Genomic DNA, 72089 nt, shown 5'->3' with positions numbered 1-72089 from the left:
ATAATAGCAATTTGAATGCATCAAAGCCAGATTAAAATAATTTAGAATTAAACCTTAAACTAAGTTGAAGAGGAAAGAAAAGACAGACATTCTCCAAACAGTAAAGAGAATGCTAATTAGATTATTACACTCAAAGGGTGATTTTGTGTTTTACCAGCTGGACTCATGGACCAAATCATCCTGAGGACTGTAAATATTCCAACCTCTGCAGGACCATTGCTTGATCTGATGCTTCAGGCATGCCTGCACCAATCAGAGCCTTTTGATCTTGGGAAACTCCATAAGAATCAGGTTAGAGTGCATGTTTTGATTATATTTAAATGCATGGTAAATATTATAGCCACATTAAAATATCCATAAAGAGAATCGTTTAGATTAATGCAATGAGGAGTACACTTGTATGCACTGAGCTCCCTAAATGGCTCAAGAACAGCACATGGGAATTCTGTGCATACATGAATCCCATGCAAGCAATGGCCAACTTACAAGTCTTTGTACCAACACTGTAATAACAACTGGTGGCATAGACCATAAATCAGTGATAGTTGTAACCTTTACAAGCATAAACACTATTACAATAACTCAGCTTTGCAATCAACATCTTATCACAATAAAACTGAGATACAGTAGGGATACATGGATGATTGCCTCGCCATGTGCACATTGTACTCATAGAGCAAGGATTTATGAGGATTTAATTTAAGTTGTAGCCACCTACATAACAGGTACGAAATTTTTCATAAGTGCAGGCATCTACTGCAGGTCTGCCCTATGGGATTTTGACAGAACTGAAGAGAGGGGTTGCATCATCAATGAAACAATACAATACGCACACTTTCACACAATATATGTAGAAGGACAAACCACCAACCCAATCAGGACATGACAGAACATAAAGCAACATTGACTACACTCACAAACAATGTGGCTATCACACAGACAACAGGCTGGAGAGCAGAGACAACAATGCAATACCATTCATTCGAACACATGGCCAAACACGGCAGACACAACACAAACCAGATACTTACTATTTCACAAAGCAAACTGCTAAAAATTTTCAGAAGCAGCACAAGAACATAAACTGACCAACAGAGAGATAAGACTACAAGGCTCACATTCTAACAGAAAGAATAAAAAATGTACAAAACACACGTCCATGCCAGCAACATCCAGTACAAAACGCACACGCAGACACACATGCACACGCACACCATGGACAGATAAACTAACAAGACTCAAACAAGAGTCTTTACATAAACAGAAAGTATATCATTTATAAACACATGTTACTCAAGACAAGACATTGTTTCCAATTCATAACTACAGAAACATATAAAAACATGGAGGAAAGGGGGGGGACATACAAGATATTAGCAGAAAAAATTAAAACCTCTTGGTTCTGGGAATGCAAGATCAGGGGATGTAGAAAACTGCATAATTTCTGATGTATAAACTCCACACTGATGACACCATTCACACAGACACACAACATCAAGCCACACCAAAAAAAAAAAAAAAAAAAAAAAAAAAAAAAAAAAAAAGAAGAAAAGAAAAGAAAAGAAAAAAAGAAAATAGACAACCTAACAACCTATATGAAACTGCCATAGATACCTGATCCTTCTGAGCTAGCAATGTCAGAACTAAAAAGAAAAGTGGCTGAACCAGATGGTATCCATTCAGAGGTGCTCAAACATCTAATAACATGGATCACTCCATGTCTGACAATATTACTGAATGATGCCCTATGGCTGAGTCTGGTACCTGAAGTTTGGAAAACTTCAAAAGTAGCTACACTCACAAAATCAGCAGACAGATAGCCTTCTGATCCTAATCATAATCAGCAGTAAATCTGATAAACACTCTGGCAAAGGTTCAGGAGATGCTACTTTGTCAGCACCTACAGGCCCCTAGAGCTCTTCTGGGCCTGAGTCCACACCAATTCGGTTTCAGACCCAGGATAATTTATAGGTGACAACATGAACAAAGCATTGCAAATTTCAGGAAAACAACAAATAAATATCCTGTGGCCATCAAGAGACACTGCAGAGCATTTCACATTTTCTGGTGGCCTTCAGCATTTTCCAGGTTAGGACAAGTGGAGGTACTACAGTCCCTGTACAGCAGTCTTTCAGGCTGCTGCAGAGACAGAGCAGCAGGATAAAAAAAAAAGGAAAGAAAGAAAGAAAAACCAAGGGTTTTCCTCGTGTGCTGATTTGTAGCCCCATTTTCTGTCATGTACTTACTAGATCGGGAGAATATGACAGTTGGAGCTGTCATGTTTGGCAGATGATTTTAGTCACAATCTCTGCAAAGGAACAGAAACCAACTAGCAAACCACTACATGCTATCACACAATGGTGTAGTAATAATAAAATCAAGACAGGAGACAGTAAAACCTACTCACTACTGAAGGGATTGCTGAAAAAGAATGTCTCAGTAAAGATTGAGGACATAAACATCAAACACCTCTAGATAGGAGTACACATATATGTTAAATTAAATTTCCATGAACACACAAAGTTCACATCAGTCAATGAATAAAAAGTGCTGTGCAAACTGACAAGGGTAAGTTCAAGCATGTACAGACTGCCTCTACCAGTGATACGAACATACCATTGCACCGTCTTTGAATCAGTACTAAGTTTTACAGCTAGTATATCGGCATACAGTGTGGTGTCATCCAAAGAGCAATGTGCCAAGGCAAGGCTGGTACCTCACAATGAAATGAGAAGTAAACATAATCACTGCCAGAAGCAATGACAAATGTGAGATGGTGGTGTAGACATGCCCATAAGTTTCCATACTCCACTGCATCAACATGCTCACTTGTGGCAGAGTGGAGGCCTGTTTACCCCATCAGCAATCATCATCGAGGACAACAGCATCGTCTCTCCACTGAGCCAACCGTGTGATAATTGTATTAAACAGAACTCTGCATAGAAGTTTATAATCAGTTGTACTCTGTTAGAAGAGACCAGTATGGTGTTCTGTATCAAGAAACACATTAATGTTCCATGACATTAATAAATACTCAAGACATTCTTGCGGATATGAATTGAAACAAAGTTAAGTATTTCATTTGTAATAAAGCTATCTGAAATTTTATGTGTTTTAATATCACCTGAACCCCTCCTGGAGTAAAGCTAGGAACCCACAACTCTACAAGTAAATGTTATTTCATCCAGTACAGCACACAAACAGACTCAAGTTATACTAACAAGGTGTCTGACAGATAAGGACGAAGAAGTGTCTTGTTCAAACTATCAGGGGCATTAAGAACCAACTCAATTCAGGAAGAGCACTGAGTGTGTTACTATGAATATACTTGGTGAATATTACATTTACCCGATGAATATCATAATTACCAGTGTACCTACACACACCTGAGTGACAGTGACACAAGGGAGCATTTAAGGGTGAACTATACCTATCCCAGCCGAGGTATTTGTGCATTTCTTAACTGGATGTGGACCTCATTCCATGAATTCAAACCACGTGAGTCAGACAGACACCAACTTGTACATGTGGGCAAGAAGTATCCCCAGAACATACAGCTTTTCCTGCAGACAATATACAAACATTAGACACATATTATACCAAGACTACATAACACATAACCACATACATACACAATAATTAGAAACAAGAAATGGGACAAACTTAACACATTAAAAGACAACATCCCCAAAGCAACATGAGAAAACTACACACGAACACAAACCTATAGATGGTGAGCCTATACACGACCTCATGACAGATTCCATAGGGAAGCTGCATTAGAATAAGAAGAAGAAATCAACAACTCACCTACAACAAAACAACTTTGGATGATTTATATGACCATACTATACAATAAGTTAGTGAATGAGATCTGCCCCAATACTAAAATCTAAACCTGTTTATAAGATGAAGTAAAAGAAAGGGCATGTGTATTGTCACAAAAATGCTGTATAGATCGACAGATACATATAGAATAAAACTGTCAACAGATCATTAGGATGATGATGATGATGATGACGATATTAATAATAATAATAATAGACTAAACCAATACATTGCTCGAGTATCAACCATATAGCGAATTAACTATTAATGTTAAGAATTGTGACTGGTCATCATCAATTCAAAGCAGCAGTTCCAAGGTATTCATCCCCAGTCATCTATAATTTGTCCTATCTTCTATTTTCATCTTAAGTATCAAAACATTATTTATACCTCACCAAATTTAATGTTCTATGAACCGGTTTTAAAAAATGCTGCAGAAAAGTAAAATTAAAATAAAAAAAAATGAAAAAATAATTATAGAATAAAAGTTGCTCAAAATGGAATCACATGGGACGAAAATAATTTTCCAAATTGGACAAGTTTCCGGATCTCACAAAACACACTTGACTATGTAAAATTTGTAAAGTACCATACACAAACACATAAATTTGTAACTATGCACCTATTTAGATACCTTTACTTTGACACAGTTGATGTGGCTTAGAACACCAGACCATTACAATACTGCTATGTGATACAGCATATCTGTATTTTTACAGTAACCTTCAATCTGCATTCTACAGGTGTACTAATTTCTCTAGGGACATTACTTTGCTCTTATTCTTCTTCTTTCTTCCCTTCTCATTGTCTTCTGTGTTTTGGATTTCTATTGCACCTATTGCCAAAGTAGAAGTGGAACAAGTTGACTGAAAGTCATCACTTCAAATGTAGTCATCGATACTACATATCATGTTTTGCATTTGAATTAATTCAGCACTTGCTGCAGAAATTTCTTGAGCTTTGAAGAGTACAGAAGCATCTTATTCATCACTTCCATGGCCCATTTTGTTGAAGCACTTGATGACAGTTTTGGACTTTATTTTCCTTACTGCCAAACCAATCCAATTTACTGCATTCAGTACAGAAACTGACTGTACTAGAGGATATGGACTTTTGGCTTCTTCATCACTAAGAATAAGAGACTACATCAATAATCATCTGTACTGGGACTTGAATGTGTACTTAACCTTCTAGTCCATTGGTTGTGTGAGGCTGGTTGAACCAGGCAGCAACCCAGTCAATTTCAAATTTGATAACTTGACTTTCAGTTTGCAGGATACATTGTCTAGGAAAAGGAGAACTTGGTGATTTCCTTTTTTAATTTTGGCACTGAAAAAGCTCAACCACTGTTCCATAAAACACAAACACCATCTATGCCTTTTCATTGTTTAGCCATTTGACTGGAAACTTATTGATATCTGTGTTTTTGAAACAAGGGAGTTTTGCCACCTTCTCAATCATCAGTGGCTTCTCCATTTCAACATGTTCCCACACAGCAGTATAGCGAGTCATTCCTCAGACATTTTCCACTGTTGTACTTTTCTTGAATTGCTTCAGATTTTGTAGGCAGCACATGATAAAATAAACCCTTTTCATCAGCACTGGACAAATCTTTTGGATCATAATTTACCATTAGGTTGTGCAGTATTGTACTCCAGTCTGTTTTACTGCACATCCTTTGCTTCCCCATACAATGTTATATCTAGCTTTGAAATTGTCCAGGTATGTCATGGATGCCTTAAACTCTGTATTCCCATGCTCTTTACAGACTTTCAGAGCCACTCTCTGCAAACATGGGTCCAGCCAAAGGTAATTTTTTTTGACGACGTACTTATGAAAATTCCCACACAATCTCTTTAATTACTTCAGTTCTGTCTTAACTTTTCTTTTTACTTTCCCATTCCCTTTGACTCACGTGCAGTGCCAGAGCTGTCCCATTAGCTCAGTGAGATGAGCAAAGCTGTGGAGAACAGATATGCACCAAAGTTTAAGTTGTGTTCATGACAAACTTTTTTTCTTTTCCAGTTAAAGCATCAATCTGTATCAAAGTAACACCTCCACAATGTGGTATCTTCTTTCTGTTACTATTACCTTTATTTAAACATTAAGACATAAGATGAACTTCCTACAGACATGAATGACCATTGTGTTTCGTCCACGACACAAGTAAAGCTGACAGAAAATAATAGATGATGCATTAACAGTGCCTGTATCCAATGAGGTGCAAAAACACAATAGACAGGCTGCACTAGATTGTACATTGTGCTATGCACAATAATTCTATTCTGTATGTTTGACATCAGTCAGCCAGTACATAACATACCAGCTGCATTCACTTTAGAAAAGGTGATCAAACTGATCACTTGCATTTACTAACATTTTGACACTTCCTGGATCATACTTTGCTCAATCCTATGCAGGACACCAACATCCACTATTGCCAAAGCAGCATCCACATAAGCTATTACATCCTGTACATCCATAGGTGGAGTGCTATAAACTTGCTCCTTTAAGTATCCTCACAAATAAAAATCTACTGGATTAAGAAGCGGGGAACAATGGGGCCTGAACACTTGACCTCCATGGCCAATCCATTGACCTACAAATGCTTCATTTACACAGTTACACACATTCATTCCAAAGTGTGGTAGTACACCATCATGCTAAAGCCATAGCTGTGCCAACACCATGTTGAACATTTTCTAATGTATTAGACAAAGTATTGCAAAGAGACATATGATACAGCAGCATATTAAACTTATTTGGTAATAGGTAAGAGCCCAAAAGCACTCTTCCCACACTTCCAACCCATGGGTTTATGTCAAAACATGCCAAAGCCACATTCAAGGAAAACATATGGTTGTGTTCTGACTAATTATGGCTGTTGTGGAGGTTCAACATACATTCATGAGTGCAGCTACATTCATCTGTACATACCATGTTATTTATAAAATGTTTGTAATCTTTCATGTGGTGCAAAAGCCATTCACAAAACTGTATTTTTCGAATATGGTCTTATGCTGGTGTTGAGTTAATGTGTAATTACACGGATGTCGTTCTTCATCGTGCAACTTCAACAACCAGTCTTTGAGATAACTGGAACTGCCTTGAATTATTACGAGTAATTTTCCGAGGTGATGGTTTCAAGAATCATGACCTCTGTGGAGTACGTCTGGTCCTCGGATGACCTGTGTCCATTACGTGTGGAAGAAGATTACCCCGGTGTTGCTACAGGTGACAAAAAACATTTTTATCAGGATAGCGCCTTTGATGGCATACACATCAATGGCAGTAGCAGCAACAACATCTCTCAGTTATCAGATCCATCAGCACCAAAAGCATATTGACATATTCATCACTTGTGTACTCCACTGGGAAGCTGCCTGGCATGAACTTGACAAGACATTATGATTGAGCTCTGAGTGATTAGTAGACACGTGTAGTGGATCCCACTGTCATGTGATGTCCAAGATTATAAAAGGGTCTTATCTGACTCACCCTGTATGTATTATGACAATCCCAACAAAATAACACAATGGAAATGACTGCTCAAAATATGAACCGCTGCAGGGAATACAGCTCACGTGAATGAAAACATATCAGTCATTTCAGATCCTCGAGAAAGATGCGTTGTTGAACAATTATTATGGAGACAACGGTAACTCCACAAACCAGCATGTGAAACATTCTCATGTGGACATGCTGATATATGGCAGGCAGATGTCATAGATATTAGGGATTGCTGATTTATGGCAGGTAGATCTCATAGATATTATGGCTGTTGATAAAATATCAGCAATATCTTTTTCACCAACATATTGATATCAAAATGGCAATAATATAAAGTGCCAATATTTTTATTTTATATTAATTTTTTTTGTATTTTTGGTAAATATTTGAAACTGTTCTTTTGAAATTGTAGTAAAACATAATTTTACTTTCAATGTGTGAAGGATTCTTACTTGTTTTAAGCTTTCATCACATCCAGTCTTTCTCTTTGACTGTGTGAAGCAATTTGGTGGCACAAAGAAGTAGTCCAGTTCCACTCAGTGGTGACAGTGTGAATAGAATAACAAGACTACCAATGCAAAGAAACAGCACACCACTTGGGTTAAAAAACAATTTATAATGCAACTTTTCTGCTATTTCTACACAGCAGCATTATTTTTAAAAAAGTAGGTGTAGGCTTCCGCATCCATTATCATTGTCAATGAAACAGCTCAGGGGCTGTTAAAATAAAATAGGAGTCAGCATTTTTAAAATAAAACAGGAGTTAGCACAGCAAAAGCCCTGAGGAAAACCACTTACAACAGTGGTCTAAACTTTGGACAATTTTACATATTTACAATGCTGTAAATAGCCCTAAAGAATTTTATTGACAGTTGCTGAAAAAGATGAACAAAAATCTAAATGACGAGATTGGTCTATGTGATAGGGCAAGAGGTGTGAGGGGGAATGCTGCTGTAATCGGCTAACAAAAGAAACTGCAATATTTAACTTCACCACACAATTTTGACATTCCTACTGCTAGGTCACTGACATTTGCAGAAATGAAAAAAACAGGTGCGGAAATAAAAAAAAAACCATGGAAGTTGACATGAAGTTGTTTGGACAGATCTGATATGTGACAAAACCAAATGATGTACCCACTGAACACCTTTTATTTACGTGCCACTTACATGCAGTTACCATTGTTAGCAAAGTGATTATCGCCAAGCACGAATGTGCATAACTTTCCTCTCAATTCTTGCTGTAAGAGATATAAGCAGGCTGCTAGCTTGTTGATGAACAGAACATCTAACAATAAATCACTACAGTACTTAAAAATAGAGCTCTAAAACCGGCCACACATTTACAATGTACGGCTGATATTTTTATAGGCCAACGTTTTTTTCATCGATATATCAATAATTGTTTTGATAACAAGAGTTTTCTAAATAACGATATATCAGATTCATAGTAGTATTATAAATATTGACAGTCCTAATAGATGTCACACGATATGCACAAGCAAATAAAGCATTTACTTATATTTTAATGGTTATAGATACATATTCCAAATTTCTCTGGGCTCTCCATGGGAAAGCAAAGAGTGGAATGGATGTTGCATGGGTGTTTGAACAATTGCTGTGGAGAGGGATCAATTGTTGCCCAGGTAATCTTCAGATCGACCATGCAGGTTGTGATGTACCTTTCTCATTTCTTGTTTTCATGTTTTTGATTTCTTCAAAGGCAAAGAGAAGTGGTGAAGTGTTAGCCCAGCAGAGAGCCTGTGCCTACCATAATGTATTTTTGATTGTCAAGTGTTAAAAAACAAAAGATGTTTTTCCTGTTTCTTGGTAAAAGGAAGGACTCGCTCTCTGTTAATGAATGAAGGTAGACGCATATTATTTTAGAGTGTAATCTGCCATTTTGGTTATGAGAATAAGTAAAAAGTCTGTATTTTTTATGTGCATCAAAGGAAAAATACAATATTATTTTACTAACTGAAACATTATATGAGTTAAATGATTAATGGGAAATCTCATATAAAGATGTGAAACAAATACTAACAAAGAGATAAAGGGTCTGGCCAGTACTTACCTCAGCTCAGTACAGCCGATAGATACTGCTTTGTGTATCTATCGGCTGTATTGAGCTGAGGTAAGTACTAGCCAGCACCTCTATCTCTTTGTTAGTATTTGTTTCACATTATATGAGTTATTATTCCTAGTGGTACTGTAATATATAAAAATCCAAGAAGCCCACCTGTGTACTTTGGAGTTACAATGAAGATCCGATTACAATGTTGTAGACATGGTCCAGATTTCTTTGGTGGATACGGTGATCACACGTAGTATTATTAATTGGTAAGCATAAATCTACTACAATAGGAAGAGTACTTTGGCAATGCAGAACTAATATGAACCCATTAAAGGCATAGCCCAGTTTATTGTGCATGTCTAAGTGCTGAAGAATTAAACTCATTATTTCAATACATATAAACATTTACATTATTGTATCATATATTTTTTATTATATTATAAGGTGATTCTTACAGTATGTATTTCAAGGAATGGAGTACACTACTACTCAACATTCTCCCATCTGAAACTGAGTACCATGGAACATTTGTACAAAATGATAAAAACCACAAATGTATGTGTTTTAATCTTTGTGGTTCTAGATATTCAACCACAAATAATTTGGCAGTATAAGCATACTAAATGTCACTGAAAAAAATAAAATTACCAATGTTTAGGATAATGGGCTGCTAAATCTATATGACTCTACGAAGACAAGTCATTGTTTAATATCGTTATCAAAAATTTCTACACGATAGTATAAAGTTTGAATGGACATAATATATACTCTAATAAAAATTCTCACAGACATATGCTACATGTATATATAAAGGGGAAATGCTGTTAACAAAAATTTCAAAAAGTTCTTGAACAACTTACTTCAAACATATACATGATACTCTACTAAATGTTTAGACAGATATATGACAGCAAAGTATTTAAACCATTAGACAAAATTTTTCTCTCATATATATGTATTCTTTTCCCCTATATATAACTTTAAACAAAAAATGTATACACAGTAATGTGCTTTATTTCTTTTCTTTCCTTGCAGTTGGTTTGTGCAGAATACAGGTAAGTTGTATTTATGGCTTATCAGCTTATGATTAGAATACTACCACGCAACTGCATTGTCTGAAACTTTGTCATTCACAGATTAAAACCATATGAATTACTGTCACTGAAGCTACTATCTTCACAGATCCAGCAGCTGGAGATGTCTCTCTCATACCCTGCATACCAATAAACCCAACCGATTTACCCATTCATTTCATTCATTTTACGTGACTTCAGTTTCCAATCAAGGTTTTATTTACAATAACAATAAACAAGGCTCAAGGTCAAGGTCAAATAAGAGTGGATGGACAGAAGGAGATGGGGGGGGGGGGGATTCTTGTAGACAGAGGCAAGAGGGAGATGGACAGAGAGAGGGGAGGAGGGTATGGAGTGAGAGAGGGGAGGACATGATGGATAGAGAGAGGAGAAGGAGGTGATGGACAGAGAGGAAGAGGATGAGGAGGAGATGGGCAAAGAGAGGGGGAGGAGGAGATCACGGTGTAATCAAATTCCCATACATATTTAGCAACTGTGAAGCACTGATGGGTTCCCTAGTATGGTACATAAATGTGTTAAAATGGGGGATCAATGCAAGCAAAAATTAAATGCCCCTGATTTGGAACATATTTCAAAATATGAGATGGTGTTTCAGAAATCTTATCAACAGAACTGGTCAACAGAGGTATTTACAGTTTCCAAAGGGCAATGAACAAACACAAGAACTTACATCTTAAAGGACAGTGAAGATATTTCTGCTTGGTTTTTACACAGAAGAATTACAGAGAAGATCTAAACCAGATGTGGTTCCAATACAACATGTCACAGGACATTAGGGGAACAGGGCTTCAGTTAAATGTGTTGGCTTCTAAAATTCATCAAAAAATGTCATAGGGTGTTCATGCAGAATATGATACCAAGGGCAAAGTGGAAATCTAAAGAATGCTGGCATGTAAACCTACATGTTGCAGGGGCATTTCATATTCAATGTGCTGCATACATAAAAAAAGGAATAAAATCTACTAGTCTGACTCATTCAGTGATTTAAATTCATCACAAGAATTGTGTCACAATTTTACCAACAACCACATGTTCTACAGTGTTTGATGCCCTGAAGACTCTGATACATATCTCATTTGATATTCCTGCCTATGGCCCTCTTAATAACTGTACATGTGTCAGTTGATGTTTAGATCTGATGTCATACCTTCTGACTTTAAAAGAATGGTCATAATTATTACACACATATTTTATTAGCAAATTTTATTACATCATCTGTGTGCTTTAATAGTTTAGTTCCTTGAGTTTCTGCACATAAATTTAATATCTAATAGCCTCTGTTCTTGAATTTTCATTTGCTTTGGAAAGTAAACCGATTTTGTGACATATTAGTAGTTCCTAATTGAGGCGAATTATTTAGTTTCACCTGAGTGCTTCAGTAGTTAGGTTTTCGAATATCTGCGTATTATTAGACACAGTTCCTGTGTTTTCATCAGGGTCTACAGTAGAGCTGCGCAGCACATGCCGATAGTCGGTTTATCTGATAGTTTACTTTTCTATGGTCTTTTGTATGGACAGGGACTGCAATTGTTGTGTTCGGATGCGAGTTGACTTGGTGACACTTCGCTCTCAGCTTCAGGCTGTGATGGATTCGGTTACACATCTTGAGGCTGCAGTGGATGGGCACCACTTGTTATGGGCCAGCCGTCGGGACCTGCCGGTCCTCATCAGTGACCAACCCAGTTACTACTCACACTGAGGCTGACCCCTCACCTGTGGTAGAGTGGGAGGTCGCCCTGGGGTGAAGCAGGCAGTGAAAGACTTCTGAGGTGGCCGCACATAAGGCCTCTCCTGTTTGTCTGACAAAGAGGTTCCAGGTGCTGTTTGTGGCTGACACTGTCTCTGAGCCAGATGCTGTTGCCTGCCCTGTTTCAGAGGAAACCACTCAGCGTGCAAGATCCGGGCAATCACAGAGGGTGAGATTATTGGTAGTTGGGAGCTCCAACGTTTGGCGCATTATGACAAGAAGTGTAAGAAAACCAATTTGCATTCAGTGTGCGTACCAGGTGGAGTCATTCCAGATGTGGAAACAGTCCTTCCAGATGCCATGAAGAGCACAGAGTGCAGCCAACTGCAGGTGGTTTCTCATGTTGGTACCAATGATGTATGTCACTTTGGATCAGAAGAGATCCTATCTGGTTTCAAGCAGCTAACAGAAATGGTAAAGGCTGCCAGTTTCGCTGAAAGCAGAGCTGACCATTTGCAGCATAGTTGACAGGACCAATTGTGGACATGTGGTACAGAGCCAAATGAAGTGAATGAATCAGAGGCTCAGACAGTTCTGTGACCGTGTAGGCTGCAGATTCCTTGACTTGCGCCAAAGGGTGATTGGGTTTCGAGTTCTGCTGAACAGGTCAGGTGTCCACTATATGCAGGATGTGGCTAGGTGGGTAGCAGGGGCTGTGTGGCGTGCACTGGGTGGTTTTTTAGGTTAGAGGGTCTTGGGAAAACACAAGGAGGTCTTCAGTCAGAAAGGGTGCAGGCCATACACAGGAAGAATGTAGATACAGGAACCAGTGGTATAACAGTTGTAAATTGTCGTAGCTGTGTTGGGAAAGTACCACAGCTCCAAGCACTAATAGAAAGCACTGATGCTTAAATCATTATAGGCATTGAAAGCTGGCTAAAGCTGGATATTAGCTCAGCTGAAATTTTTACAAAGAACTTAACAGTGTTCCGAAAGGATAAGCTAAACACGATTGGTGGTGGCATGTTTGTTGTTGTTAGAAGTAGTTTAACTTGTCGCGAAATTGTAGTAGACACTGTCTGTGAGTTAGTATGGGCAGAGGTCATTGTTCAAAACCAGAATAAAATAATAATTGGATCCTTCTACCAACCACCCAATTCAGATGATACAGTTGAAGAAAGTTTCAAAGAGAACTTGAGTTTGATTTCAAAGATGTACCCAACTCATACGATAATAGTTGGTGGGGACTTTAATTTATCTTCGATGTGTTGGTGAAAGTACATGTTTAATTCTGGAGATACACATAAAATATCATCCAAAATTGTGCTAAGTGCATTCTCTGGAAATTATTTCGAGCAATAAGTTCATGAGTCCACGTGAATAGTAAACGGTTGTGAAAACACACTTGACCTCTTAGCAACAAATAATCCTGAGTTAATAATGAGCATCAAAACCGATTCAGGGATCAGTGAACACAGGGTTGTTTTAGCGAGATTGAATATTGTAATCCCCAAATGTTCGAAAAATAAGTGAAAAATATACCTACTCAAAAAAGCAGATACAAATTTACTTGATACCTCCCTGAGACGCAATCTCCACACATTCCAATTAATTATAAAAGTGTAGACCAGATGTGGCTTAAATTCAAAGAAATAGTATTGGCAGCAATTTAGATATTTATAACAAATAAATTAACAATGGAGCTGATCCTCCTTGGTACACAAAATGGTTTAGAACACTGTTGCAGAAACAAACATGCCAAATTCAAACAGATGTGATATCCCCAGGATTGGCGATATTTTATGGAAGCTCGAATTTTAGTGCCAACTTCAATGTGATATGCTTATAACAGTTTCCACAGTGAAACTTTGTCTCAAAACCTGGCAGAAAATCTAAAGAGATTCTGGTCATATGTGAAGTATGCTAGTGGCAACAAACAATCAATGCCTTCTCTGTCCAATAGCAATGGAGATACTATCAAAGAAAGTGCTGCCAAAGTACAGTTACTAAACACAGCCTTCCAAAATGCCTTCACAAAAGAAGATGAAGTAAATATTCCAGAATTCTAATCAAGAAAAGCTGCCAACATGAGTAACGTAGAAGTAAATATCCTCTGAGTAGTGAAGCAACTTAAATCACCTAATAACATCTAGTCTTCTGATCCACACTGTATACCAATTAGGTTCTTTTCAGAGTATGTTGATGCATTAGCTCCATAGTTAACAGTCATATACAACCATTTGCTTGATGAAAGATCCATACCCAAGGACTGGAAAGTTGCACAGGTCACATCAATATTCAAGAAAGGTAGTAGGAGTAATCAACTTAATTACATCCCCATATTGTTAGCATTTATATGCAGCAGGATTTTGGAACATATATTGTGTTTGAACATCATGAAAAACCTCGAATAAAATGGGCTATTGACACACAGTCAACATGGGTTTAGAAAACATTGTTCCTGTGAAACACAACTAGCTCTTTATTCGCATGAAGTGTTGAATGTTACAGACAAGGGATATCAGATCGATTCTGTATTTCTGTATTTCTGGAAGGCTTTTGACACTGTACCACACAAGTGGCTCATAGTGAAATATCATGCTTATGGAATATTGTCTCAGAAATGTGACTGGATTTGTGATTTTCTGTCAGAGAGGTCACAGTTTGAAGTAACTGACAGAAAAACATTGAGTAAAACAGAAGTGATTTCTGGTAGTCCCCAAGGTAGTGTTATAGGCCCTTTGCTGTTCCTTATCAATATAAAGGATTTGGGAGACAATCTGAGTAGCCGTCTTCGGCTGTTTGCACATGACGCTGTCATTTATCAACTAATAAAGTCATCAGAAGATCAGAACAAACTGCAAAACAATTTAGAAAAGATATCTGAATGGTGCGAAAAGTGGCAGTTGACCCTAAATAACAAAATGCGTGAGCTCATCCACATGAATGCTAAAAGGAACTCATTAAATTTCAGTTACACGATAATCATTCCAATGTAATAACCACAAATTCAACTCAATACCTAGGTATTACAATTATAAACAACTTAAACTGGAAGCAACACACAGAAAATGTGGGGAAGGTTAACCAATGGCTGCATTTTATTGGCAGGACACTTAGAAAATGTAACAGACCTACTAAGGAGACTGCCTACACTATAGTTGTCCATACTCTTTTAGAATACTGCTGCATGGTGTGGAATCCTTACCATATAGAACTGATGGAGTACATTGAAAAAGTTCAAAGAAAGGCAGTACATTTCGTATTATCATGAAATATGGGAGAGAGTGTCACAGAAATGATACAGGATTTGGGCTGGACATCATTAAAAGAAAGCCATTTTTCATTTTGATAGAATCTTCTCACGAAATTCCTATCACCAACTTTCTCCTCCAAATGTGAAAATATTTTGTTAACATTGTCCTACATAGGGAGGAATGATCACCACAATGAAATAAGGGAAATCAGAGCTTGTATGTAGAGATATAGGTGTTCATTCTTTCAACACGCTTTACAAGATTGGAATAATAGAGAATTGTGAAGGTGGTTTGATAAACCCTCTGCAGGCACTTAAATGTGATTTGCAGAGTACTAATGTAGATGTAGAAATTACTTTCCAGCAACAGATCTAATCAAGGGTCCTGGTGTATTGCACTGATCAGTCTTGTGACATACAACCGATTTCCTACTATCCACAAGGCAAACAATAAACCACATCTAGGAATTGGTAAAGTTGTGGAAATATGCCCGGCTCATATGATATTGATGATTTAAATGGATGTATAAAAAAATTTATCTGTAAAAGAGTGCAAGTTACATGCAAATGTTAATATGTGTAAAATGAAAATAAAAATGGCAAAACAGACAACAGACTTTAGCCATGAATGTTCCATAAGGCCACTATAAGCCTTCTCAAGGATTCACATTTTGGAGAAGAATTCAGATAAATTTTAAGGATCAGAACAACCTGTGGATGTACAAGCAGTTAGCATGATTAGTGTCGAGCATTCCATTGCAATGAATCTGTATCTTCACTACAAAGGCCCAGGATACAAAATTGTCGAGATGTGCCAAGCAAACTGATACACCTGCCAATGACTTGGCAGGCACCAGACCATCTCAATTTGAATACTCTTGACTGGGACAAGAATACAGTTGATTTTTTACAAGAGACAACTGCAATACTACTTCACTTTAAACAGCATGGTACGAAAGGGATGCACACAATCTTCAGTACATCACATCATTTCAGAAGCTCAATGTTGTAACATGGGAAGAATTACAGGTTCCTTAAACTGATAGGATTGAAACCACATAGTGATGTCACTCAATATAATGGCCCCAGTTTGTGAATCATTTGCTAGAAATATTTCTCTCATAAGCCTTTTGCTTTAGCAACTTCTAGTAATAATGATGGGATAATAATTCGCATTCTACACACACGATGGTTTAACAATTGTGAGCAACAGTTTCCTATACTTGGAAGGGAAATTTGAGAAGATAGATGGAGGCCCTATACCAGCTTCCAGCTTACATGTAATATTTTTGCCTTTATCTGTCAAGAAATAAGATACTAACTGGATGGCATCGAGGTCGACCATAAAAACATATGTTTCTGTGTCAACTTTGGACTTGAGCAGGATGGTACAAACACAGATGAGTAAGTCTCTGCTTTTGAGTATGTATCCCACCAAAAATGTTTATGGGGTGTGTTTAGGATACAAGACACATCATGAACGCTATGCAAGAACTAATTCTGGTTTGAAGTAGAATAGATAACTCAATATAAGAGACTAAGCCTAAAGAGAATAAAAGTTCATCAGATAAATTGGCATAGGAAATGCCTCATATTCCTGTGATAGGGGAAATGCCTCATATTCCTGTGACAGTTAAATAACACTTGAATTTTTGATGGGTATGGAAATCAGAAGTTTAATTACCAAGAAGTTTATGATCATAGGAACTGTTTGAATATTCAGTTCTACAGCAGTTCTACTAGAACTGTGTTGATTCATTATATTGGCTCTCCAGACGGAATGGGATGTCTGAAAAAGTATTCGAGTGTGTTCAACAATAGTAAACTAACCAAAGCCAAAGTGTCCTTAATTCTGAATTCTACCTATATAATAATTTACAATTTGACTGTAGTACAAACACTCATGGCCTACTCTCTGACATGTGTACAAGGTTTCACTCCAATTAGATACATCGTTCAAAGCAAAATGAAAGTGAAATCAGGACTAAGAGACATATGTGTTGAATTTGAATCATCAGATAATTTCCCCAGGTACCGCAGATCCACAGCATTTCACAATGACACCTACAAGTGTGAACATCATTGCTGACACACAGGGTTTCTACAAGGAATGAGGAAAATTTGTATTTTAAGATATCATCTTTACTGTATTCACAAATGTTGGATATGTAATAATGACATTCTCTGCAAGTGTGACACCATCCAATTGTTCAGAAAAGTAATGTGTGCCAAGACAAAAAAATCACATTGTGGTCAGCACATTGTCACCACAGACAATACTGGAACATCTCAGGAACTGCTTACAATGATATAATGACATCCGTCCAAGTCTTTGTACACAAAGACATTGTCATTTACATCAAAGTTAATGTAAAGGTGTTGTGGATATGTAATTATAAGAATGCTTCAGTTAGCAACTGGGAATAGCATCCATCTGTCAAAAAGGTGTATGAATTTGAGTGACCAACAAACGATATTTTCTTTTTCAAATAAGCTTCATATTTAATCAGTTCAATATCCTTCTAAATCCTCCTCCACCAACAGGTTTCAACATGTGTGCAGACAGGGAATTATTCACAGTAAGTATTTATTTTCATCCAGAAACATTTACGTTTCCTATCCAAAATAGTAGAGTTTTAGATATGGCTTCTACATGTCTTTGGAATCAGCAACAGTCTCCTGCTGCCTCTTTCCAACACACTATCTAACCCATTCTGAATGCATGAGGTGCACACCTCATACTTAAAGTTAACTTTTTTCTTCATCTCTCCACTCATGCTGGATAAAAGCCACCCAACATTTATGTCTCAGCCCTTTAGATAATAATGTAACACTGGACAGTGCATACAGACACAGCTGTGTCCTATGCACTCAAAGGAAGAATTCCAGATATCCAGACACTGTCGCCTCCATTACAATATCGAAACCTCTGAACTTCTAACCCAGCATACGAAGTGAATTTTGGGCCTGAAGACAGCATACTGAAATGCTAACACTGGAACTCAAAATAAAATAAAATAACTTCTCAAATATGTACTGCTATTTGGCAATCTTCCACGATAAAAGTTTTTGGATAGGTCTATGGCAGCAGCACGTCACAGCATTGCTGCAATCCTTTACTTGACTAAAGTAACATCAAGTACATAGGAATGCGCAGATATTTAAAATGCCCTCTTGATTTTTAGTGGTTTAAGATATCTTTTTTAAAAACAATAATGATATTGTGTGTGTGTGTGTGTGTGTGTGTGTGTGTGTGTTTGTGTGTGTGTGTGTGTGTGTGTGTGTGTGTGTGTGTGTGTGTGTGTTTTGGGAGGGGGGAGTGCAAGCTGGTTATCTACTGGGCGATGAAGCTCAAGAAAGTTTACTATGCTCAAACTTAGAATATGTTCATGGATTCACCAACAAAACGAAGTTAGGGATATTAGTCAGCAATTTTTTGGGTCTGTTCCTTTACTCTTCTTATTTTCTAGCATCACCTGTGCTCTTTTCCAGTCACTTGGGACTTTGTGATGAGCAAGAGATTCACAATAAATGCAGGCTAGGAATAGGCCCAATACCGTAGAATACTCTTTGTAAAACTAGATTGGGTTTCCACGCAGACCTGGTGATTTATCTTCTTTCAAACCTCCCAGCTGTTTCTCTACGATAGCATAACTTTGTCATCTTATGAGAGTCAGTCTGATGCTCAATTGAGTGTATCTTTGCATGATTCCCCTGTGAGAATGATTTCTTGAAAGCAAAATTTAAAACTATGGCTTTCGTTTTGCTATCTTCAACTGCCATGCTGGACTGGTCAATAACAGAATGAATTAAAGACTTACATATGACTAGAATTTTCTCAGGTACCCTGCCAGAGCTTTTGCTGAGGTGTGACTGCAACAGTCGACATGTGCTTCATACATAGATCTTTTCACACATGCATTAATCTCTACTAACCTTCACTTGCCATCATTTGGGCATTTTCTTTTGAAGTGAGAGTGCAATAGCCTCTGTTTCCTCAGCATCTACAAAAATTTCGTTTTTAAACCATAGAGGCAATGATTTACAATATGCTTAAACTTTGCCCATAATCCCTCTATATCCACCTTACACAAACTAAGTATTGTCAATTCACTCTCTAAGTGAGATGCTAACAACTGCTTTTCTCCTCTATCTAGCAGAAATTCTCTCCTGGCCTTCTTTCCTGATTTATTAACTTTAGAAACCATAGTTGCTATAATGATATCAATACTGCTAATCCCTGTTTGTATACTGAAATTGTCGATAAGATCCATCCTATTTATAGCTACAAGGTCTAAAATATTTCCAGTGTGTGTGGGCTGCTGAGTTAGCTGCTCAAGATAGATTTCAGAAATCATGTTCAAAAGTATTTCACATGACTGGCAGTCTATACCACCCCAATGAATCCATAGGAATCCCAATCTATACTCAGTATGTTAAAGTCGCCTCCAACTAGTCTTGCACGAAGTCAGTATTTATGCGCTACTGACAAGATTTTCTTTGAATGACTATAGAACTGTCACAGTGGAATCGGATGGCAGGTAGGAACATCCAACAATTAACATGGTTTCACCTACAACTGTTATATGGAAACAGATAACATCACTGTCACACTCAGCTTCAACCTCAATAGAGGCAATATTTTTGTCAACTGCAATGAACAATCCCCCACCTATGGCCTCCAGTCCACCTTTGCGATATACGTTCCATGACTTGCTAAATATCTCACCTTGAGTTTCAGCCAGCTCTCGATCCATGAGTAATTTGAGCATAAGAACTTTCCCGGAGGGCAGTAAATATGATAACTGCATTCAAACACTTCAACAGTTTGCTGATATTGTGACAGTTGAAGTGTCTTTATTCTGAAGGCCATCTGGCTTCCTTTGCTGCACATTGACTGTGAGTGGTCATAAGAGCACCTCAAAGTAACATCTAGCCTAAAACCCTTCATGTGCACTCCACAAGTAATCTGCTACCTGAGTAGCTGCTTATTTTGTGTAGTGCACCCCTGACCCATCAAGGGGAGTTTACAAATCCTGACAAGATAATGCAGGTCTAGAAATCTGCAGCCAAGACCATCACAGAATCGACCAAGACTTAGATGAGACCTTCCACTTGGCTGCAAACCAAAGGATCCTGATCAACTCTGGGAACAATACTGCAAAGTGCGACCTCTGCTTGTACCCCACACGCGAGGCCAGCAGTCTTCACTACCTCTGCCAGTCACTGGAATGAGCTGAGGATGGCATCAGGATCAAAGCAAAAGGCGTCGTTGGAGCCAATATGAGGCACAACTTGCAGATGACTGCATCCTGCATGCTCAATAGCCACAGGCAAGGCCGCCTCAACATCTCAGATGAGGCCTACCGAGAGATGTATTGGGTGCACATCGGCTTACTTTCCAGCCCTGAATGCTGTGCTCCTAAGGGGCCCCATAATGCGCCTAGTGTTGGAGCTCCTGATAACTAGTAATCCCCACAACCCCGTGTGCCTGCTTGGGCCCTACTGAAGAAGCAGAGGAGTGGCCACCTGTCCACTCACAGGATGAATGGACGAGGCAAGGTAACCGGTCTCCACATTGGTGGTGTGGGTTTTTGTAGAGAACTGGGTGCCACTGTTCAGTATCCAGTCTTTTGAACACCTCCCTAGAGCTGACATTTTGTTATACCAGTGATGTGGAGCTGCAATGTAAAGAGAAGTCATCAACACACAGCAGTCAACAAATCACACAGCTCACCATGTCTATGATCCCACTGACACCAATTACAAAATATTAAATATTGGTGATGCATGAACGCTTTTTAACTGGATATATCAAGAGAATAAGATGGTAAAAAACTCCATTGATACTGGACTAAATATTGCCTGAATTGGAGAATTTGGCGGATCATCATCCTTTTGAAGAGTTTACACACTCCATTCAACAGAGGGATCATGCTGTAATTGTTCAAAAAATGAGGAAACTTTGCTGACCTCATGGCTGCAATAATGCAACTCTTTAGCCATTAGGAGGAAAATAACCCATCTCACCATACCAAATTAGCAGATTTTGAGACTGTGCAGTAAATTCCAGTGGCTGAAAAGTTTTCATTTCTACTGACGTGTTGGAAGATAATGTAATGCACAATGCAGCTTCCATGGACTGTAGCACCACAACCCCTTTGGAATCCTGTATCCTACTCCAAACTCATTTCCACTCTCCCATTAGGGTATATATGTAATATTAGTAAATATATCTAACAACAAAGATGATGTGACTTACCAAACAAAGGTGCTGGCAGGTCGATAGACACACAAACAAACACAAACATACACATAAAATTCAAGCTTTTGCAACCGACGGTTGCTTGATCAGGAAATAGGGAAAGAGAGGGAAAGACGAAAGGATGTGGGTTTTAAGGGAGATGGTAAGGAGTCATTCCAATCCTGGGAGCAGAAAGACTTACCTTAAGGGGAAAAAAGGACAGGTATACACACACACACACACACACACACACACACACACACATACCCATCTGCACATACACAGACACAAGCAGACATTTGTAAAGCAAAGAGTTTGAGCAGAGATTTCAGTCGAGGCAGAAGTACAAAGGCAAAGAAGTTGTTGAAAGACAGGTCAGGTATGGGCGGCGGCAACTTGAAATTAGCGGAGGTTGAGGCCTGGTGGATAACGAGAAGAGTGGATATACTGAAGGGCAAGTTCGCATCTCTGGAGTTCTGACAGGTTGGTGTTAGTGAGAAGTATCCAGATAACTCGGACGGTGTAACACAGTGCCAAGATGTGCTGGCCATGCACCAAGGCATGTTTAGCCACAGGGTGATCCGCATTACCAACAAACACTGTCTGCCAGTGTCCATTCATGCGAATGGACAGTTTGTTGCTGGTCATTCCCACATAGAAACCTTCACAGTGTAGGCAGGTCAGTTGGTAAATCACGGGGGTGCTTTCACATGTGGCTCTGCCTTTGATCATGTACACCTTCCGGGTTACAGGACTGGAGCAGGTGGTGATGGGAGGGTGCATGGGACAGATTTTACACCGGGGCAGTTACAAGGGTGGGGGCCAGAGGGTAGGGAAGGTGGTTTGGGGATTTCATAGGGATGAACTGAGAGGTTATGAAGGTTAGGTGGATGGCGGAAAGACACTCTTGGTGGAGTGGGGAGGATTTCATGAAAAATGGATTTCATTTCAGGGCAGGATTTGAGGAAATCGTATCCCTCCTGGAGAGCCACATTCAGAGTCTGATCCAGTCCCGGAAAGTATCCTGTCATAAGTGGGGAACTACTGTGGTTCTTCTGTGGAAGGTTCTGGGTTTGAGGGGATGAGGAAGTGGCTCTGGTTATTTGCTTCTGTACCAGGTCAGGATGGTAGTTGCGGGATGTGAAAGGTGTTTTCAGGTTGTTGGTGTAATGGTTCAGGGATTCCAGACTGGAGCAGGTTCTTTTGCCACGAAGACCTGGGCTGTAGGGAAGGGACTGTTTGATGTGGAATGGGTGGCAGCTATCATAATTGAGGTACTGTTGCTTGTTGGTGGGTTTGATGTGGACAGACATATGAAGCTGGCCATTGGACAGATGGAGGTCAACGTCACGGAAAGTGCCATGGGATTTGGAGAGGACCAGGTGAACCTGATGGAACCAATGGAGTTGAGGTTGGAGAGGAAATTCTGGAGTTCTTCTTCACTGTGAGTCCAGATCATGAAGATGTCATCAATAAATATCTATCAAACTTTGGGCTGGGAGGCCTGGGTAACCAAGAAGGCTTCCTCTATGTGACCCATGAATAGATTGGCGTACGAGGGGGCCATCCTGGTACCCATGGCTGTTCGATTTAATTGTTGGTATGTCTGGCCTTCAAAAGTGCAGAAGTTGTGGGTCAGGATGAAGCTGGCTAAGGAAATGAGAAAAGAGGTTTTAGATAGGGTGGCAGGTGATTGGCATGAAAGGAAGTGCTCCTTTGCTGCGAGGTCCTGGACGTGTGGAATATTTGTGTATAAGGAAGTGGCATCAATGGTAACAAGGATGGTTTTGGGGGGTAACAGATTGGGTAAGGATTCCAGGCATTCGAGAAAGTGGTTGGTGTCTTTGATGAAGGACGGGAGTCTACATGTAATGGGTTGAAGGTGTTGATCTACATAGGCAGAGATACGTTCTGTGGGGGCTTGGTAACCAGCTACAATGGGGCGGCCGGGATGATTGGGTTTGTGAATTTTAGGAAGAAGGTAGAAGGTAGGGGTGTGGTGTGTGGTGGGGTCAGGAGGTTGATGGAGTCAGGTGAAAGGTTTTGTAAGGGGCCTAAGTTCTGAGGATTCCCTGAAGCTCCGCCTGGACATCAGGAATGGGATTACCTTGGCAAACTTTGTATGTGGTGTTGTCTGAAAGCTGACATAGTCCCTCAGCCACATACTCCCAATGATCAAGTACCACGGTCATGGAACTCTTGTCCATCGGAAGAATGACTATGAATTGGTCAGCCTTCACATCACGGATAGCTTGGGCTTCGGCAGTGGTGATGTTCGGAGCAGGATTAAGGTTTCTTTAAGAAGGTTTGAGAGGCAAGGCTGGAAGACAGAAATTCCTGGAAGGTTTGGAGAGGGTGATGTTGAGTAAGAAGTGGTGGGTCCCGATGTGATGGAGGATGGAACTGTTCCAGGCAGTGTTCAATTTGGATTAGTTCATCCCTATGAAATCCCCAAACCACCATCCCTACCCTCTGGCTCCTACCCTTGTAGCTGCCCACAGTGTAAAATCTGTCCCATGCACACTCCCACCACCATCTACTCCAGTCCTGTAACCCAGAAGGTATACATGATGAAAGGCAGAGCCACATGTGAAAGCACCCATGTGATTTACCAACTGACCTGCCTACACTGTGAAGGTTTCTATGTGGGAATGACCAGCAACAAACTGTCCATTCGCATGAATGGACACAGGCAGACAGTGTTTGTTGGTAATGCAGATCACCCTGTGGGTAAACATGCCTTGGTGCATGGCCAGCACATCTTGGCACAGTGTTAAACCATCCGAGTTATCTGGATACTTCCCACTAACACCAACCTGTCAGAACTCCGGAGATGGGAACTTGCCCTTCAGTATATCCTCTCTTCTCATTATACGCCAGGGCTCAACCTCTGCTAATTTCAAGTTGCCACCACTCATACCTCACCTGTCTTCATTGCATCTGTACTTCCACATCAAGTGACATCTCTGCCCAAACTCTTTGCCCTTACAAATGTCTGCTTGTGTCTGTGTATGTGCGGATGGATATTTGTGTGTGTGTGTGTGTGTGTGTGTGTGTGTGTGTGTGTGTGTGTGTGTGTACCTGTCCTTTTTTCCCTCTAAGGTAAGTCTTTCTGCTCCCAGGATTGGAATGACTCCTTATCCTCTCCCTTAAAACCCACATCCTTTCGTCTTTCCCTCTCCTTCCCTCTTTCCTAATGAAGCAACCGTTGGTTCCGAAAGCTTGAATTTTGTGTGTATGTTTGTGTTTGTTTGTGTGTCTATCAACCTGCCAGCACCTTTGTTTGGTAAGTCACATCATCTTTGTTTTTAGATATATTTTTCCTGAGTGGAATGTTTCCCTCTATTATATTCATATCATTAATTTGAACCCAACAATTACGTTTGTAATATTAGTAATTTACACCAATTTAAAATGTTAATTTGCCTTTGACTACATTGTGTCTCACCAATACATAGAATGAAGGTAACATATTTCTGGTTATCTGTATTCGAATTCGCCAAAGCAACTTTGAAATTTGCACTAATTTAAACTATTGTGGTGAGATTGTTTACGTCGGGCCTCACCATTATATTGAATGAAGGAAAAACATTGGATTAAAAACTAAGGTACCATCATAATTTGCTCACAATACAAACTACAGGCACATGGAAGGAATAAAATTGTTATTGTAGTTATGGAGTAACTAGCAATTAAATCTATGATATTGCAAGTCATCGAGAGACATCTATTTTTATGTTTTTTAAGTCAGAAATTGTTCATTCTCCAAACAGAAACATGACACAATGCTTTTTCAGAAAGAATCAAACATGTTCATGTTTTAATTGGTGTTAGTTACTATAGCTGTAATAGCGACTAAATTTAATTCCTTCCTGCCTTTCTATAAAATTATTCACTGTTATTCTATGGAATTTTCTATGTGATTTGGGAAGATGCATGTAAAAATTTTAATTGTTAAACATGCAAAATTCAATGTATAACAATAACAGTAATTGTTTAAAATCATATAAATAGAGGCAACTTGTATGATACCAGAGGTTAGTCCTACATCAGTCTTAAGTCTGCAATGGACAGAATTTTTGTATTAACAGCATATAGTCAGACTTTGTATGTTCGCAATCCAACATCTAGCATACAAAATGAAATTCTTTGTGTACAAAAAGTACTGAACTTACTTATTTCATTCTTCATTACACAATTCCCATGTGGCAATGCAGTAACATCAAGTTGAACCTAGGCCAGCATCAAGAAAAAGCACTCTCGATTACACAAGATATGTTTTTTGAGAAAATTGCTTGTACTTCTTAGATATCCATGACAACTGGTAGTGACCATACATATTGTATGCTGAATCCCCAATCTGACTTGTTTTAGTTTGAACAGACGCTTTCTATGCAGACCATTTGTCACTGGTTTTGAGGACCTTCACATTCATTCTTGTCATGTGTCATAATTAGGCACAGTCTATGAGTAAGACAGAACTATATCGAATAATTTTTTGGAATACCTGTTCATGAATAAATCTTCAAAAAAGGTAACAACTTGCTCAGAAAGACAAAATCATAATATGCTCTAATGTCAAAATGGTGATGTACACTGGCGAAACAATACACCACAGCAATACACACAGCATATGATTTATTATTTTAAAACAAAATTACATTGGAAACTATGTTGACATCATCTTTAGTAAAATTGTAGCAGCCAAAGCATAAAATTCCCTAAAATAAGTCATGATCAGCCTTAACTGGTGAGTAGAGGCAGAAAGTGTGTGTGTGTGTGTGTGTGTGTGTGTGTGTGTGATGCGAGCGTCTGTGTTGGGGAGGGGGTTTGTGTTTGTAGTTCACTCATACATTACACAGCCCCAAGTGCTGTGACTGACCCCATCATAAGTTTACAGGATTCAGAGACAATGGCAAGGAATCAAGGTATTCATCTCTGACACAAGAGCCAGTGATAATTTTATCATTGGTAAGAAAACCCAAAACTATTTTACAGAGCTGAATACTGTTAATGTGGCAAAGTTCGGGCCATACTAGTGAATTGATGTGTGAACTCTTGCTAAGCTGTTCCTAACATTTTTTCCCCCTTTCTTATTAAAAATCAATCTCACACTTAGTAAAGTTTTCTGTGGAAGAATGACATTTGAACCATTGAAGTGCCCATCTCCATGCTTTGATGGCTGCAGCAATCAGTTTTAGCCCCCACGCCACAAGTTTCTGATGACACTTCTCAAAGAAGTGGGAGACTGTCACTTGTAGTGTGTGAGATTTATTCTCACTTTTTCTTACACAATAACTGGGATAAAAACTGTGTGCCCAACCGAGACAGGAGACAAACAATTTACTCTTTTACCACCCACTGAACTAGCAACCTTCTTGCATTTGAAGGCAAGGCCAGGTACTGTGTGCCACATCTTCACTGAGACATGATGAACCATTGAAATCTATATTAAGGTCATAGTTCTCATCTCTCCTACTATTGCAATTATTACTGATTAATTGTTGCCTGGTTTTACACATAACCTGAAGTAAAATATTTGTATTCTGCTTTGGACTTTCTGCTAAGAAACATACACTGAGGGCAGTTTCTCCCATGTATACAATTATTTGAGGAGATAGAAGTATCCTTGGCTCTGCCCCTCAGTATTCAGCGAAGGATGAGGCAAATTGAGTGTAGTGAATGAAATGATCTTCATTAGAACTGGAGCAGATTTGTTTCAAACCTTCACTGAGGTATCTGTTCTTACTTTCAATAAATTTAATTTTTATAGTCAAATAAGCTACATTTAATTACAAAATACTTTACTTTATGATTGCTCTCAGCCTAAGTGGGAAAGAAAAGCACCTAGTATATTACAATAACTAATAAGCTCTTAGGGAGTGATATGCACTTCGAAAAAAAGGTGTCACGAAATTTTAACCTAGAAGAACTAATGTTGTGTAGGTCAACAGTGCACCATTTATAAACTATGGAAACTTTCTGCCATGCACTTTGATTGACTGTGGGTTTGCCCTGTTGCCGGTGGTCTTGAGAATGCATAACTGTGAATGATTTGCCTGCTAGAGATCAAAACGTATCCAAGGCATCCCACACACTCGATGGTACTGTGACAGCTTTCCACTCAGGGAGCCTCAGGGCAAATCCACCAAGGTCCCAACACATCCATTGCAGTTTCATGATAAGACGTTCTGGGAACAAACCCCTCAACAGCTGTTAGTTCATGTACAGAAAGCCTTTTACAAATTGTGTCGGCACTGAAAAGAGCCTTTTTTGTAGCTAGGACACTGTTTACCAAAGCAGGTGCTCAAACTGGCGACCCTCTGAGGTGACACAAGCTTGGTAACGTCAAACGGTGTTTTGCCGAACTCTTTTAAAGATTCCTGGCATTGCCCTGATGTGATTGGTGGCATGCTCAATGTGATACATTAATTCCTCTTCATTTTTAGGTGGTTCACGTGCAGGTGAGTGAACAAGAACCTTGAAGAATCCCCATAGGAAAAAGTCTGGTGGCATGAGATCTGGTCTTCAGGGCCATGTCCTACAAGCACCTCTGCCATTGAACTGGCCGTCAAAGAGTTAATTTAGATATATGCACACAGCACGACTGTTATGTAAGGATGCCCCATCATGCTGCAACTACATGTGTAGTCAAATGTCCAGGGGAACGTCTTCCAGCAGGCTGGGTAGAGTTTCTTACTAAAAATCAAGGCAATTGGCCCCAGTAAGTTGACGAGGTAGACGGACTGGCCAAATCAGATGGTCGCCCACAATGACTACCTAAATGTTAAATGAAAATTGTTCCTGGTTTCCCTGGGTGCATGTGAGAGGAGGATTTCCCCTTGCCCAGTAATGAACGTTTTGAGTGTTGTAAAGGAAATCTTGACAGAAGGTACACAATGGTGGGGAAGTCAGGACCTCGTGCAACACTTCACAGAAACCACCGGAAAAACCCTAGCCTGTGGTCATAGTCCGCCACAGGATGTAGGTCTTTGACAGGGTGGAAACTAAATGGATGCTGTCCATAGTTACTCAGAACCTCCCAGACTAACTGATGAGTGACCCCCAAGTTGTGTCCAACCACTCGAGGACTTGTCGTAGGTGCTTCCTTGAAGTGCTTGAAAACAGTCTCTTCAAATGCAGCATCCTATCATGTTTGAGGTCTTCCAGCATCATCACGATATCCCACTAATGAGTATGTTTCATTAAGTTGCTGGCTAATTGCTGTAAACATCTGGGGGTATGGGTGGAGTCTTGCTGCATACCGTTCCTCACACAACTGTCGAGCTTCATGCGCATTACCACTGGCTAGTCCATAGTCAAAATTCATATCTTGTTGTTCCTCAAATCAATACTGTGCTGCCATGCTTACAGCATGACTAAATCACAGGTGATGTTTCTGTGCTCTGAAGTGAAGCTTATGTGTGAATGCCTCTGATGTGAGGTTGAGACAAACAACAATACCAATTTGACGTGTGTGTATCACATGGTGCGAGTGACAGGGTGAGGGATGTTTGTATGTGTGAACCAACAACCATAGCACTGCCCGTCAACTGATGAACAGCAACAGGGCAATCCCACAGCCAATTGGAGCATGTGGTGCCAAGTTTCCATAGTTTAAAAAGGATGCGTTGTCAACCTACACAACATTAGTACTTTTGGTTCCTATTGGCATCAGCTATCTAGGGTTAAAATTTTGTAACACAATTTTTCTGCACCCTGCTTAAATTATCAAGAAACTGCTTACTAGACAATGGATATATTTTGCCTGAGTCAGAATCATGGCAAAAAAGTCAAAAAAATATCTGAGGGATCATCATATGGACAATTTTCTGGGAGAGTATGCCAAACAGTGAGAATGGCTGCATAGTTACTTTTACATGGCACTGTGAAATATATGCTGAAGAAAACAAAAGTTTTTTAGTGAACTACTAAATGACGTACATTAAACTCAAGATATCCGAGGGATGAGAAGACTAACCTGAAATGTGTGTGCAGAATCATTTTGAAAACCAGGTTAATATTTTAAGAAGATTATATGCTAAAAAATCAAATTTTTCAGATGTAATACCAATATCAATGCTCCTTCCCCTCCCCCTCCTCCCCCTCTTCCACCTCCACCACCACCGATTAAACTTACCACCAATGTCTGAGGTGTATTAGTTCTTATGACAACTGATTGTTTCTTATTTCTATACTGATTATCATTGATTTTTGCCTTTTGTCAATTTGTGTCCAAGTCAACAATGCCATTATCTTCATCACTTGAGTCTTCACTATCACTAATAACATCGAAACTTATTCCAGCTGCCAGAAAATGATTCTTTGTAGTTGTAGCTATGTTGCTACATTCTGGTTTATTTCTTTTGAGGATTACACAATTAGTTCTTTCTTCTTCTAAACATGGCTGATTTCCAGTACTTTTAGTATCACATTTTTCATTTATAGCATTATTGGAACCAAGTCCATGAACTGTATCTGTGAACTTATTGTTGGCAGGTAAGGATGAAAATGCAGAATTCCTCTTTCGTGTTTTGTTTCTGAATTCCTCACAACTACTTTCTTGTGACGATTGCCCAGGGGTTTTTGGGAGGAGGAACAGCTGTCTAAAATAGCTTCATTGTCATTTCCCTTCCACTGAAAATCTTGTGGTTCTCCTGATTATCAGACAGAAAGCAAAAAAAAAAAAAAAAAGATTAAAACTGAAGTTATTATAAAGAAGAAGTCAACTTAATGCATGAATGTAAAACAATCAAAGAGAAATAAAATAATTAATTAATGGAATTATCATATCATTTACAATGTGATATAAATATGTATGTACAAGAATTAAATGATAAACAAGCAAATCTGTGAAACTAAAACCCTTAAGTGGTAACTAAGTTAGTCAAATGAGTTTAAAATGAACTAACACAAAATCTGGAAAAAAATTAAAGAAAGCTTTCTCAGAATCTACATAAAGATAATCACTAACCATATAGGTATGGTACTGAATAGACAACATGCACATACAACGAGACTGGAAATGTCGTTGTGTTTTTGGACAACGTTCTTCTTAGCTTTCAATGTTCTCCTTCTAAGCTGATGAAAAACACAGACCCATTGACTCAAACATGCACAGCTACGTTGACCCAACTGATTACATAGCCCTAAGGCAGCAGCCCAGTGGTGGGAGGAGTTCTGCTGGATGGGGAGGGTGGGAGGAGTAGTGAGGGTGAAAGGCAGTGGGAGGAAAAGGCAACAATGGAAAGAGATAGGTATGCAGAAACAGAAGACCCACCAATGAGCAGATGCCACAGGTTCTGCAATATCCAAGAAGTCAAGCCTGTTGTGCTCAGCAACATGTTCTGTTACTGGATAGTCAATTTTGCTGTTTGTTATATTTTTAGATTGGTTATTATTCAAGTGTCGTGTTTACATAAAAATCTGTACCAAGGTCACAGCTGAGTTTTCCCTATTCCATTCCCACATGGAGCACAGGAAGAATGATTGTTCACAAGCCTCTGTGTGTGCTGCAATAAATTTAATCTTGTCATGACAATGACTATGGGAGCAATCTGTAGGAGTTTGTAGTATATTTGAAAGAGTCAAAATTGATAGCAATTCTAGAAACTTTGTTAGAAGACTTTCTCAGGACTCTAAGGCTGCCAGTTCAGTTCTTTCAAAATCCATAACTCTCTTCTGTGGATCAAACAAACCTGTGACCATTCATAAAACAAGCCTGTGACTATTAATACTTCCCTTCTCTGTATGCATTCAATATCCCCTACTAGTCCTAATTGGTAAGGGTCCCACACAAACAATATTTTAAGATGGATCACATGATTGATTTTTAATCTATCTCCTTTGTAAACTAATTGCATTTTCCTACTATTCTACCAAAAAACTGAAGTTTGCTACATGCTTTACCTATGACCGACCTTATGTCATTTTCCCTTTCATGTCATACCAAGTGTTACACTCGTGTATTTGTGTGACTTTACCAATTTCAACTATGATTCACTGATATTATGTTCATCTCACACTATGTTTATTTTTTATGTTGTGAAGTGCACAATTTTACATTTCCGAACATTTGAATAAACTTGTCAATCATTGCACCACTCTGAAATCTTATCATGGCCTCAGTGAATATTTTTGCAGTTTCCTTCAAACTGTATTTCATTGTAGATAACTGCATCATTGAAAAAAGTTGAGTTTCTATTAATATTGTCTGCAAGGTCATAAATATGCAACATGGGCAGCAAGGGATCCAACACACTTCCCTGGGGTACATCCAAAGTTACTTCAGTTCTATATTTGTCAATAGTTCTCTATCCAAGATAACATGCTGAATCCTTCTTACTAAGAAGTCTTCAATCCAGTCACAAATTTTGCCCAGTACACCACACGATAGTACTTTTGTTGAGAAATGTAGGTGTGATATTAAATCAAATGCTTTTTGGAGATCAAGAAATACTGTAACTTTGATGGCTTTAGAACATTGCATGAGAAAAGCATGTGCTGATTTTCACATGATTATGTTTACTAAATTCACTCTAATTAGCATGGAGGAGGTTGTTCTGTTCAACAGCTCTTATACGTGGGTTCAGAATATGTTGTAAGTTTCTGCTACAAATCAATGTTCAGGATACTGGACAGTAATTTTGTGGATCACTTCTGCTAACTTTCTTATAGACAAGTGTAACCTATGCTTTCTTCCAGCTACTGGGTATGGTTTTTGCCTGAGAGAACTACTATAGGTTGTAGTAACAGAGGGACTAACTCAGATCAAAATTGGGCAGAATTTGAAAGGTACTCAACCGACCCCTGAGATTTGTTCAAATTTAATGATTTCAGCTGTTTCTCAATGTCACTGAAGCTAATACCATTTCACTCATCTCTTCAGTGGTATAAAGATTTAACTGGTGCAATACTCCTGTGTTTGCTTTTGTAAATGAACATTTGAAAACAAAGTTAAGAATTTTTGCTTTTGCATTACTACTCTCAATTTCAGTTCTCGTCTAGTCTGCAAGTGACTGGATGCTAACTTTTGTGCTACTAAAAGCCCTTACCTATGAGTATATTCCAAATTTCATTTAGCATTTCTATCTGCAGTCCTATGGTTTCTTTTACACATATTATCCAGTAGTCTGTTTCTTTAAAAGATTCTTTACAGTGACTGTATACCATAGAGGATCTCTTACATCATGAACTGTTTACTGGGTATATAACTTTCCAATGTTCAGTCAACTATTCTTTGAAACTTGAGCCCTAATTCCTCTATATGTCCCTGTACTGTGCTGAAAGGTTCCAGTTCCTCACTGAGATATGATACTACTGCCTCTCTGTCTACTGAACACATAGGAAAAGATAGATTGCTATGTATCGTAAAAATGACATGTTAAGTTGCAGACAGTCACAATTAAAAGATATGTAAATTAAAGGGGTATCACTGCTGTTAGCTGCAGTGAAACATTAAGCAGAATCAGTGGTGATATTCATCATTTCAGAGCAGTATTAAACGAAGGCAGATGCTGAGCTAAAAATGTGGTTAAGTTGTTTTAGTCTAGAGTAACAATGGGAGCATTCCACAGCAACTGGTTCAGTGGAGTGGTTCAAGGAATAGGGCCATATATGGATATGCAACAGGAGATATACTTGTAGACTAGGTTTGCAATGGAGTGAATGTGAAGGTTCTGCCAGCATACCATAGGGGCACATTGCCTGTTACTCCAGGTATGTTATCAATATGTGGTCATGTTCTATGGCAGGGGATGGCTGCTAATAGAATAAAGTACTGTTGATGGTTTGTAGTCTCAGTGACAGAGGTTCTCATAGAGCCATCGGAGAGATGGAGATTGTTGTCCAGCACGGTGGCATGCCAAGTTAAAGAGGACCGTGCAAACAGAAGAGGAGAGAAAGTCTGGATGCTGTGGAAGAATAAGGATATAGTGTCTTGCCCAGATCAGATCAGATCAGATCATAATATAATTAACAAAGACAGACATGACAAGGGCATAGGATTTTTGGGTGGCTAGTAAGGCTTCCTTTAATAACCCATAAACAGACTGGTATGTTTTAGACTGGTCGCACTTTAACTTTTCTGTGGTTTCCTTTAATTACACTGACTGACCACATTAAGAGTGCTGTCAAAGAGTGGTACATGCTTCAGCAGCAGCTTCTCAACTACCAAAAGTACTGCATGTCAAAGCATGCCAACAATGATCTGAGCATTTTATAAGTAACACAGTATCAAGTGTTACCAAGTGGCAGATTTTGATTTCACAGGTATGTGCTTTTGAACAAAGGGGTTTTACACTGAAGTGACAAAAGTAATGGGATAGCAATATGCACAAATACAGATGCCAGTAGTGTTGTGTACAAAAGGTATAAATGGACAGTGCACTGGTGAAGCTGCCACTTGAACTCAGATGATTTATGTCAAAAGGTGTCCAATGAGATCAGGGCTACAGGAGATGAATTAACAGACTTTAGATGTGGAGTGGTAGTTGGAGCTAGACACATGGGTACCCTATTTTGGAAATAATTACACAATTCAATTTTCTGAAATCCACAGCGTCAAGACTGTGCTGAGAATACAGTTACCTCTCAATGAGCACAATGCACTGGCCAACTGCCTTCACTTAACAATTGAGATCAGTGATGTTTGAACAGAGCTGTCAGTACCAACAGACAAGTGACACTGCAAGAAATTACTACAGAAATGAATGTGGGACGTAAGATAAACATACGCATTAGGACGGTATAGCAAAATTTGGCATAATGGACTCTCACAGCAGATGACCAACACGAGTGCCTTTTCTAATGTCACAAAATGTGGCTTGTGAAGACACTGGTTAGACCCTAAATGACTGGAAAACTGTGGCATAATCAGACGAGGCCCAATTTCAGTTGGTACAAACTTGTGGCAGGATTTGTGCAGATGTGTGCTGCAGACCCCATGAAGTTGTGGACCTGAGTCATCAACGAGGCACTGGGCAAGCTGGTAGTGGCTCCATAATGGTGTGGGCTGTGTTTACATGGAATGGACTGGGCCCTCTGGCACAACTTAATACAGCATTGGCTGGAAACAGTTATGTTTGGCTACTTGGAGAACATTTTCAGTCATTAATGGACTTCGTGTTCCCAAACAACAATGGAATTAATATGGGTGACAATGCATCATGTCACTGGGCCACAATCATTTGTGATTGGTCTGCAGAAGATTCTGCACAATTTGAGCAATCGATATGGCCACACAGATTACTCAACACGAGTCCCATTGAACATTTATGGGTCATAATCGAAAGGGCAGTTCATGCACAAAACCCTGCACAGCAACATTTTCACAATTATGGATGGCTATAGCAGCAGCATTCTTCAATATTTCTGCAGAGGATTTCCAATGACTTCTTGAGTCTGTGCCACATTGAGCTACTGCATTACACCAGGCAAAAGGAGGTCTGACACAATATTAGAAGGTCTCCTAAGTCTTTTGTCCTCTCAGTGTATTTTGGTTATTGTGCTGTTTCTGTTCACCCTAATCTTCCATCCTACAACTCTTTATTTACACAATACCTTCAACAACAAGTTTCATAAACAAGGCATAAAGTAACATGTACCCAACCATTTTCTCTTTTCTAGTTATAAAGTTCTTCACCTGTCATATTTCTTGCTGACTCACTGCTGGACTTAGTTCCTTATTCAATCAGTCTCCTGATTTTCAATAAACTCTCTTGGAACACCAAAATTTACAGGCTGTAATAATTTTTTTCTGATTTTCCATCATACATGCTGTGCTCTAAACAGACTTTAATTAATCTTTGTCTGATCTCTGCATATGGGGAAGCATTTAAATGGTGTTCCATTTTTATCTTATGGGACCAAATTGCTTATGTCGTCGGTCCCTATGATGTTCCATAATTCTATATAATTTGATCAGCAATATATATCCATAATTTGGTATGCCTGTCTAACAATAATCCTGAAACATTAAGCAAGAAGAGTTGAAAGAATTGCCATCCTTTCTCATAATTTATCTTTGGACAGCTGAGTAAAGGACTCTGAAGTGACTGTGGGACAATGAATGAGACAACACTCTTAGCCATGCTTTGATTATGTCAATCTTTCAATGTAATTCAAACAGAATACTTTCCATCATATATATCACACAAAAACATTTTCAAAGATTTTTTGATATCTGTTGGGCACACTGTGAGAAAATTGAGAAATGTTTTGTCATACCAATATGCAAAAATACTAAGACAATGAAGAGTCAAGGTAAAACCACATCCTTAGGTAACAAACAAAATATCTAGAGATACAGGTACAATTGCAGTCTGGACACTTGTTAAATATCTTGAAAGAACACTTGCTGAGTAATTTGTAACTCGAGTCATATGACTGAAAGGTGGAAAGCTTTTCTAGAAATATTCATTTTCCTGTAGCTGCCCTTACGATATTCATAGACTTAAAATATTTATAAGTAAAATCATAGTATTAACAGACAACCTGTTTCATTAGTATAATCAGTATTCAATATAAAAGGAAATTTAAGTTGTAACACAGTTTAATACAAAGAACAGTCAAGGGCAAGATGCAGAATTTCACTCAATCAACCAATTGTTTAATGTTCAATTAACGAGGGTATTTGAGATACAGAACAAAGTCAATTGGGGGAAAACCAGCCAATCTCCAGAAAACACAGAACAGAAAAATCTGGGTGGCCGGATGGTGATTTGCACCATCTCATTCAGCAATTCCAGTGCACAAAATACTGTGAAACAGTGAATAATGCTATCAAACAAGCTAAAACCATGCATCACATGAGAGAACAGCAAACGCACTGAATAAAATTACAACTATTACAACAGGAATAGGGCATTCAGGGTATTACTATAGGGAAAGTGAAAATTTATGCAATCCAGAAAACTTTTCATAGCCACTATTTTTCATTACTTTGCAAGTAAAATCAAGCTGTTACTGACAAACATGTAGAACTTTTGGAATATTGTTTTCTGAGTCAGTTGCATCACATGCAGCAACAACAACCAAACAAACAAACAGAGGAAACTGAATCATTTATTGAAACAAGTAAAGACTCATACATACAACAAAATATCATGTAAAACTATGTTGTTGTTGTGGTCTTCAGTCCTGAGACTGGTTTGATGCACCTCTCCATGCTACTCTATCCTGTGCAAGCTTCTTCATCTCCCAGTACCTACTGCAACCTACATCCTTCTAAATCTGATCAGTGTATTCATCTCTTGGTCTCCCTCTACGATTTTTACCCTCCATGCCGCCCTCCAGTTCTAAATTGGTGATCCCTTGGTGCCTCAGAACATGTCCTACCAACCGGTCCCTTCTTCTCATCAAATTGTGCCACAAACTCCTCTTCTATTCAATACCTCCTCATTAGTTATGTGATCTACCCATCTATCCTTCAGCATTCTTCTCTAGCACCACATTTCGAAAGCTTCTATTCTCTTACTGTCCAAACTATTTATCATCCATGTTTCACTTCCATACATGGCTACACTCAATATGAATACTTTCAGAAACGACTCCCTGACACTTAAATCTTCAGAAACGCTTTCCTTGCCATTGCCAGTCTACATATTTTATTTTCTCTACTTTGACCATCATCAGTTATTTTGCTCCCCAAATAGCAAAACTCATTTACTAATTTAAGTGTCTCATTTCCTAATCTAATTCCCTCAGCATCACCCGACTTAATTTGACTACATTCCATTATCCTCGTTTTGCTTTTGTTGATATTCATCTTGTATCCTCCTTTCAAGAAACTGTCCATTATGTTCAACTGCTCTTACAAGTCGTTTGCTGTCTCTGATAGAATTACAATGTCATCAGCAAGCCTCAAAGTTTTCATTTCTTCTCCATAGATTTTAATACCTACTCCAGATTTTTCTTTTGTTTCCTTTACTGCTTGCTCAATATACAGATTGAATAACATTGGGGAGAGGCTACAACTCTGTATCACTCCCTTCCCAACCACTGCTTCCCTTTCATGCCCCTTGACTGCTTTCTGGTTTCTGTACAAATTGTAAATAGCCTTTCGCTTCCTGTATTTAACCCCTGACACCTTTAGAATTTGAAAAAGAGTATTCTAGTCAACATTGTCAAATGCTTTCTCTAAGTCTAAAAATGCTAGAAACATAGGTTTGCCTTTCCTTAATCTTTCTTCTAAGATAAGTCGTAATGTCAGTATTGCCTCACGTGTTCCAATATTTTTAGGGAATCCAAACTGATCTTCCCCAATGCTGGCTTCTACCAGTTTTTCCATTCGTCCGCAAAGAATTTGTGTTAGTAGTTTGCAGCTGTGACTTATTAAACTGATAGTCCGGTAAATTTCACATCTCCTGCTTTCTTTGAGATTGGAGTTGTTATATTCTTCTTTAAGTCTGAGGGTACTTTGCCTGTCTCATACATCTTCCTCACCAGATGGTAGAATTTTGTCAGGACTGGCTCTCTCATTAGTTCTAATCTGAATGTTGTCTAGTCCCGGGGCCTTGTTTCAGCTCAGGTCTTTCAGTGCTCCGTCAAACTCTTCACGCAGTATCGTATCTCCCATTTCATCTTCATCTACATTCTCTTCCATTTCTATAATATTGTTCTCAAGTACATTGCCCTTGTATAGACCCTCTATATACTCCTTCCATCTTTCTGCTTCCCCTTCTTTGGTTAGAACTGGGTTTCCATCTGAGCTCTTGATATTCATACAAGTGGTTCTCTTTTCTCCAAAAGTCTCTTTAATTTTCCTGTAGGTAGTATCTATCTTACCCCTAGTGAGATAAGCCTCTACATCCTTAAATTTATCCTCTGGCCATCCCTGCTTAGCCGTTTTGCACTTCCTGCCAATCTCATTTTTCAGATGTTTGTATTCCTTTTTGCCTGCTTCATTTACTGCATTTTTATATTTTCCCCTTTCATGAATTAAATTCAATATTTCTTTTGTTACCCAAGTGTTTCTACTAGCCCTTGTCTTTTTACCTATTTGATCCTCTGCTGCCTTCACTATTTCATCCCTCAGAGCTACCCATTCTTCTTCTACTGCGTTTCTTCCCCCCCTTTCCTGTCAATTGTTCTCTTATGCTCTCCCTGAAACTCTGTACAACCTCTGGTTCTTTCAGTTTATTCAGGTACCATCTCCTTAAATTCCCACATTTTAGCAGTTTCTTCAGTTTTAATCTACAGTTCATAACCAATAGATTCTGGTCAGAGTCCAAATCAGCCCCTGGAAATGTCTTACAATTTAAAACCTGGTTCCTGTATCTCTGTCTTACCATTATTTAATCTATCTGATACCGTTCAGTATCTCTGGGGTTCTTCCATGTATACAACCTCCTTTTATGATTCTTGAATCAAGTGTTAGCTGTGATTAAGTTATGCTCTGTGCAAAATTCTGCCACACAGCTTCCTCTTTCATTTCTTCCCGCCAATCCATATTCACCTACTATGTTTCCTTCTCTCCCTTTTCCTACTCTCTTATTCCAGTCACCCACAACTATTAAATTTTCATTTCCCTTCAATACCTGCATAATTTCTTTTATCTCATCATGCATTTCATCAATTTCTTCATCATCTCCAGAGCTAGTTGGCATATAAACTGGTACTACTGTAGTAGGCGTGGGCTTCTTGTTCATCTTGGTCACAATAATGCCTTCACTATGCTGTTCGTAGTATCTTACCCGCACACCTATTTTTTTTATTCGTTGTTAAACCTACTCCTGCAATACCTCTATTCGATTTTGTATTTATAACCCTGCATTCACCTGACCAAAAGTCTTGTTCCTCCTGTCAGCAATCTTCACTAATTACTACTACATCTAACTTTAACCTATCCATTTCCCTTTTTTTAATTTCTAACCTACCTGCTCGATTAAGGGATCTGACATTCCATGCTCTGATCCGTAGAACACCAGTTTTCTTTCTCCTGATAACAACGTCCTCTTGAGTAGTCCCCGCCCGGTGATCCGAATGGGGGACTGTTTTACCTCCGGAATATTTTACCCAAGAGGGCACCATCATCATTTAACCATACAGTAAAGCTGCATGCCCTAGGGAAAAATTATGGCTGTAGTTTCCCCTTGCTTTCAGTCGTTTGCAGTACCAGCACAGCAAGGCCGTTTTGATTATTGTTACAAGGCCAGATCAGTCAATCAACCAGACTGTTGCCCCAGCTGAAAAGGCTGCTGCCCCTCTTCAGGAACCACACATTTGTCTGGCCTCTCAACAGATACCCCTCCGCTGTGGCTGCACCTACGGTACGGCCATCTGTATCGCTGAGGCATGCAAGCCTCCCCACCAACAGCATGGTCCATGGTTCATGGGAGGGGGGGGGGGATGTAAAACTATAATAATGAAAATAATCATTTTTTGAAAATATATTGTAGTCTTTCCTTTTCATCCCAGCCAGTAAGTCTTCCCTGACCTGGGGTTCTGGCTGATTTTTCTGAACTTTATCTCTTTTCCTAAACCTCAGCAGGTCTTTTTCCTTCAGGCCTCTGCCTAAAGCTTGCGTACATAATACATTTCTTACGTGTGTTCCCCTGCTGCCATCAGTAACAAGATCTTTTGTCTATCCATTTTTATTATGTATAATTATAAGTATCAGTACATAACACAACAATACTGTAATGCCTCCAGTAAATTTTGTGCATCACTCAATTAAAAGCAGCTCCACTATAGCAGTATGCAAGACAAGCGGTCAAGTACACCATTGCACCATTTTCTATTACATGTTTTGTAGATCTACTTCTAAACTTACTGTATTAAGTTTTTTCATTAGTTATTGAACTCTACCTGCACTACACATTAACAGTGATTCTGTTAAAAATAGTCTGCAATGCTTCAATGCATGTGGCACTACAATCCTGCAGACAAAGAGAACATTGCAGTGGAAAACAGACAACTTGAAAAGCGGAGAGAAGATGAAGTGAAACTATTATGGTGAAATGTAAACTATAAAAAACTGCATTCCATAAATGACCACTGGTCTTGAAAAAGTGCTTGTGTTAACTCTGATACAGATCATTTTTAAAAGGTTTGTTCTGTATCTTTGCTAACTTACCCTAACTGTAGTAGACCGTTCTCATTCATGAAATGTGAATGTTGATTGTGAAAGAACTTTTCAGCAATAATATTTGACATACAAGGTGAGGAGAAGTGACTGAACAGTTCTTGATCAACAGAGGGAATCTAGTGTCTGTATTCAATCTTGAAAAGGAGAAGGTGCAGGATAGGGTTCACTGATTTGGATCCAATTTTTTGAGTAGTAGCATGTGGATGTCACTTACACGTGCCTAAAATATCAAAGGATATTCCTCTCATACTCTCATGCCCTTGACCAATATGAAGAAAGTCAATGATTTTGCTGATGCTCGTTTAAAATGGAAATTCCTGTTATTAAAAATAACATAGTTGCATTCAATAGCTATGAAACATATGAAGGGTTTCAGGGTGCAATGGGCTGCTATGAACAACTGATGAAGAGAACATTACAACAATGGGCAACAGCAATGCCAGGAGAGGGAAAAAAATTTAAAACTGGGAATCAAACCACAGAGAGAGAGAGAGAGAGAGAGAGAGAGAGAGAGAGAGAGAGAGAGAGAGAGAGAGAGACCGACCACATAACCTCTTCATAATGATCTTGTTTGTTAGGTTCAGTGTATAATGTCGTATCTCCATTATTTACTATGAAATTCTAATTCATAATTTCAGTAACCTGCTCTGCAATTGCTTGACTCCTAGCTATTTCTACAGGACTCATGTAGGCAGAAAGATTGTTGGTGATCACACATTTTTCTTCATAAATTGAGAAAGCGTCATGAAAAGTTGTAGTTTTGATGTTTCCACCCATAACATCACTGGTAGAAGATTTTTGTTGGGTTTCCATTTTCCATTAAAATAATAACTTTTTATGAAAATCACTGCAAACACAATGCAAGGCAGCACTCATAACTGTAGAGACCATTAAAAAAAAGTCAGGCAAAAGATACAGCAACGACAAACTATACGGGATTTGAAACAGCTGCCAGAGCCATGTGCTCTGACCCATAGAAGAGAAACAAACAGGAAGGGGAAAGTGAGGATATGACAACAGAATATTGCTACTGAAGGACAGTTTAAATCACAAACCATCAGAAATGTACCATTTAAAATGATTATTCTTTATATATATTAATTTATTAATGTAATCGTAAGTAAATTTAATATATTAAACAAGGAAACTTCAGGTCAGAATATCAACAATGTAGGAAAATATAGATTGCTACTTATTGTAAAGGTGAAACATTGTGTTGCAGACAGGTACAATTAAAAGACACTTACACATAAGCTTTCAGACACCACCTTCATGAGAAAAAGATGAAGGGTATGGGTGAAAGTATAGTGCAAGTATACTGGTACATTTAAAGCATTAATTTTAAACAATGAAAACTCCAGGCTGGAATATCAACAATATAACGAAATGACAGAGTGCTATTTACTGTAAAGATGACACGTTAAGTTGCAAACAGGCATAACTACATGACATTTAAACATTAGCATTCAACAACAGTCTTTGTCTGAAAAGTAAACACACACACACACATTCACTCACCCAAGCAGGCACACCTGATGCCCACATCTTGACTGCCATCCATGGCAGCTCTGGCCAGAATGCAACTGTCACATAGAAGAGAGAAGCAGCAGTCTGGAGTGGGGAGGGAAAGGGAAGTGAAGGAGACAGCAGTGTACGTGTGGGAGGAGAGATGAGTCTGTCTGACAGGCCATGCAGGGGACTAGGCTGGTGACAAGTGTTGCTTTGGGAGGCTGTGAGGCAGGGAGCTGGGGAGAAACATGGAGCAAAAAGGGGTAGAATCGAGGAATGGGACAGATGGGTGGGTGTGTTGGCAGAGGGTGCCAAACAAAGAGGTTGGGAGACAAGAATAGGGATGAGATGACAGAATAGAGGAGGTGAAAACTGTTAGATGGAGGGTGTGGGAACAGTATGTTGCCACAGGGTTAGGTCGGAATAACTTCAGGTGCAGAGAATGTGCTGTAAGGATACTCCCATCTCTGCTCTTCAGAAAAGCTGGTGGTGGAGGGGAGGATCCAGATAGCTTGGGTTGAGAAGCAGCCATGAAACACAAGCACGTTATGTTCAGCTGCGTGTTGCGTCACTTTGCTCTCGGCCACAATTCGGCGGTGGCCATTCATCCTGGCAGACAGCTGGTTGGCAACTACAACAATATAAAAATCTCTGCAACAATCGCGGCAGAGCTGGTATATGACGGTGGCTGCTGTCACAGCTAGGCAGCCTCTGAAGGGATACAATAAGCCTGTGACAGGACTACAATAGGAAGTGCTGGGTGAGGGACTGGGCAGCTCTTGCACCTGGTCCTCCCACAGGGATGTGATTGGGATTGAGAGTGGTACAGGAATGGACTATAATGCTGAGGAGTTTGGGTGTGTCATGGAACACTACTTTCAATGAGGTTTGAAGTATCTTGGGTTGGATGTACGTCATTAATCCCTAATTTTATGTATATAAATGAACTGTTTAAACATATTTACATTTTACAATTAATAGATTAACATTGTGAGGCCCGTTGATATACCTTATGTTGATATCTCCCTCACCCATCCAACCACCCCCAAAATACAAAATATAGTAGTCTCCTTGGTGTTATTTGAGAGGAATAGGCAATGTGTACCAGATTTCACCATCTTCCTTCATTTTCATACTCATCCATGATACAGCACAACAAAGAAACAAAAAGAATCCTAGACTAACACAGGATAAAATTTCAGTTTGAATAAGTGACTATATTAGTTACAAGATACAACTAGTTTTCAAAGAGAAAAGAAAATAAAACTACAAAGTCTTCTCCTCCACCCCCCCCCCCCCCCCCAAACCTCCTCCCACTGTCAGAGCCTTTTTAACTGTACATTGCATTTGTAAAATATGGTAGAAACAGAAGAAGCATGTTTCTTTGCTATGGTAAGTGTTTACATGTTATCTGTCTTTACTGGAGATAGCACCTCCCTTTCTTCATTAAATAAGTACAAAAAGAGGTCAAATTTCTTTCAAGCACAGGTTAGTACTTGATTCACAAAGAGGTTTAACATACCTGCTTTTAAAAACATGATCCACTTTATTCTTAACAGTTCCCAGTCCTTAGGGAATCCACAAGCATATCTGTTTTTAATTAAGTGCGGTAAATCTGGAACAGAAGCCAAATTGAAAATGTCAATGAATGTTTTTCAGATATTTTTATATAAAAAACCTGATTAATGGACTAGTGGCAAAAATTCTGACAATTTCTATTACTGAAATCAAACATATCGGATTATTACAAATTAAAAACAGTATAAGTTGTGGGAAACAACACTTCTGCATGAAAAGCTTAAAGCAAACAGAAAAAAGGCAAATAAGAATATCACAAAAAGAGCTTACCAGTTAGACTAGTTTAGTTCAGAGCTAGGTACCATCAGTTTGATTAAAAGTTGCTAACAAGGGGCTCTTGAGGCTTGGGGCAGTCAGGGCAGGAATATTCATGTTAGTTGGTTGGTTGGATTTCATCACAATTTCAAGGGTTACATGGTACTTTTGTGCCTGGAGAATTCTCTCATAGATTTTACAGATGTGAGGCAGAGGAGTGAGTGGGGCTGCCTGGGAGGGAGGGGGGGGGGGGGGTGCGGGTGAGTCAGGAGCTTCCAGGATTATTAACTGGCTATCGTTGTTTTAAGATTGCTGTTACCCTTGTCTGTTTCTAGATGTTAATGTGTTGGTTGAAAATGCAGCAATTTACAACAATTTCTGGCACCCATTGTTATATTTTAGCTCCAAAACACTTAATTTGTTGTACTAGAATATCATATAAGTCTTTGAGCCTTCTTCAGTTTGCTCCTGTTAAGTGCCCTGTTTGCCTCTCCTGTACTGAAGGAGTTCCAAGTATTGGTATTTCTTCTTCTTCTTCATTGTTCCTATATATTTTGAAGTATAATTTGGAGGATTTCAGTCTAGGTTTGCTGTTTTCCAGGAGAGCCTGGCTATTTGGCTGGCAGTGGTAGGAACAATCTCCTGTAGAGTATTAAGTGTTGCAGTGGAGACATCTCAAAGATTCAACTGCTCTTCCCATTTACAGTTCTTCCATTGCCTTTTAATACAACTTGCTGTTTTGGCAATCTGTACTGAGTTGATTAACAGTTAGCTAGTACTACCTGTATGCACAAAGGGGTTAGCTTTAAATAGTTATACACATCTTTATAGCTTGTGTTCCATTTCTCTTGATAAACCCTTGAGCTAATTGTACCTACAGCCTCTTGGAATGGACTGTCTTAGAACTTTGTTGCTGGTGTTATTTCAGTACTATTTTATCTATTATGCTCTGGAACATCTTCTGGTTTGCTGTTTGGATTTTATACCTGCGTGAAAATCTGACATTTGCAGATGAACATGTACATTACTTGAAAAATATTTTCCCTGTTTTGGTTGTTTGATATAGATGTGCCTCATACTTTATGCTCAAAGTTGTAATCCCTTCAACATCTCGCTTTTTTAAATGACACAGGGAGTTTGACACTGTCAATCAGTTGTAAGTAGTTTCTTTCAATCCACTGAATAATGACCTCCCCATTGTTATAATCTTCAGAGTGGCCCCTTAAGTTTCTGTAACTGCTCAAGTCAGTACTAATGACAGACAAAATTAACTGAATGTTAAGTCGTTGATGTTGTTACCAGAGAAATACATACCTGCTTCATTTTCAATAATACCTTAAGTAAATCTTCCAGAGATTTGCAAAAGGTATGACCCTACAAGCCATCAACTTTCTATTCTGATAGGTTCTTGAGAACAGAGCTATCTCTATACATTCCCATTTTATAAACTCCATAGCACACTGTTTAATGTATACATAATTATTTCTAGCTGTTATGAAAAGAATGTTGGGTTGGGGGCTATGCTTAGTGCCTACATTTGAGGCTCTGGCATAAATGTTCGGCTTGAATTTTCAATGGTCATTGTATGAGAAATTCCCCTTTTGTGCAGGATTAGAAAATACAAGACAAAAGTACTTTTCTGAAACTCTTTAGCTGATACTGCACTGATAGTGGTGACTTACTACTGTATACTCTATTCTAGAAAAGTATACACAGCAGACTATTTCAATTTCTTTTCCTTTGCCAAATGCTGAAACAGGAATAATCGGATTGACACATTCACACAAATAGATTATGTATCTACAGTGTTTGCTCAATTATCAAGATAAATAGGAGAAGGCAAAGAAAACATGGACCACAGCGTACATATTTACTTTGTGCTCACTTTGTTCATCATACAAACAAACTTGATGCAAACAAATACAAACGTAATGATTAGTATGCAGCCATAGAACATGTACACTGGTGTTCTTACTCTCTTGGAAGAAGGCCCTACTTATGTATTAGATATCGTATTGCTAGGTTACTGTAAATGAAACTTCAAGATCTTCTATTGTATTAACAGCCATCAACATACAAGGATGGCTTGAAAAGTTCTTGGAACGGAAAAGAAAAAAGTACTTATATCACCAAAACTATTTTTATTTTTCAATGTACTCTCCTTGTAGAATAATGCACCTGGTCCAACAATGTTCCAGTGCCTTGATCCCCTCTCGAAAATGAGTTTCCTCAGGCCTGCAAAATAGACGTCAACTCTGGCTATCATTTCTCCATTTGAAGTGAAACTTTGTGCTCCAAGAAAAATTTTCACTTTTTGGTAGAGTTGGAAGTCTGATGAAGCAATATCAGGTGAATAAAGCAGGTGTGGCAACAATTCATACCTCAGTTCATGTGATTTTGCCCTGGCAACGGCACGTGCGTGGGCACACATTGTCTTGATGTAAGATGACTTTCCCTTACTAAACCTAGCCTTTCTTGCAAAACTTTTATTGCAATTTGCCCAGGAGGTCAGCATAGTATTCTCTAGTAATTGTTTGCCCAGTGGATAGATAATCTACAAACAGAATTCCCCTTCCCGGTGAAGCGATAGTCTTTGCTTTCTTTGGTGGTAGAGAATCAACATGTTTTCACTGCTTTGACTGCTGTTTTGTTTCTGGGGTTAAGTAGTGCACCAGAGTTTCATCTGTAGTCACAAACTGGTGCAAGAAATCTTTTTTATTTATGCTAAAACAGGCCAAACATTCTTCCAATATGTCCATTCTCATGCATTTTTGATCCAGCATCCAGAGTCGCGGCACCCCTCTTGCAGATAATTTTTTCATTTCTAATTATTCAGTTAAAATGTGATACACCCTTTCAGATGACATTTGCCAAGCATGAGCAATTTCACATACTTTCAATCGGCGATCCTCGAGGACCATACTGTGCACTTTTGGAATGATTTCTGGAGTAGTAACACATCTCAGATGACCACTACGGAGATCATCATCTAAGCTCTCCTGACAAAATTTAAATTCATTTGCCCCCCACCCACCTTCCTGCCCCCCACCACGTATTTTGGAAATCAGCATGAATGTTGTTTCCTTTCATACCTTTCTTTATGAAATACTTAATCACTACTTAAATCATGATTTTTTTCTATCTTCACAAATCACTGCGTAGGAACAACAACAAAGCCACATCACTGCCACAGCTCTCTTCCAAAAACACTGATGTGGCATGTGTGTACATGCAACAGTACAATGAATATCATGTAAACAACTCGTTGGGCTAGCGGTGACCTCTTGTAATGATTCCGAGAAATTTGCAAGCCACCCTCATATTTCTTAAATACAACTCAGCTGTGTAGTTTTTATTGCAAAAATTGTATACCACACTAGTTGTACTCTAATTATCGTGCTGTTAATACACACTTCAAAAAAAGTTTTGCATCACCTTGGTTCTGAGAGTTATGGAACCAGCACAGAAAATTGGAATAGAGATTAACATAAACATCACTTCTGCCCTTTTATTGCTCATGAAAACCACACGTTGCTTGTTGTATCATCATACAGCGAGACCTTCAGAGGTGGTGGTCCTGACTGCTATACACATTGGTACCTCTAACACCCAGTAGCATGTCCTCTTGCATTGATGCATGCCTGTATTCATCATTGCATACTATCCACAAGTTCATCAAGGCACTGTTGGTCCAGATTGTCCATCTCCTCAACAGCAATTTGGCATAGATCCCTCAGAGTAGTTGGTGGGTCATGTTGTCCATAAATCCCACGTCTTGTTCAATAGGGTTCATGTCTGAAGAACATACTGACCACTCTAGTTGAGCAGTGTCATTATCCTGAAAGAAGTCATTCACAAGATGTGCATGATAGGGGCATAAATTGTCATCCATGAAGATGAATTCCTTGCCAATAAGCTGCTAATATGGTTGCATTATGAGTCGGAGGATGGCATTCACATATCATACAGTCATTATGGCATCTTCCATGACCACTAGCGGAGTATGTCGGCCACACATAATGCCGCCCCAAAAATTCAGGGACCTCCACCTTGCTGAGCTTGCTGGACAGTATGTCTAAGGCATTCAACCTGATCAGATTTCCTCAAAACATGTCTCAAACAGTTGTCTCGCTGAAAGCATATGCAACACTCAATGGTGAAAAGAACGTAATGACAATCCTGAGCGGTCCATTCGGCATGCTGTACCACGATGAATGGTGTCATAGTTGCAAAAATGGACCTTGCCATGGACGTTGAGACTGAAGTTGCGCATCATGCAGCCTATGGTGCACAGTTTGAGTCATAACATGACATCCTGTGGGTGCAAGAAAGGCATTATTCAACATGGTGGTGTTGCTGTCAGGGTTTCTCCAAGCCATAAACCGTAGGTAGCGGTCATCCACTGCAGAAGTAGCCCTTGGGTGGCCTGAGCGAGGCATGTCATTGACAATTATCTCTGTATCTTCTCCATGTTCGATCAACATCATTCCAAGATGCCTGGACAATTCCCTTGTTGAGAACCATTGTTGGCACACAGTAACAATTTCGATGTGATCGAACCGTGTTATTGACTGCCTAGGTATGGCTGAACTACAAACAACATGAGTCATGTACCTCATTCCTGGTGGAATGATTGGAACTGGTGGGCTGTCGGACCCCCTCCATCTAATAGGTGCTGCTCATGCACAGTTGTTTACATCTTTGAGCAGATTTAGTGACATCTCTGAATAGTGAAGGAACTGTGTCTGTGGTACAATATCCACAGTCAACGTCTATCTTCAGGAGTTCTGGCAACCGGGGTGATGCAAAACTTTTTTTGATGTTTGTATATATAGTGAAAATTACTCATGCAATTTCCTGCTCCATACTAAACTAGACAAACAGAACACCTTTAAAAATGGCCAAAAACTGGTTATTCTTAACACTTTTCAGAAGTTCAGAGAGGAAATTGGCTTTGAAGTTTTCTGAGGGATTTTATTTACAGAAGTTAAGGCAAATTTGTGAATGATCTGCATGGCTGAATCGCTAGCCTTATAGAATTGTGGCTGGATGTTGTATTGATCACTGGTTTGAAGCTTGCTCTAGTCTTTCTCTTTTCACTGCCCCCCCCCCCCCCCCAATTCAATTTGATTACATAGATTATTTCAATATAGAATTCTCCTAGATCATTTAAATATAAAATTCATCAAATGTATGCTATTTAACACTCATCTAATCATCATTTCCCTTCTTTTCTTCTTGTTTCTAACTACACATATTCCAGTTTTCTTTGCAAATATAAAACTGTAATTATCGATATTTTGCATAAAACTAGCTATTAAAGAGTGTTTAAATTAAGAACACACTAAAAATAAATTTTTGGGACAAAAATGAGAAGTCAAATTCTCTTTATTGGGACTAAATCCACCATTTTACATTACACATGTGACCTCAACAAGCCAGAGTGATAAGCTTTGTTAGAAATATGGAAAACAATAGTTTTCATGACACTGTGCATATCAAACAACTGCTGCATTTTTATAGCTGCCACCATACTACTACAATCTAAGCAGAATTGAGTTTAAGGTTATTTTGTGAGAAATAACATGAAATTTAATCTCCCAGATCTACTGGAATAAATGTATGAAGCTTTGTCATATGTCAATGCTGAATGCTGGTAGGATGCAGAAAAGCATGCACAAAAATATGGAGGAAAAAGTGATGCTTGAATGGCTTCATGGTTTCTCTTGTTGAATGCCTTGTTATCAACATAGCTAATAACAGTTCCTAAACTGTACACTATTTTAACTATACGGTGAAATCCCTGCAATACACTTTTACGTTACACATAGCTGGTGCAGAAAAATTGCCCTGTGTTTAAGTTGTACATCACTATGTTAGCTACTGTCAACATTATGTTATGTTTTCTGTATTGTCTTGTAAGAAGCATACTGTCAGAGTTTTGCTGCGTACTATTTCATTCTATTCAAAAATTAAATGACATTCAAAGTCATATTTTTTGTCTGCTCATCTGTTTTTACATCATAACTGCCAATGTTCACATCACTACTGGTTACTTGGGCCAGCTAACTGGCCAGTGCTGTCCAAGTATAATGTGCTGGTAAAACTGTTGTCCTGTATTATTGTTGAGTCAGTGTGCAAGTGATACAGCATAAAACACACCTTCAAGATAATAAAATGGGTGGTACTTAACCAAATCAGTGCCACCCTCAAATTGAAGTCTATCTCACAACAAGCAGGCTTTCATGCTGGCAAATCATGCAGTAGTCAAATCTTGACTACCAACTAACATCCCTTATTAGCAAATTCCTCCAGAACAGAATATTCCAAGTTTCATTACAGCGTAAGAAGAGTAGATGGTGAAACCAGAAGAACGGTCTCCCCCAAGGCAGTGTGCGTGCTCCAGCACTGTACAATATTTACACAAATGCTCAGCCACTACCAGCAAGTACTAGGCTCTTCATCTATGCCTATAAAACAGCAGTCGCTGTTCAGTGGATAACCTTTAAATACGTAGAGGCAAAACTGTCTCTAGCAATGGATGAACTCTCCAAGTATTATGATGACAACCACCTGAAGCCCAATCCCAGTAAAACTCAAGTGAGCGTCTTCCACTTATGAAACAGCCAGGCGCAGCAAAAGGTGAACATCACATGATGAGGAGCAGCTGAAAAATTGCCCAACACCAGTCTATCTAGCTGTCACGCTGGAAAGGGCTCTAATGTACAGGCAGCAGTGACTAAATGTGGAACAAGAAGTTTTTGCTCGAAATGTGATACTTAAGAAGCTGATTGGCAGCAGCCGGTGAGCCAACCTGTCTACACCTCCTAAGGGCTTCTGCACTTGTGCTCTGTGTATCAGCTGTCGAGTATGCTGCTCCTGTGTGGAAGGCTTCAGCTCATGCTCAACAAGTTGATATTGCAGTCAATGATACTGCAAGGATCATCTCAGGATGCTTGATTGGATTTAGATTAGATTAGATTAATACTTGTTCCATAGATCATGAATACGACACTTCATAATGATGTGGAACATGTCAGGTTAATAAAAGATGTCTGTACAAGAAATTACATTACACAAAATATTGCATGACACTAATGATTAAGTTTTTTTTTTTTTTACTTAGTTTATACCTAAAAATTCAGCCAATGAGTAGAAGGAGTTGTCATCTAGAAATTCTTTTAATTTATTTTTAAATGTTAGTTGGCTATCTGTCAGGCTTTTGATGCTGTTTGGTAGGTGCCCAAAGACTTTTGTGGCAGCATAATTTACCCCTTTCTGTGCCAAAGTCAGATTTAACCTTGCATAGTGAAGATCATCCTTTCTCCTGGTGTTATAGGTATGCACACTGCTATTACTTTTGAATTGGGTTGGATTATTATCAACAAATTTCATAAGGGAATATATATACTGTGAGGTACTGTGAGGATCCCTAGAACCTTAAATAGATGTCTGCAGGATGACCGTGGGTGGGCTCCAGCAATTATTCTGATTACACGTTTTTGTGCAATGAATACTTTTCTACTCAACGATGAATTACCCCAAATATGATGCCATACGAAAGCAGTGAATGAAAGTAGGCATAGTAAGCTAATTTACTGAGATTCTTATCACCAAAATTTGCAATAACCCTAATAGCATACGTAGCTGAACTCAGACGTTTCAGCAGACCATCAATGTGTTGCTTCCAGTTTAACCTCTCATCAATGGACACACCTAAAAATTTTGAAGCCAACAACAGTGCTTAAATTGTATCCGATTGTTGGAATAGCCCCACCCAACACCTGGAGGGCCGCTTCTGCAGACAATGAGAGAATACAGCAGGAAATGACCACCGACATCCTATGTATGGTCATCAGGCAGCAAGATCATGCTTTAAATCTTGCAAGAGTTTCATTCCTAGGACTGTGCCACTGGAGGAAGCACCAGAGGTGATTCATCTTGCAACATGGAAGAGTTCATTGCCTGTAGAGGTATCACCAAAAGAAGAACTAGCTCCTGGTACAAACCTACAATATCCTATATGGAGGTCGCTCAACCAACTAAGAGTGGGCATACCCTGATGCAAGACCAACCTGAAGAAATGGGGAACCCTTCCAGTGAGCGCAGACACCTCCTGCAACTGCACTGCTGAAGAAGATCCGAGCCTCCTCCTGGGCAACCTGTGCACAGTACAAGATATTTAGGAAGGAAATAACAAAGCTATCACAGCTGTGGTTTTTTGGAAATGCTGACTGGACATGACAATGAATGAATGAGCATAAAGCATATACTTCTTATTGTACTTTACTGTACTCGAGACAGCTTGGCTTCCACTGCCTGTGAAATGCAATCCCACGAGATTCTAGCACGTGTGGAAGTATATATAATGTAATGTTTACATCAGGTTTCTTCTTATGATATTCAGAGAGTCCTATCATGAAGTACTGGTTCCCACCATCAACAGAGCTATTAATTCAAATGTTATTGTTGAGTCCCAGTTTACATCTTTTGTGAGTCAGGAGGATAGAGAGGGTGGAGGGGAGGAGAAACGAGAGACACACAGAGAATCTACACATTTGTAAAGTGAAATCTGTGATTTGATTTCATTAAATGAGCTTTGTGTTTCAGTTTTATCCATAAACCTAAGAATGTGTTGCATAGGTTGGAGAAACCACAGAAAGCCAATCTTCATCAGAATTACACAAACAATTTGTGTTTGACACATAATCATATGCTAATGTCACGTGTGCATGAACTGGTGTGAAGACTGGTTATTTTTCAGGTGTCACATACATGTTTGTCATTGGCAAATCCCACCCAATATCTGGTACAGAGGGGCCGGGCAATCATGTCATATTGCTGAAACCAGTAGCCTATAAAATTGGAGATAAAATTGCAGCTGACTGGGTTTTCGATGGCACTTGCTTGCAGTGATCACCTTAGACACACACAAAATGCCATGAAAGAAACTACTTTTAGACTGGTCTTTCCAGGTGTAAGAACAGGTGTACATTTAAACTGGTGATATAGTAACACAGACCTGCTTATCAGTATTATGACTTGCATCCAAATATCCAATACAAGTAGCACCATGCAACAGCCTTCCTCAAAGTGTAACAGACATTCCATACCCCGCTGCTGCTGCTACTACCACTACTACTACTACTACTACTACTACTACTACTACTACTAATATTCTTGTATCATACTGGAAGAGACAAACAACATCATTAACCAAAGTTCATTATCCTTCTGCCTAGAAGTGAATAACAGCTTATAACATAGGCACAAACATATAAACAAGCAACATACTGATATAATCAGCTGCTGATGGCAAGTATGAACACAATTTGCTTATAAAGAGAAAGGCTCCAGTATATGATGCAGCAGATGCCACGGCATGTGCGCAAGTCACACGGCCCACAGCAGACGGCCTCTGGTGGCCAGTCCACGCAGATGCCACTGATGGAATATTCAAAGTATAGCATGCCAGGGGCCTGGTGCCACAGCTTGTACCGAAGTACCATATCCAGAGTTCTAGCAGTCCTCCTCCATGGGGAGAGAGCATTTCAATGATGTGGACATGAGGGCAACTCTCAAAATATCCACGGCCTCTGTGACAGACACCATAAATGATGAGTGTGGCATGGAAGGAGATTCAGGGCTGGAATCAGTGAGTACAGGTGCCGAAATGGTACGGTTGCAGTCACATGTGGCATCTACTCTCCTGTGAAGTCCCACAAGAGAGCAACAGTAACACAGGTATCGGTAGCATCTCAATGTCCAGTTCTCGACACGATGGAACTGTGCATACGGTGAAGGTGCTGGCATCTCATTTGGAGGCACCAGTGTCAAAGGGCCTGAAGGCACTGGCCCTGCTGGCACCAATGGCAGTAAAGCACTGCAGAAAGGCCTGGCAGCAGGCGTCAGGGCAGCTGGACCCTGGAGAAAAAGCAGGAGGTAGCAACCTCCACATGGAGGGTGGGTTCACACCTACACCAGGGATGCTCTATGAGGCTAGGACAGGTGCTGATGGCAGAGGCAGCAGGTACTGTTAAGCAGTACTGGTAGTGGTGCCACACTGTCAGCCTGCCACTGGTGTGCACAATATAGTGGTAGTGGCCTCGGCAGCTGTGGACTGTGGCCAGAATCCTTTTTGGTCTGTGGCCAAACACCAAAGCCCAGTCCGTGGAGCCAGTAGTATGGCACAGAGAGAGCTGTGCCTTCAGGCTTTGGCTGAGTGGCATGAGCAGATGCAATAGGGTGCATTCCTGGCAACCTAGGACCATCTCAGTTGGAATCCAATCCCTGTAGGAACTTGAGGAGCATCTCAAGGTCTTGTCTATGTAGGAGGCCACCATGAGGTACTTTTTCATTTGTACATTGAAATGTGTGGACAAGACATCCCATCTCACCATTACACCACACTGCGGACTATCACCTGTCAAGCACTTCCGAGACAGCCTGAATCATAGCTGCGGCTGATGTCTGAGGGCAGTGAATAACATATGGAAATTTATAAAAAGCATGGACAACCAAAACCTGGAAAAATTTGGGATGGGTCTCATGAAATCAATATGAACACATTCTCACACACTCTGCAGCACAGACAACAAACAGAGTGTCACTCACAGCGCTGTCTATTGTGTAGCATCAAGATGTACAATGTCAGCATAGATTTCCGGTCAAAACACAATAACCTGGTACCCTAGAAACCTCAATGTCCTCGATGTAGGAGCTGAAGCACATTCTGCTGTAAGGCAGCCAGAATCACAACCGTAGACAACAACTCATCTGTAAATAAGACACAATCATCAAACACTGAAAGGTTGTGACATAAGGCAAAATAGTTACGTAAAGAATCAAAAGTCATACCCAGAGGCCTGTCCGGTCGGCTGTGCTGAATGAGGTGAACAACTTGATGCAAGACCATATCAGCAGCGCCAACAGTTGCAATCCAGGAGCCTGTAATAGGAAATCCTTTCACTGTACATTGCACCTCAACATCAAAGTGAAAACAAAGGAGTTCATCCTAGTAAAAAATAGGATCTAGACCCTGTGGAAGGCAAAACAGCGCATCGGTGTCAGTTTGTTGCACAGTAGGCCAAAAATGAATTTCATACTCTTAGTGTCTCAGAAACGAGACCCCATCTGGATGCAATGTGCTGCTTTGTTGGGCAACAAAGCAGAAGGGTTAAACAATGAAATCGAGGGCTTGTTGTCAGTGAAGAGGAAGAACTTAGACCCATACAACACATTATGAAACTTTTTGAGTGCATAGAGTGCAAGTGCTTCCTCCTCAACTCAGGAGTTGCACTGCTGAGAGAAGTTGAATATTTACCGAAAATTAGCTATCGGAAACTCAGAACCATCCTCAAAACTTAGACCCATACAACACATTATGAAACTTTTTGAGTGCATAGAGTGCAAGTGCTTCCTTCTCAACTCAGGAGTTGCACTGCTGAGAGAAGTTGAATATTTACCGAAAATTAGCTATCGGACACTCAGAACCATCCTCACCTTGAAGTGTAAGAAGTCTGTAATGGAGGTGTCCATAGCCAAAATGTCATCATAGCGCATATAGTGTTCTGCCACTGCACCTCAACTTCATGCCATGGTCTAGGTCACAAATGTCAGGTTGTTACCAATTATCATCACAATTCCGACGTCAATTGTATGGTCTTTGGCACCATCTTTCAGTTGGTTCTCGAAACAGAGATTCCAAATGTAATGTAGATTTCAAAAGCGTGAACACACACTCCCAGGACAGTGTCCACTGATAACAAAGGTTCTTGTGAGGAGAGACAAGAATTCAGAACACAGAGAGTCTAACTGCAAGTATGGAAAATGTTCGGGAACAAGGTACACCTTATGTGAAATGGAAAAATCAAAAGTACTGAAAGCATCTAGACCAAACAAATGTGCAGTACCAGCATCCACTACAAAAAATCAAGGAACAAATCACAGACAATACATAGTGGGAGCCATAAATAGCCCAAAAGTGGAATGTACTGCTCGTTTAAGGTTGCCAAATGTTAAGTAACTGGAGACCACACTGGAGACACAATTAACGTCCACCTTCAACTCCACAGGAGGGGGCTAGGAATCATACACAGACACTAGATGCCCTTTTTTCCTTCTCTTGTTGCCAAGTCAGCAAGTGCTTAAGGAAAATGGTCTTACCATGTTGCACAAAAAAAAGTGCGAGATAGGAGAATGAGGTGCTGCCATTGCTGTGGTGGTTGTTTGGCATGTCACTGTCCAGTGTGGCATGGAGGCTGCATTTGTACAGATTTCACATCATCCTCCCTCAGAACTGACCAGCACCTAACAACCAGGAACAGGAGTCACCACAGCGATGTCACACTGAGTCTCAATCTGATAACTAGCAGCACAAGATACGTAGGTTGGAATTTAAACAGTGGCAACACTGCTGTGGAATCACTATGCAATGAAATCTACTGTTGTCACTGATAGCACACGTTGTTGACATACCTACCTTACCTTCAACCAAACGGACTCACCTGTACCACGTCACCGGCATGCGCACAATCAAGAGAAACACAGTCACTTCTGAGTGAGCAGTCTAATGTAACGGTGCCACTACATTTTTGAAACAGGAGCAATAGAGTTGGATCAAGATTGAATGTGCTCGAGGTTGTACAGTACGACAGTGTCATCAAGGTTCTCAAGAGGCATGTGGGGAATCGGCATTGCCATACAGAACAGTGTCACATTGGGTAAATGCCTTCAATGCAGGTCGACAAACTGTGGCAAACATGCATCGAGCAGGTTGTCCTAGCATGTCTGAAGAAGAAGTGCATGCTGTTGCAATGTTAGTGGACAGTGATTGGTGCCATATGATTCATGAGCTCGCCCATGAAACTGGATTAGCACATACGACTGTGCTTTGCATCCTCAAGGAACGCCTTTGCATGTGAAAAATTGCAGCATGATGAGTTCAACATGACTTGATGGAAATGCAGAAATGGATGCATTAACACACAGCTCAGATGCACTTGGAGCACTATGAGTGTGAAGGAGGGGCTTTTTTACACCATATCATAACAATGGATGAGATATGGGCCACATCGTAAGAGCTAAAACTGAAACAACAATCCCATGAATCGTATCATTATAGGTCACAGCGAAAGTCGAAAGTGCATCAGAGCTCAGTATGGTGAAAGTTATGGTGATTCTTGTGCACAACTGTGATGGCGTTAGCATAATGCATTATGTTATTCCATGACAGACCATCAATGCACAGCACTACTGTTCGTTTTTGAAGCATCTCCTGTGACTAGCTTTGTGAAAGAAGCGGCAACACTTTCTAGGCAATCCACCCATCATTTGCGAGACAATGTATGGGCACATGCGGCAAAAGCTGTGGCTGCTCTGTTCGGTCAATGGGACTGGGAAGTACTGTACGATCCACCAAACTTCCTGGACTTAAGTCCTTGTTGTATCCACGGACGCAAACAACCAACCAACCAACCAACCAATTCACACACGTGCACCCTGACTGTGACATCACTGGCCACATTTCCTGTCTCAGCCATCGGTGTCTCATGGCGTTACCACCGGCGGAAGAGGTCACGTCATGGCTGAGCTCGGGTCCACAGCGCCCTGTGCCTTTGGCATATAAGGAGGAGCACTGGCCCCGAGACGGACAGTCTAGTGTCGATTGTCTATTGCTAGCCTTTTGTGGAGTTTATAGCGGAGCCATTGCAGTGCAATATTTGCTGTTGTATTCGACTAGGCTCAGTACATGGATTACTCTTGGATATTACTCAGACTTGTATCGCTGGTGCACGTTTCGTCGGAAATAAAGATAAGTTATCTCCTCATTCTAGCTGGCACAATTCTTGTCATTCATTATTTTTCGGCCAACAGACATAGCTACATCCTGGTCACTAGTCACTCTTTATACAATTTGTGGTGGCTGCCCCAAACGTACCGCTGAGGACCTTGGGAGCCAACACAAAACTTGTTACTTTTATTTGATTCCAAAGATGAAGGAACCACTTTGTGGCATTCGCTTCAGAACTGTTCCAGAGTATGACAGGCAATAGACCACTCCATTCACACCATCAGCAGAACACGCTCTGCTAATGGTATACTATGCCTTCCACATCCCTGGCAACAGGTTCTACACAATGTTGGTGACTGTTTGAAGGACAGTAACAGATGCTAACGTGTAACTCTTTTGTATCAGTTGTGAATAAATAGTTGCCACCATTTAAGTTACAATGCTTGTACCTTGAAAGATTGAACAATATTTAACACTTCACTCAAAGATGGGTTTTCAGGTTGTAGTGTGCACTGAAGCACCTCCTTTTCATGAGCCAACCAAATGATTGTGCCATTATCCATAGAAATAGCATAGGAACCGTGATGAGAATTGGTAACAAACTGACATTTGTGAATTAGATCATGGTGTGGAGTTCTGCCACCTCAGCCCTGTAGGACTGGGGGGCAATGTCAGAACTCTACACACAATGAAACATGTACATTTAATGGTGATAATTTGACAACTTAAACGCTTCATCAAGTGAAAGTGACACAAGTTCCTGGATTGTTTCTAACTGTTAGGTGCATCCATTGGTGCTCTTCATTTTGAGAAATAAGGGTGGTGCTCTTTCTTTGTCACACATTAAAAATTCCAATTTATCCAGAATTTTTTGTATTTCAAATCTTTCAGGACTGCTTAGTAGAAGAAATTCACATTTTTCACAGAAAAGAACATTGGAGGGTGTGATTCTCATTAAATTGAACAATGTTGAGTCCAGGTGAGAATACCAACAACCATGAAAAGGATACATTGCTACTCAATGTGTCATCTATATGGTGAGTAACACTCTTACACCTTTCATTAAAATCAGTGTTTAATTTGTAAAAGTGAATTACCATTTACTGTGGATGCTTTGTTGGCATACTACTATATACTGAGTCCAGCATGTATTGTATAATGTAGTGTTGTGTAATGTATATGAGAGCCGGCAACTTTTGTGTTGCAATCATTCTCTTAGAAAACTTGTGTCGTGGATGAAATAATTTTCGTGCAGATGTTTCCTAACTCACTACATAGCCAATATATTTCTATTGTTGCCAATGTATATTACTGCTTGTAATCCTGTTAAGTCATAGTACAAGTTGATAGTGTGGCATCACAGTCCAGGTGCGTGGACAGTATAAACAAACAGTTGTAATGTTTGCATTTACAATGTTAAGAGTTGGCCTACACATAAAAAAAGAAATGAGACGCAATAATAAACCCAAGCCATGTTTCTGCAAACACTCTATTAACTTTTGGCAGCCACTGCAATGTGAATTTTTAGTTCAGTGGCTACAGTAAGAAATTTCTGATAATGGTCATCAATAGGTATTTGCTTATAAGATTAATATGTGTGTTTTAAATCTTGAAATAGTCACAAACATAATGCAAGCAAATTGCTAGTAGGTGGAAAAACTGCAGAAAGAAAAATGAAATATTGCTGTTACTGTTGCAGTACCAGTCATTGATATTCTAAGTAGGATTTCATGAATAGCAATTCATGAAATCCTGCTTAACTTTCACAAAAAAGTAAAGGACAAATGGCTTTCACTGCAATTATAAAGCAAACTTTTCTCTCCATATATTTTCCATATACTAGTAAATTACTTGCACTCTGGTGGTGACCATTTCAAGATTTAAAACATGCTTCATTGATTTTGTGAGCAAATACCCATTTATCACCATTACAAGAAATTCCTTGTTGTTGTCAATGAACTTAAAATTCACATTACATGGCTGCCAAAAGTTAAGAGAGTGACTGTAGAAATACTGCTCAGATTTATTATTACATTTCATTCCTTTCCACATATGTAGGCCAACACAAACATCATAAATGCAAACATTACTACTATTTGTTTAAACCCCATGCCCCCATGGACTGTGGTGCTACACTATCAACTTGTGCTATGACTAAACAGGATTACAAGCAATATCACACATCACCAACAACAGAAATCTACTGGTTATTTAGTTCGTCAGGGAACATCTACAGAAAGATTGTTCATTCATGACAAAAGTTTTCTACAAAAATAAATGCAACACAAAACTTGGCACCCGTAATATCCTTTATAGAACAGTGCATTATACAATACATGTTGGACTTGGTATATAGTAGCATGGCAACAAAGCAAGATCATCACACTCACATCACCACATCCATAGCAGATGGTAATTCAATTTTACAAATGTAACACTCAATTTAATCAAAAGGATAAGAGTGATACTTGCCATAAAGATAAAACAATGAGTAGCAATCTGTCCTCATAAGTGCTGATATCGCAACTTGGACTCTCCCTTGTTCAGTTTAATGAAATGTACATCCTCCAATTGTTGTTCTGTCAAAAATTGTGAAACTTTGTATTAACTCCTGCATCTGTACATCATTTCTTTCCTGTTCCTTTCCCCAGTCCCAGCCTGCCTTCTCCTCCTGGTGTAGAAACAACTAAAAACACCAAAACCTAAATTTTCAACATTTACTTTTCCATTAATGTGTGTCAGATATACACCACTCATTCTGGATTTGAAATTTGTTGAAACCTTCTTCTCCCTGAAGTGATGTTAATATTAAATTTTGACAATATTTTGAATTAAATTATAGACTATACAACAAAAAGGGTATAATAAAAACTAGTTTGTGAAAAAAATGATTTGGTGTAATCTCATAATGACTCCACGGTTCCAATTTTTCCATGGAAACAAAGGATGCCCACAGGCAAGATAAAATGCTGTATATGTCGAACTATTTTCAAGGTCACCCTCACAGTCCAGAAATCCCATGACATCACCAAATTCAGAGAAGAATAAATACTCAGTATAAATATGGTACAACACCTCTACCACATTCCTTTCATTTTGTCAGTGCACAATAATGCTGTGCTATATGATATTAACTAGCTTAGTGCCCACTGCTTCACTCATGTAGACTGTATGGCCTGCAGAGATCAAACTCTTACGTTGTTCACAAATTGCAAAAGCCTTTACACTTTTCACACTAATTAAGGCCTCATAAGCATGGCCCTTTCTGAATGTACTTCTGCCAAAAAAACAATTCTGGTAGCTAGAGTCCAAAGTTTTCATTAATCATGCCTTTGGCATTCTTGAGGAGATATTTCTATAGCAACTTTCATTCCCCAACAAATATTTCTTTATATCTAACTAAAAAATGAAATAACAATTTTGGTAAATTTAGCATTAATAATTTTTTAATGTTATGAAATATTTTCTTAAAAACTTTTGACCCTATTGTAATCTCTTAGACGCTGAATTTCCAGAAACACTGAAACCTATATATTATTATTACTATTATTATTATTTGTAACTGAGATGTCAAATACCAATTGTTATAGATAAGGTCTTAAAAATCCTTTAGCAGTTCTTTAGTAATTACGTAATTTTCAAAAACTTTTCACCCACTATTATACCCCCTTAGTTGTTGAATTTACAAAAATGCTGAAACTCATATTTTTAGTTCCTGAAAGAAACCAATTACCACTTTTCGCAGTTCTAACTTCAAAATTACCTTCACAGCAACATATTTTCATAAAGCCTTTTATCCCCAGTTTCACCCCCTTAAAAGTGGAATTCCAAACAATCCTTTCTTAAATGGTGCCTACAGTGTAAAATCCACACCCTCTCCAAACTTCAAGTTTCTGTCCTTAGCAGTTTGGGTAGACAATGGTAAATAAGTGAATCTGTCTGACCTTATTTCACCCCCTTATGGGCTTAATTTCCAAAAACGTGAAACATGTATTTTTAATCTCTAACCAAAAAACCAAACACCAAATTTCAAAGATTCACCTTTAACAATACTATTGCAATGAAATATTTTCATAAATTCCCCCCCCCCCCCCCCTTCCCCCGGAATTTCACCGCGTTAGGGGCTGAATTTCCAAACACAGTGATTTGCATATCCTTTATTTCTAACAGAGAAACTTAATAAAAATTTTCCTACATTTAGCTTCAAAAACACTTGCACAGTGAAATATTTCCATAAAAACTTTCATCCCCTGTTTCACCTTATAGGGCTTGAATTTCCAAATACAGCAAAACACTTTTTTTTTAAATTTCCAACTAAGAAGCCAAATTTAGATATTCACAGATTTAGCTTTGAAAATTCTTTCATAATAAAATATGTCTATAAAAAATATCATCTGCTTTTTCACCCCATAGAGGTTCAATTTCCAAAAACACTGAAACAAATATTTCTTTTATTTGTACCCGAGAAGTCAAAATGCCAATGTTCATAGATCTAGCTTAAAAAATACTTCAATAGTTCCTTAATAATGATACACTTTCAAAAAAAAACTTTCACCTACTATTTCAATCCCACAGGGTTAATTTTCCAAAAATGACGAAACATATTTCTTTGTTTCTGACCATGAAACGAAATACCAATTTTTGTAGGCCTAGCTTCAAAACTAACTTATAATGACATTTCAAAAAGAAGACTCTTCATCCCCCATTTCACCCCTTTTTCGGTTGGTATATAGAAAAATCCCTTCTTAAACAATTCCTACTGTAAAAGATCCATACTTTTTTCAAATTTCAGATAATTGTCCTTAGCGGTTTGGGGCAATGAGGAGTCAGTCAGTAATGATGTTGCCTTTTATACAAATAGATTGAGATATATTGTACCACCTGCATTTATAAGCCATTCACATTCTAAATAGTAGAAAATGTTTCCCTTGGAATGATTCAAACAGATTCAGTTTGTACCGAATATTGAGAAAATAAACTATTTTCTCTGTAACAGTGTAATAAAAATATGGCAGGACATACCACATTCTTCATCAATGAAATTTTTCAATTTGCATAAATACTGGCCACAGTATGGGAATCCATTCATTTTATTATTGGTTCAGTCTGGACAATAACACTCCTATAAAGATAAAGAAGATAAACAACAAAATGATTGCATACATATTGTAAAAAGTATAAAATTAACTGTGTATAGATATCGATTACAAAACCAACAATTAATGCACCACTACATGAAAGTTATTTTTAAAATTTCTCATATTTTGCAAATCACTGACCTAGTTTAGCAGCAGTATTTTATCCAAACAAAGTTTACCACATTTTCTGCTTGTTAAATGTCACAAAAGCATGGATCTTGCATTAATGAATAGTAATTTTTCCAGTCAAAAGGTACTCCACTTTTGTTATTTCACAAAATATAATTGAAAACATATCTGCAGGACCTCACACTATATGTGGGGCCTATAAAAGTGGCAAACAGTATGTATTTCTGCAATGAGATTTGTTGCACAAACTGTTCTTATCATTGTAATTCTCTCAACATCAAAGCTTTAGACAATAATCATCATTACCTTCATCAAGAAAGCAAATGACTGTCAAAGAAATAACAGGATTGTACAAATATAACAAGTTTAGTGGTGCCCACTAGGACCAGAGATTACATTGGTGTCAGCAATGAAATTTAGCTTTCTGCATCTGTTTTTATTGCAACATTTAACATGGGATGTGCTGTTAGACATTGTCATGTTTGCCCAAGTATTTTTCCCAGAGTGAACAAAACCATCTCTCCTCATTCTATGAGGGTCACTCCAGAACATATGTACACTATTTTGTAAAAATACAGTTATCATTCTGCATGCGTGAAAGTTTTACAGTGTGTAGATACATCCTTCCCACTTGTTTTCAAACTTAGTCCAACCTGTTCCCATGAGTGGCGACCTCACAGCATGTCTGCAAGATGGCTGCCACAGTAGACGTTTGTCAGAAGCAACATGCTGTCATAGAATTCCTGTGCTGTGAAAACGAGACAGTGGGAAACATCCACAAGAGGTTGAAAAAGGTGTATGGAGATTCTGCTGTTGATCACAGTTAGTCGGTGGGCAAGCAGGTTATGTGATGAAAGCGGGCAGGGCAATATTGAGGATTGTCCTCGCAACAGCAGGCCTCGTACTGCACACACTCCATGATCACAAAACTTGGACGGACAACACTGAAACACCTGCCTTACAGTCCTGACTTGGCTCCATGTGACTATCATCTCTTTGGGAAACTGAAAGACTCTCTTCATGGAACAAGGTTTGAAGATGATGGCTGCCTTGTGCACATTGCCAAACAGTGGCTCCAACAGGTTGGTCCATAATTTTACTGTGCGGGTATACAGGTGCTGGTTCCAAAACAGCGTAAGGCAGTCAAGAGGGATGGAAATTATGTGGAGAAATGAAAATATTGTTCCTAAAGGATGTATCTACACACTGTAAAACTTTCAAACATGTAGAATAAAAGATGGATTTAAAAAGAGAGGGAGAGAGAGGGAGAGGAGGGGGAATCATTATCTGCAAACTGTTCCTCTACTGTACGTGGTATACGATGCAGTAAAATGTGTTTATAACCATCCACAATTAGCATTTTGTAAGCACAATAAGGTAACCATACCCAAACCACAAGAAATACCTCCATAATGTAACACCGCTGCCTTCGTACTTCACTGTTGGGACTACACAGGATGGTGCCTAAGGTTCTCCGGAATTCACCAAATACCAAACCCAAACCTTTCCATCAAACTGCCACAGGGTATTGTGGGATTCATCATTCCAAATCACTTATTCCCAATCATCCAGTGTCCAGTGATTTTGGCCATTACACCACCTCAGGTGTCGCTTAACACTGACCATAGAAATTTGATGCTTGTGAGGAGCTGTTCAACCATGGCATACCATTTCTTTTGAGCTCCATACAAACAGTCACTGTGATAGCTCCATTGCTAACAATTTGAAATCCCCAAGTGATTCCCTTCACAGACTTCTTGTAATTTTTTACATTTACCCCCCCCCCCCCCCCCCCCCCCCCCCGCGATAGTCAATTGTCCCTATCCATCTCAACATGAGGTCTACCTGGATCGGTTTACTGTGATTGTTCCTTTTCATTTACATTTCACAATCACATCACCAACAGCTGACTTGTGCAGAGCCTTAGAAGGGTTGAAATATTGCTGATGGATTTGTTACTCAAGTGACAACCAATCAGTAGTGACATTAAGTAGTTGTGACATTAAGCTCTCCTGAGTGTTAATCCTTCTCTAAGACAATGAGATACTCCTGGCCTCCTTTTATACTCATTGTTCTGCCTCTTGTGATATCTAGTGGTCAATTCCACGTTACATAGAAGTGATGTGGTACCTCTGACCAGATAGTGTATGTCTAGCTTGTATGCACACAGTCATTATGTATCACTCAAAAGTTATCACTTACTGCAACTTAGTGCATTTGAGGTACAGAATAACACATCTTTTGAAATAACAATCAAAGACAGAACTACACTGTATCTTAACCTCATCACCCAGACAGTAACAGCACTTTGATTCATTACTGATGCATGAAAAAATGTAATTCATTGCAAGATGGATCATTTAAGTACAGAAAAGGAGAGCATGACACTTTATGCAAAAATTCAGGCCATTTCTGTGATCTTAGCAAATCTAGTTGATTAACTTTTGAACTGTTCAGTTGTTGTACCTGAATTAGAACTTTCAACAACACAGAAAAGGTTGAAAATTCCATATCAACAGAAGTAGATTCAAGAAATCCTTAAACATATTAAAACAAAGTATGTTCTGAATACTCAATAACAGCAGAAACACTGAAATTATCAAAATCAAATATTATGACATTTTAACAGTTGTTCTCCAAGAAGATCTGGAAACTGGCAAACATGCATAAAAATGGCAAATAGCTCTAATCCAAAACCCTTCAATTAAAAAAATATAAATAAATAAGGTGTTGATAACTACAGAGAAATATTGAGTCATCTATTATATTATGAAACTGTAAATAAACTTTTGAAACAAAATTAAGAGAACATTTATCTAAACAATTTCCAGAATATCAGGGTGACTTCAGAAAGGGAAGATTAAATCAGAAATCTACTCTAGATATAAGACCAATAATTTCTCACAGCATTTTATGCACAAAATTATATTGTTTAATTTGCTGACTTACAAAACATCTGACCCTGTAGATAGAGTAACACAGGATAAAAATATCACAGAATTTGAAGTGATAGGAAAATTAGTAAACATTATCTGTTAAACCCAAACTAATAATTAGTCACATTCAAAATTAAGGTATTTTCCAGATTTTTCAAGTCAAATCTTTCTCAAGTTTACTTTTGCACTACATTTGGCTCCAGAGTGTCTTTTTTTTACAGAGGTATATATGGACAATTCTTAAAATATCTATAATTAATTATTTTCAGAAGTATAAATCAGGGAGGAATTGGGGACAGATCACATCAAAAATTAACAGATTAGAAATAAAATATTAAATATTGTATTTTGATTTAAAGGCAACAGAAAATATCAAATAAAGATTAAAAACTCTGTTTTTACAAATACAGATACATTATTAGTTACTGATTAAAACTGATTAAAGGGAACAAACTCTAAAAATACATCATAATAAAATGAATATAACACTTCATTACCCTCCGCCACACACCGTCAGGTGGCTTGCGGAGTATGGATGTAGATGTAGACGTAGATACATTTTGTATTTCTGCCAAAATCTCTGGTGCTTTGCTCAATATAATTGCTTCCTTCGTTTCAAATTCTTTGATTTCAGCTTGCTTTCACTTGTTCAGTAATCATTCTTTCTTTTCTTATTCACATTTCTTCTAATTTTTTAGGTCCTCTTTGCACAAAGAATGTGCATGTGAAAAGAAGATATAAGACTTTTGTCAATATCACCATTTCCATAATAGTTTTCTTTATGAACCAAGAAGCAATGCTATACTTTCCCCTTCAGGTGGTCTTTTATGTAGCTCAGCAACTTACTTCTTCAAATGTGGAATATGTTGTTTAAGTGCTCTATTCATGACTTACATTTCCAACCCATCTTATAGAACGAAATTTGAAAGGGAGCTTGGAAAACCATGTAATATTTGAGAAGGTTGTCCTCCTTGAAGGAAAGTACTTCATAAAGTACAGAACCACCCTAAGAAATTCAATAACATTCCAGCCACTTTCATTTTGAGCAGTTTTCGAGGTTCATTCACTACATGAGGTGAGTAATTGCGACAATGAAACATTTGTGTTTGATTATCTTCTTCATTTAACAGAAATTCTTGAAAATCATGCAACATATTTAAGTTCACATCTGGTCCATCCACAGAAATTTGGATTATATTCTTAGGTGATGAATTCAAACCATTCAGCTCCTCCAGGAAATCTGACTGTAAATCAGAAGATGTGCCAAAATTTAAAAACACAGATGTTACATATCTTGTGGATATAGATCGATATTGTTCATCCCTGAAACAAACCACCAAATCCGTCTGTGCATTTTGCACAACTTCGCTTAAACTCTCGTCATTTGACACACAAAAGAATCAAACTTCCCTGACTTTGTTAGGTAGGAGTTTCAGGAAATAAGGGCCAAGTACACAAGTAATTATATGTGACAACCTACACTTGCGTAACTGTAATTTTTTTGTAATCATGCTGCCAGAAAACATAATTTGGAATACGTCTGTTGTTTTTCCAGAACTTCTCATTGAAGAATGAGACATGACTTTATTCATAGACCATATAATCTCAGATTTTACTATCTCATCAATAACTAAAAAATGTTTCAATGAGTTTGTTTTGGAACCCTCTTCAACTGAAGTTCTAGATATTGTAGTAAGAGCAAGTGATTGTAATTTGTCACTACCATTTAAATTCCTTTCAGAAGAAACTTGTGACTGAGCTGGCACTGCTTATACTGTATCTCAATTCAACTTGTTTTGTTGCCTTGAAAATAATGAATCAACCAACGTTGAATGTCTCTTTCCTCTTGCATGTCTTTTTACATTTGAAATGCCACTCATACTAATGTCTAAGTCACATTTGCACAAAATGGTCAACAGATGCCAGGTTATAATCTGCAAGTAGTACTAATATGGTGTGGGAAACATTTTAGTTAGCAGGAAAACAATTTTACTCTGATTGCCCTTAACATCTTTAAAATGAGATTACAATTACAACAGTTTTATATTAGTAATTAAAAATTTCTAAGGAAGTGTCTTTCCAAAAAAGATGCAGAATAAAGATATTTAAACAGAAGCGGGAGTGGACAGAATTACAGAAACAGCTGATAATCCTCCAGCACCACATGGGATGGCAGCACTGTCATGGGTGGAAATACAATTTATATGTCATTTCCACTATGTGTATATGTGGTGTCACATATAGCTTAATGAAGTCATACCTTCACATTTCTCAATTTCCTCTGGTGGTTGGAAGCTGCAGTAGCAGAGGCTTTGTTAACATGGCTTGCATAGGTGTTTCCTACACATAATGAAGACCTAAGAGATCTGGATAATCTTTATATGTCGTTGTTGTTGTTGTTGTTTTGTGGTCTTCAGTCCAGAGACTGCAGCTCTCCATGCTACTCTATCCTGTGCAAGCTGCTCCATCTCTAAGTATCTAATGCAACCTATATCCTTCTGAATCTGTTTAATGTATTAATCTTGTGGTCTCCCTCTACAATTTTTACCCTCCACATTGCCACCTAGTACTAAATTAAATTGGTGATCCCTTGATGGCTCAGAACATGCCCTACCAACTGATCCCTCCTTCTAGTCAACTTACACCAAAAATTCCTCTTCTCCCCAATTCTATTCAGTGCCTCCTCATTAGTTACATGATCTACCCATCTAATCTCCAGTATTCTTCTGTAGCACCACGTTTAGAAGCTTCTATTCTCTTTTTGTCTAAACTATTTATCATCCAGATTTCACTTGCATACATGGCTGCACTCCATACAAATACATTCAAAAATGACTACTGGACACTTAAACGATACTAGATGTTAACAAATTTCTCTTCTTCAGAAAATTTTTGCTTACCATTGCCTGTCTACATTTTATATCCTATCTACTTCGACCACTGTCAGTTATTTTTCTCCTCAAATAGCAAAACTCATTTGCTACTTTAAGCTAATCATTTTCCAATCAAATTCCCTCAGCATTACCTGATTTAATTCGACTACATTCCATTAACGTCATTTTGTTTTGTTGATGTTCATCTTTATATCCTCCTTTCAAGACAATGTCTGCTGCGTTCAAATGCTCTTCCAGGTCCTTTGCTGTCTCTGACAGAATTATAATGTTATCCGCTAACCTCAAAGTTTTTATTTCTTCTCCATGGATTTTAATTCCTACGCCAAAATTTTCTTTTGTTTCCTTTACTGCTTGCTCAATATACAGATTGAATAACATTGGGGATAGGCTACAGCCCTCTCTAGGGTAACTGGTAGGGTCAGTATTGCCTCACGTGTTCCAACATTTCTACAGAATCCAAATTGATCTTCCCCAAGATCTGCTTCTACCAGTTTTTACATTCGTCTGTAAGGAATTTGTGTTATTATTTTGCAGCTGTGACTTATTAAACTGATAGTTTAGTAATTTTCAGACCTGTAAACACCTGCTTTATTTGGGATTTGAATTATTATATTCTTCTTGAAGTCTGAGGTTATTTCACCTATTGCATAAATCTTGCTCTCCAGCTGGTACAGTTTTGTCAGTGCTGGCTCTCCCAAGGCCATCAGTAGTTCTGATCAAATGTTGTCTACCCCCGGGGCCCAGTTTTGACTTAGGTCTTTCAGTGCTCTGTCAAACTATTCACATAGTGTCATATCTCCCATTTCATCTTCAACTATGTCCTCTTCCATTTCCATAATATTGTCATCAAGTAAATCGCCCTTGTATAGACCCTCTATATACTACTTCCACCTTTCCATTCCCCTCCTTTGCTTGGAACTGATTTTCCATCTGAGCTCTTGATATTCATACAGGTGGTACTCTTTTCTCCAAAGGTCTCTCTAATTTCCTTGTGGGCAGTATCTATGTTACTCCTAGTGATGTATGCCTCTACATCCTTACATCTGTCCTTTAGCCATCCCTGCTTAGCGATTTTGAACTTCCTGTCAATCTCATTTTGGAGATATTTGTATTCTTTTTTGCTTCCTTCATTTACTGCATTTTTGTTTTCTCCTTTCATCAATTAAATTCAATATCTCTTCTGTTACAATAGGATTTCTACTAGCCCTCACATTTTTACCTACTTGATCCTCTGCTGCCTTCACTACTTCATCCCTCAGAGCTACCCATTCTTCTTCCACTGTATTTCTTTCCCCCGTTCTTGTCATTCATTCCCTAATACTCTCTCCAAAACTCTTAACATCTCCTGGTTTTTTCAATTTATCCAAGTTCCATCTCCTTAAATTCCAACCTTTTGCAGTTTCTTCAGTTTTAATCTACAGTTCATAACCAATAGCTTGTGGTCAGAGTCCACATCTGCACCTGGAAATGTCTTACAATTTAAAACCTGGTTCCTAAATCTCTGTCTTACCATGATATAATCTATCTGAAACCTTCCAATGTCTCCACGCCTCTTCCATGTATATAACCTTCTTTTATGATTCTTAAACCAAGTGTTAGCTATGATTAAGTTATGCTCTGTGCAAAACTCTACCAGGCAGTTTCCTCTTTCATTCCATTCCTTAGTCCCATTCCATATTCACCTACTACTTTTCCTTTTCTTTCTTTTCCAATTATCGAATTCCAGTCCCTCATGACTATTAAATTTTTATCTCCCTTCACTGTCTGAATAACCTCTTTTATCTAGTCATACATTTCTTCAATCTCATCGTCATCTGCAGAGCTAGTGGGCATATAAACTTGTACTAGTGTGGTAGGTGTGTGCTTCGTGTCTGTCTTGGTTACAATAATGCGTTCACTATGCTGTTTGTAGTAGCTTACCCATGCTCCTATTTTTTTACTCATTATTTAACCAGCTCCTGCATTACCGCTATTTGATTTTGTATTTATAACCCTGTATCCACTTGACCAGAAGTCTTGTTCCTCCTGCCACTGTACTTCATGAATACCCTTTATTTCTAACTTTAACCTATCCATTTTCCTTTTTAAATTTTATAACCTACCTATCCGATTAAGGGATCTGACATTTCACACTCTGATCCATAGAACACCAGTTTTGTTTCTCCTGATAACGACGTCCTCCTGAGTAGTCCCAGCCTGGAGATCCAAATGGGAGACTATTTCACCTTCAGAATATTTTCCCAACAGGATGCCATCATCATTTAACCATACAATAAAGCTGCATGCCTTCGGGAAAAATTACGGCTGTAGTTTCCCATTGCTTTCAGCCTTTTGCAATATCAGCACAGCAAGGCAGTTTTGGTTAATGTCACAAAGCCAGATCAGTCAATCATCCAGACTGTTACCCCTGCAACTTCTGAAAAGGCTGCTGTCCCTCTACAGGAACCACATGCTTGCCTAGCCTCTCAACATATACCCCTCCTTTGTGGTTGCACCTACGGTACGACTATATGTATCACTGAGACATGCAACCCTCCCCACCTAAGATACAAGTTACACTTCACCACTTGATTCTCATCCTTCATTATCTGGCACAGTTCACAAGTTCTGATAACTGTTAAGACTTTCTTACTTATGTTCTTAAGGGGAAATGCTCGTGAAAATGACCAAAAAATTGGAAAAAAAATTCTTGGTCTATAGAAAATAGCATTTCATGCTGGTTTCAAAAATGTGTGGTTTATGGGCATTATTATTTTACATTCATTCTTAAATTGTGGTTGAACGTAATGTTGCACAGTGGTCATCCCCATCTGCCAGTTTGAAGTGCATCAGAATATGGGATGCATTATTGTGTTCCGTTTTTTTGCATCATTAGTTAGGGATCGTAAACACACATGTACTCTAGAAGGTACTGACTTCCAGAACCAAAGTACAGGCATGTCTAGAAGGGTATGGTTCGAATGTTTACATTAGTGATTTTATAGTTGTTGTGTGTAGTTTTGTTTGTTTGTGTGTGTGTGTGTGTGTGTGTGTGTGTGTGTGTTTGTGCGCGTGTGAGTGCTTCAAAAGTCACCAACGG

General features: G+C 38.8%; 1 long non-coding RNA gene across 1 annotated transcript; it reads right to left on the bottom strand.

Moving 5' to 3' along the window:
- Window positions 1-30276: 30276 nt before the first annotated feature.
- Window positions 30277-62986, bottom strand: LOC126295093 (uncharacterized). The gene is made up of 5 exons (XR_007552380.1): window positions 62936-62986; window positions 54979-55068; window positions 54736-54897; window positions 43811-43903; window positions 30277-30349 (listed from the first exon to the last, which is right to left on the bottom strand). It is a non-coding gene; the product is annotated as an uncharacterized LOC126295093 (long non-coding RNA).
- Between the last annotated feature and the right edge of the window lie 9103 nt (window positions 62987-72089).

This window comes from Schistocerca gregaria, chromosome 11 (genome assembly GCF_023897955.1).
Source record: "Schistocerca gregaria isolate iqSchGreg1 chromosome 11, iqSchGreg1.2, whole genome shotgun sequence".
Classification (NCBI taxonomy): domain Eukaryota; kingdom Metazoa; phylum Arthropoda; class Insecta; order Orthoptera; family Acrididae; genus Schistocerca; species Schistocerca gregaria.
Note: the sequence above shows the minus strand (reverse complement) of the source record. Positions and strands in the feature narration are given on the sequence as shown.